The 59184-nt window shown below is 35.3% G+C and overlaps 2 protein-coding genes across 6 annotated transcripts; one reads left to right on the top strand and one right to left on the bottom strand.

The window, feature by feature from the left end:
* Positions 1-10482: 10482 nt before the first annotated feature.
* Positions 10483-14189, bottom strand: LOC127500569 (immunoglobulin kappa light chain-like). Of its 4 annotated transcripts, none has more exons than XM_051871795.1 (8): positions 13851-14189; positions 13489-13636; positions 13020-13337; positions 12626-12931; positions 12237-12335; positions 11630-11657; positions 11495-11532; positions 10483-11348 (listed from the first exon to the last, which is right to left on the bottom strand). In XM_051871795.1, exons 2-8 carry the CDS (start codon positions 13544-13546, stop codon positions 11281-11283), a joined length of 915 nt encoding a protein of 304 aa, XP_051727755.1. In that variant the 5' UTR covers positions 13547-13636; positions 13851-14189; the 3' UTR covers positions 10483-11280. The 4 variants fall into 4 exon arrangements, with proteins under 4 accessions (XP_051727755.1, XP_051727757.1, XP_051727759.1 ...); XM_051871797.1 differs by having other exon boundaries at positions 13489-13564; XM_051871799.1 differs by lacking the exon at positions 13851-14189 and adding an exon at positions 13678-13788 and having other exon boundaries at positions 13489-13564.
* Positions 14190-17704: 3515 nt separating this feature from the next.
* sema4ab (sema domain, immunoglobulin domain (Ig), transmembrane domain (TM) and short cytoplasmic domain, (semaphorin) 4Ab) lies at positions 17705-58893 on the top strand. Of its 2 annotated transcripts, none has more exons than XM_051871766.1 (15): positions 17705-17998; positions 33523-33773; positions 44512-44669; positions 45349-45408; positions 45534-45632; positions 47018-47123; positions 49575-49697; positions 49836-49963; positions 50117-50298; positions 50430-50574; positions 51181-51370; positions 53909-54024; positions 54892-55052; positions 55214-55302; positions 56428-58893. In XM_051871766.1, the coding sequence occupies exons 2-15, from the start codon at positions 33680-33682 to the stop codon at positions 57279-57281; spliced, it is 2505 nt and encodes an 834-aa protein (XP_051727726.1). In that variant the 5' UTR covers positions 17705-17998; positions 33523-33679; the 3' UTR covers positions 57282-58893. The 2 variants fall into 2 exon arrangements, with proteins under 2 accessions (XP_051727726.1, XP_051727728.1); XM_051871768.1 differs by having other exon boundaries at positions 17706-17998; positions 56443-58893.
* The last annotated feature ends 291 nt before the right edge of the window (positions 58894-59184 follow it).

Raw genomic sequence — 59184 nt, 5'->3', positions numbered from 1 at the left:
TGTTAGTTAAATCTGTTGATGTTATCAATCTGTGTTGCAATATATGCCAACAGTTCAAAAATGGCAAAAAGCACTTCTTGTCTTTTTCGCCCAAAGTTTGCATTTCTGTAACTCATATTGTAGTAATATAATATCCTTTTAGATTTTAATTCTTAACAAACTTTTCTTTTATTAATTTTTAAGGCCCAAAATGGTTAATTTCCAGAGATAGGGATCTCAATATGCCTCCATGAGTAAATTGGTACACATTTTCAATGGTCGCACATTTTTCTGAAGAACAAATAATGTTAAAACTAGAAATGTGTCTTGTTTTTTTCTATCAACACAATTGAACATTCCTGTCTGAGTGCCATAAATAGTGTTTTTCCAAAGTTTGTGTGCCTGTAATTCTAAAAGTATTAAAGATATCTCAATATTCATCTTAATAAACTTTTCTTTTGTAATCTTCATTTTAAAGGCCCTATATAATATGGTTCAGTCCCATATAATGTGACTCCATGTTCAAATTGTTGAATTTTACCCATTTTCTATATATATAGCTATACCAACAGATATTAAACATCAACCTCTTTTCAAACCCATAAACTTTATAAAAAATAAAATGAAATTTAAAAAATTAGTCAGGAAGATAGGCCTACATAGATGGCATAAAATTTGAAAGCATAATAACTGAACATCTTTGAAATTTCAGCCAATAAAGCATTTTTCCCCTAAACAATGGCACTTAAAAGTTTGAACTAAATGTTGTTGCAACCATGTATGAATAAATGAAAATGCATATTTTTCGATTAAAGAGAAGTAGGCTAGAGAATTAGCCTAGTATGGGCTGCTTTTGATGTTTGAGACTTTATTATTTTGTGTTTCAATAATGAGGTCCAAGAATAGCTACAAGGCTACTTAAATGAGCGTAACAAGTTTTTCTCTCTCTCTCTCTCTCTCTCTCTCTCTCTCTCTCTCTCTCTATTTCACAACATTAGCAATAGTGAAAGACGGCTTCCCTTTCTGATCACGTCTTCCCTCGTGGAGATAGCATTTTTCCTTGCGTGGCTGAATGTTGCTGAAATCAAAACGCGAACAGTGAAAGGGATTTGCCGTTAGCGCGAGACCCGCTCGTGTTGGATACTCGTCTTCCTCGTCTGCCTTCCTTGCAACAGTACGTGACACACTCTAGCAGAAACAGGATTGCAGATTGATTTAAATCTTTACCTTGACATAAACAAATAGAGAAGGCCACAGACATAGTCAGGAATGCTGCCACAAAGCCACAGTACAGAAGCCAGAGAGTTTTTTTTATTAAATCCTGAAAGATTAACCATCACAGTAATATTAATAATTCATATTTAGCATGTACAGTGTTTTATAGTGAAGACTGGGGTTCAGTCCTTTGGTGTTCTTTATATAGACCTATGTATCCTGCTTGAATGTACAACAATGTATTATTTTGTTTTCACAGAAAAAAACTTTTCATCCCTGGAAAATAAATGAATACGTTTGATTAATTAATAATTATTTACATGAATAGTATCTTTTGACAAATGCAAATGCAAAAAAAAAAAAAAAAAACTTTAATGATAAAATGTGAAAGACGTGAACAGATTCAATATTTTGACATGTCACATGACAGAAATATCACACACAACTCAACGTATTCTCCGTTATGCTTCTGTTGTCAAATGTCTCACTGGCTTAAATGCATGTTCACTTAATTTGCAGTGATTAAATACATGTAGGCCTATATTTGACATTAAATGCACATACCTCAGTGTCTTTAAGTAGGCTACTTCACAAGTTCACAACATGAATATACAAGGAAATAATATTAGGCTATCACATAATACAGTAAAGGGAGACATTTTACTATATGGTTACAGATGTATTAATCATTTATTTACACATTTATTAAATTTTCAAAATTATTTGGTTGAAAGTATTTGTTCTCAAATTATTTCATGCCGTATGAACTAACAAAAATAGTTTGTAGGCTATTATCTGTTAACATAGGCTAATAAAAAAAATCCTCATTGTACATCATGATATCTTATGCATATGAACAGAAAAGGCACTTTATTTAAAAGTATTGTTGTTAAATATTGTAGACATAGATCCGATCAAAATCCATAAAAGAAAATTACATGTATGGGTAGCGCAACTATGACTGTTTAAGCTCCGCCCCTCACTTCCGGTTCCGCAGCTGGATACTATTGAATGAAACAGACGTTTTAGAGAGAGAGAGTTTAGTGCTCACATCGCCTCATTTTGGGTAAAAATAGAAAAATACTAAAGTGCTTGAGTAACTTGAGTAGCCTAGTTTTTCTACAAACTACTTATTTAGGCTACTCTTATTTGAGTAATATTATTTTTCAGTAGGCTAGGCCTACTTGTACTCAAGTAAATTATTTCTTAAGTAGCAATACTTTTAGTACTTTTTAAAATACTTTTTAGTACTCTTTCCACCACTGCTTAATCAGGGTTTTGATAGGTGTTTGTAACAAACACAAAACCACTGCCAAAAATTTTAAAAATGGAAAAGAAAACATTTGTGTAACTGGCTTTTTGAATCCAACCTTTGTAGTTTCTGTGATAAGTTTATACTGCGATATAATCTAATCACCAAATTCTGAAAATACAAAGTAAATAAAATGAGGAGATATATCGCGTAACATTTGCCCTGATGTTTCTCTGAGACTTTAATCATTTACACGCACCATATCGCTTCAGAGTTTTGGAGATGTTCTTGCCATTATATTCAGCAAAGCATTGGATTTTATCATCTTCAGTCCACTCCACTGCAGGAATAGAGAGATGAGCACGTGTGAATTCTGTGGCTGAATCAGTGGCGTCTGTCCAGGCAGATTCGGTCCATCCAACACGGACTTTCTTCTTAATCATCCAGAACACCCGCACTTGAGACGGGATGACTCCGGTCACAAGACACTGCAGTGCTACTAATGATGAGCCAGGTTCATGTGATGAGTATAAGATGGATAGTTTTGGTTCCACAACAGAGTGATCTACAGCAGAGATCATCATGTCAAAATGTTTCTGTTATAGTGACCATGACCCAGAAGTTTTGATGAGATTTATCTCCAGATTTACCTGTTACGATCACCCTGCTTCCACTGCTGACAATAGCCGTTGACATATAAAAGGTAATGCAATAATACAAACCTGAATCGTTTGGTGTTACATTTGTAAAATTAAGAACACAAGTTTTACCATAATTTTGAGGAAAATCAGGCTGAGAGCCAGACCTCGCCTCTGTCAGTTTACCAGTCCGTAGGTTCAACTTTTGCCATGTAACAGCAGCAAAGCAGAAAACGTTCTGTTCAAATGTACATGTTAATTTTACAGTGCCTCCGACTGAGACGTGTGTGAGGATCGGTGACTGAGCCACGAAAAACGAGTAAGTAGCTGCAAACGAGAGAATAAAAGCAAGTTTACAACGAATATTCTACATAATGAAATATTAATGAGTTGAGACAAATGTGATGACATTATTAACTTTCATAGAAGACTTACTTTTTAAAGCTGAAATGCAAAAACATAAAATCCAACAGTACATCCAGGTACTCATGTTAATGTTTTCAAGGCGCTGATGCACCTTTTAACGTCACCTTTAACGGTCACAATCTTAGTGCCAAATGATGCCAGTACACGAGTTTCATTTACTTTTTAGTAAAAAAAAAAAAAAAAAACTTACCAGTGGGTGGCACTTCCCAGCACTTAGAAATCACTGTTGCAAAGCATACACTGAAATAATAGATATCTTTATGTTGCACAACACAGTTTTATAACTTATCATAAGCTCTAAGAAGTTAAGGTAACTTTTACTATGCAGGTAATAATGATTTAAGCAAACAAGCTGCAAAGTAGCACAGACTGCTTATGTTTCAGCAGGTACACGCAGCATATTTCAACGTATCATCTACAGTTATTGAATTAGTTTGTTTCATGTGTAGCAGTCAATGCTGAGAAATTGTTCTTGTCAACTCTACTCTTTCTGACAATCTGCTGTTATTTTCAATGCTGTCACTTGTTTTTTATCTAACTACATGTTGTGAGATGAAAAGAGCAGCATGGTGTATGCCAATGCTTAACGCCCACACCTTCACTCACAAACTGACAATAGCCTACTGTTTCTCCACACTGCAGATAGCTACAAATGTGGAATGTCAAGCTAGTAAATATACTGTATGAATTATGTAACTGCATGTTAAAATAGATAACACAAATATGAACATTAAAAACACTCCAATCTTGCATGACTTTCTTCAGTGATTTTTTTTTTTTTTTTTTTGGTCAATGCAATGCTGTTTTTGATCTCATATGGACAAAACAGTTGAAATATGTGAAATATCTTCTTTTGTGTTCTACAGAAGAAAGCCATAGAATGGTATGAGAGAAAGAGTAAACAATGTTTGGGTGCCCTTACAAAAAGTTTTTTCAAGTGTGCTATTAGTATACTTCTTTTAAACTAAAAATAAGAAAGTATACTTTCATTCCACTTTTTATGTACTTCTTATAAATATACTTTATGTACTTATCAGAAATAGACTTTTCTGTCAGTATAACTCAAGTATACAATTGTGTAATTGTAAGTATATGAAGTTTTGACCTATTCTTGTACTCAATCTTTTGATCGAGATACTTAAATGTATAATTAAGTTGTCTAAGAATACTTGACTTGTAGTTGTGTTTACTCTTTTGTTTGAGTTGCTTATTCTTTTTCACATACCCTGCAGTTTTACATAATGTCATATAAAGTTATATTGTTTGAAAATATTGATTTATCACATGTCACGAAGACCATGGAACAGCTGTTGCTACACCACCTCAGACCACAGGTCCATCATGCACTCGACCCTTTGCAGTTTGCGTACCAGGAGAGGGTGAGGGAGGATGGCACCATCCTGCTCCACCAGTCACTCTCGTACCTGGATAGGGGCAGTAGCGCTGTGAGAATCATGTTCTTTGATTTCTCCAGCGCATTTAATACCATCCAGCCCCTTCTGAAAGACACACTGATGGAGATGGGTGTGGACTTATACCTCATAAAGTGGGTTACAGACTATCTTACAAAGATATCTCAGTAAGTCCAACTGAGGTACTGTATCTCTGAAAGTAGTCAGCAGCACAGGAGCACCACAGGGGACAATGAAGGCGTCTTTGTGGAGGTGGTCCAGACCTACAAATGCCTAAGTCTGCAGCTGGACAACAGACTGGACTGGTCCAAGAATACGGATGCCCTCTACAGGAAAGAGTTGACTTTACTTCCTGAGAAGGCTGGGGTCCTTTAATATCTGTCAGAAGCTACTGCAGATGTTTTACCAGACTCTTTTGTTTGTTTTGGAAACTTGAATTTCCCAAGCGGATGAATAAAGCATCTATCTATCTATATAATAAAGAAAACTAAAAAATGTGCTACAAGTATTGTGCTGCAAGGCCCTATCAATATACCTACAAGTTCACTTGTAGTATTAGCTTGTAGTACAAATAAAAAACGTAGCTGTTAACTAGTTGTGTACTAAAAGTTTAATACTGTTACACTTAAGGTATATTTTAGAGTAAAGTTTTATACAATAAAAAGTGGGCCAGCTTAGTCCAAAGTAGTACTGCAATAGTACACTTACATGTATATTACTAGTACATTGATATTAGTATATTTACTAGATAAAGTATACTTTAAAAAATACTTGAACTTTACCGAAGTATACTTAAAGGTTTTGTTCACTCAGAAATGAAATTTCTGTCATTAAGTACTCACCCTATGTCAGAACGCTGGCTCATTATTGGCCAGCAGCACACGCATGTGTCGTACAGCTTCGGCCAATACAGAGTCAGCGTTCTGACATATAACCCGGAAGTGCTGCACTGTTTACTTCATCAACAGCGTAGGAGACTGACAGGGAAGAGAAGAAATTGTTGAATAAAGTCATTATTTTTGTTTTGTTTTCGCGCATAAAAAGTATTCTCATTACATTAACATTAAGGTTGAACCACTGTAGTCACGTGGACTATTTTAACAATGTCTTTACTACCTTTCTGGGCCTTGAGAGGTGCTACTGCCTATGTGTCGTTCAGATTTCATCAAAAATATCATAATTTGTGTTCCGAAGATGAACAAAGGTCTTACGGGTTTGGAACGACATGAGGGTGAGTAATAACAGAAATTTCATTTTGGGTGAACTAACCCTTTAATAAAACTTGAAGTAGCCTAAACTTTTTTGTTATGGTGGTCTATCCCCTTAAGCTTGATATTTTACCAAATAAGCTAAAAATATACTCCCCTAATGCAACGTACAATTAGAAATATAAAAAGGATATTTTTTTCTTAATTCAGAGTTCACATTGTAAGATCTGTAAATAATGCAAAACAGGAAAATAAAGGTAGCTGATGTAATATTTACAATTTTGCTTTCTAATCTGTTATCATTAACTAATTGTTCATTACAAAATATATTTTAGTGCTTTAATATAGATTTGCAGTCTAATTTTATTTATCCTCGGACCAAGTATTTAATATCACCATGGATATTCAGGTCATGTAGGGATGACAAATGATAATATTATATTTAAATAGAAAGGCGTAAGGTCCACCATAAACAGTTTCAAATCTAGGCTTAAGTGATGCCAGTGGAGTTGCTGCAAAAATGGACAGTGAAAGCAGGTGTGCAGTTCTGTTTGATGAGACTCTCATGTCATCTAACATCCTGTTATGCAGCTTCTGTCTAACCACAAGCACTCAAGTGAGAGTATGAAGGCTACAGCAAGAGGCCATACATTGTCTTGTTACATGCACTGTGGTTTTTCAATCTATCGCAAAAAAAAAAAAAACTGCATACATTATGAACACAATCTCAAACATAGACTTATATAACCAGTTTTATTATTAATAATAAAAAGTATAGTCTGAGAAACTATAATATAATAATATTAGATAATATAATATGACATATTGTCAACCTATGAACATTTTTTAAAAGTAGTTTCTGTCAAAAAGAAGAGGTGAGGAAACTGTTTTGCTCTTTTGTGTTGCACAAATCCAACAGGAATCTGATAGATTAGTCCTCAACTATACTGATTTTTTTTTTCTTAGAGGTTTATGTTAATAATAAGGCTCATGTTTTACTATATGTAATTTTTATGTATGTATCTATTGGTGAAGATGTGCTGGTTCAGGTGTGACCATTGCCACAGAGTCAGTCAGGAGTTTAATATTCTTCTTTCTCATATTTTTTGTATGGTTCATATAAGATACATGCAAGCATTATACTGACAGGAAAAATGAAACTGGAGTGCATTTTACCATTTATTATTATTTTAGGAGACAAAAGGCAATATAATTGGTTCCACTCTCCTTATGACCTCATTTTTAATAGAACTAAAAGTTATATTTTTAATGAACCTTTCTTCATGATGGACAAATTTAACTTATCAAACATTTCACACAATCATATGAACTACTCAGGGGTGCGTTTCCCGTACAACGACGTAACTCGCTCCTTCACTACCATAGTACGATGCATTGTTGAACAAATCAACTAGCTCAAGACTGTTTCCCGAAACCGTATTGTCGCAAACCTGTGGTTCAGCCATGTTGGTGAATGATGTGATGCAGGTGGTGGAGTAATAACTTCTTTAAATGAATCTGTTTGCGATCGATTAATGATAGATTTTTTTGCTATAAATTACGGACAATTGTCAGGACTAATTCTCATTTTGCTTTATTTCGTTCTAGGCTACAGAACACGTACGCACATGCTTCAAAAATGGTGCTTAAAATCTCTGGACAAACTAAAATATGTAGGCCTAAATGACATTTATATATAGGCTATTTGAAATAAAAGATATATAGGCTACATTGTACTTAGCCTACTTAATGTCAGCTTGCTTATTTTGCCCAAGATAAGGATTTATTATGTCCACATCATAAAAACATAAAACTATGCTTCTAACCACAGCTCGAGAGCTGTCTTTCCAACCACATAAGTTTGCGATGCAGTTTGCGAATGCTCATTTGAACTATTGTTTCGGGAAACACCAAATCGTTGAACTATGTTAGTAACGACGGAAATTGCAATGTCAGTTGGCTAACGATGCTTTTGGGAAACGCACCCCTGGAAAGTTTGTGATATCCTTCAGAGGAATTAATATTAAATCCAATTTCAAGAGGGCAGAATACAGAAAAATTAGGGAAACACTGTAAAAAAATGACTGTGATTTTAACGGTAAAAGACTGTAAGACTGTAAAAACAGTTAATTGGTTTACAGAAAGTTTCCGTAGCCTACTATCTACGGTGAATAACTGAACAACTATAATACACTAAAAAAAAAAAAAAAAAAAAAAAAAATGATTTTTTGATGCTGTTCACTTTATTTAAACAACTTATTTTGATTCAACACCATTGTATTAGGTTTCTGGTTCAAATTTAATTGCTTTATGTTAAATTTACTTGAAACAATTACTTTTTGACTTAACTTGATGTTTTCATATTAAAATAACATGTTTCAATCAAGTAAACTCAACCAGGACTCAATCAAACAGGACTTTCACTTCCCATCATGCTTTGCAAAAGGGCTGATCTGTGTTGAAATAAAGTGTTATTTTAAGCAGTTTTTAGCAACATGAGAAAATGGAGAGACTTTTTAATGTTTACTGTTCTATTATGTTGGTATTTAAAAGTTTCTGTTATGTTAATAGTTTTGGGGTTACCATTGTGGTGAAGTGTAGAACATGTGCTTGGGTTGAGGACCTGCTAACAACAATTAAAGTTGATTTAATAATAAAAACAACTATTTTGGGCATGCCATAGATGGAATAAAACCATGTTCTGGCTAACACCTAACAATAAGAATCTTTATAGAGTAAAGATTTTGTAAAAGTTGTGAGAATTGCTCTTGAATGCATCCACTAAATAAACTAATCAATTAAACTGGATTACTTGTTTTAATTTCTGTTTGATATTAATTTTAGAATAATTAAACTTAATAGTTTTGGACAAAATTAAGAATGTTCAACCTGATTCAACTAAATGGCATTGAGTTAACCTTATGTAATAAATTTAAGTTAACTGAAATAAATAATGTTAATTAAATGCAACAACCAAATTACGTGGAACCTGTTGACATAAAAAAATTAAGTAAATCCAACGTATCATTTTTTTGAGTGTAGATCTAATGGTACATTTAATGTAATTTTACAGTAAAATACCATTAAATTTACAGTTTTTGGAAGTGAAAAATAACAAGTCACTGTATAATTTACAGTGAAAAAAAAAAAAAACGTAAATTGACATTCCCACAATTGCGTGACACTTCACATTTGATGTATTTTCGTTGAAATAACTTAGAACTTTCTTCTTAGTTTTTCTAATCAGTTATGTACATTAGGGTTTTATATTACATCTAATGTTGTTAAATTAATGTTTATTGCATTTTTAAAATTTGCATTTGTTACCATGATGGTGTTTAGTGTTTGTGAGAATGACACTGTGTGCACCTTCTATATATTAGTATTGTTTTTCTTAGCTTGTGGAAAAGCTGCTTATGATGAGCTTTGATTCATCATGTGTCTCTCATCACCTCTGTGTTTGGTGGTTGTCAATGTATTACAAAGGTAAAAAAACAGGTATTAGTACTTTATTAGGTTGGTAAATTAACATTATATTAGTTAATGAAATATGTTTTTTTACTGTAAATTTAACAGAATTTTTTTTACGCTGCTACCGTATTTTTTACGGTACAGTTCTGGCAACCACAGCTGCCGTTTTTTTTACCATAAATTTTACAGGATTTTTATTTTATTTTTTTTACAGGGTACAATTTCTAACTAATAACTATTTATGATCATGGACATAAAAACAAGAACAGGTAATCATATTGCATGTAATATGTATGTATTACATTTAATACGATTAAATATAAATATGTTTAATTTCTTAACTTTTACATTTAAATTAGCACATTCCAACATCTCCTTCTCCACTAGCACCCTTAAAAAAGAAAAATTCAAATCCATGTGAGAATGAACCTTACAAGGGTTATTTTTTGCTGTTTCACATAATTCTGCTTTTGCTTTACCTTTATTCTTTTGACACACATCCTGTCCATGACTGATGGGATCCGAGAAACACTGGATAAAATTTTAAAATGATAAAATGCAGGCTGAATTTTATAAAGTAAGTACAATTTTTGTTTGGTAAAAAGTTTTCAAAAGCATAGTTTTGTTGCAACAAATATGTTATATGTAAAAGTCCAAGAACATTTTTACATTTATGCTGTACAGTGTTATTGGTTAAAAACCACCACAAAATATATCTAACATACAAAAAGGAGTAAATTGCAGTGAGGACACTAAAAAGACTTCATAAAGTTCCATCACAACCTTTCTCTCTTATTGATCTACTATTTAGCCTATTGTATTGCCACACAGCAACCACGGCAATTGGCTGCATTTCCAAAAAAAAAAAAAAAAAAGAGAGATTTTCTCACTCTCTCAAAATTATTTTATTTTATGTTGCGTGTTATTGTTTGATGGAATATTTTGCTCCCTTATGTCATTCCAAATCCTACAGCAGTTATGTTATTATATAGCATTGCAAAAATATTATAAAGTCTTCCAACCATTTTTACCCCAGTTAGCTTCTTGTTTTGAGATGCAAGATGAGTTATTCCAACTTATTTTAGTATGAATAGAGAGAGACAGACTTATACAAGAAACTTGCAAGCAGCACAACCATCAAATATACAGTTTACTGGTCATTATTTAACAGCTCAATGCCACAATTGACCAGTCAGAATCAAATGATCTAGAGAGCCATGTAATACAAAGGAACATTTTTAAAGAATATGCACACAACTCTTTTCCATTCCACGACATTCGAAGTGACCACTGCCAAGCTCCAATAAAACTTTCACCAATATAACAAGTAAGAGCTCACACCCCACAATGCAAAATGAGTTTTATAACAAACTTACAGGCAAAAACTATTTTCATCAAACTTCAATAACCACCACAATAATCTTTTTTTCCCCCATTTAATATTATCACAAGCCTTGTTCATATAATATATATTTAGAGCTTGCTTATTATTTAATCATTCGTCTCACTAGAATTTTGTCTGCTGATTAAAAAGTAAAGAAAGGCGTAAAGTCCAATTTACATCTTTTTGGCAACAAACAAAACCAAAAACAAAAATCTCTCTGTAAATGTTCTAAATAGCGCACAATAAATAGTTGTTTTGAAACAGCAAAAGACACAGATACAGTAAAAATTTTAGTTCAGTCTTCACAATTTTCTGTGCCTTTTATAATAGATGAACTCTCTCCTCTCAGTGTGTTCTGTTTACCTGTTAACGGGTAAATAGACACATTCAGTTTGTGTTTGCAGTTTTTTCCCTGACTCTTATTAGTTTTCAGCTATTATTGCATATATTTTATGCATTGAATACAGCATACATACAAACATAGTTTTAAGTTGGAAAGGTAATATTACCATATGAAATTTTGCGGTGAGCATCTTTTCTTGTGAGCCTAAAAGGAAAAACATTTTACAGTTAGGTTCAGTTGCTTCGATTACATTTGTATAGTTCACTTTTGAAGTTTATAATGTATAAGTTGAAATACTGACCCTCTGGATTTTTTGTTCATCGACATATCTGAGAATTGTAATGGAGAAAATTAAACGTATACGATTGAAATTATTATAAAAATATGCCACAATGTTTCATATCATCAGCGGGACAATTTCACCAAAGCATGCACCTTTGTCTTTTAATTCATGCAAAATTGTTGATGGGTACTAGTTTAAAAATTCATATCCAAATAATTTTGGTTCTGCATTTGTTTATGAATTTTGCACATTTATACATATTTCCTCCAGAATAAACCATGATTTTAAGTAAAAGGTTACTGATGTGGAATTTCAAAAGACTTGCTTGTTTCAATAAGATTTTCATACATGTATGTATTAACATTTTTTAAATTTTTTACTGTCATGTTAATCAACATTGTGAACGTACAAGATTAGCCTATAAATGTTAGATTGTTTGTCAGATAACCTCACTCATTATTAATGTCCAATCAAACAAACCTGACTAAAGCACAGCCAGCAAAACATTACTCATTTTATAGGCAGTTGTGAACTTTGGAAATTCAAACCTTAATCGCTGTTTAGGAAATATACTGTACTTCTTAGTATTTATAGACATACAAAATCAGAAGTGCTAAATTCTTACCATGGTATAATCCCACAGACATAATGATGGTTACAAGTATGGTAAGGAGCGCTGCCACGCAGCCGGTGTACAGAAGCCAGGAGTAGATTGGTTTGGTTTCTGAAATATAGCAATGACAATAGAAATAGGTATAGATTAATTAATAACTAAAAGTGTAATGCTTTAACATTGGGCAATGTTCCAAGTGTTTCTACTTTAATTTTTTTCATTATTATGTTATGTTATAACATTTTAACTTGTCACAATAGAATTTATTTCTACTTGATTCCTTGAGTTTCCAGTGCAAAGTTCTTAATTAAATTTTAAAAATGAACTTTTAGTGTTGACAACAGGTGTAGACCTGTTATTTTTCCTGATACGTTTCTCTAAAACTTTTTGGCTGTACGCACCATATCGCTTCAGAGTTTTGGAGATGTTCTTGCCATTATATTCAGCAAAGCATTGGATTTCATCATCTTCAGTCCACTCCTCTGCAGGAACAGAGAGATGAGCACGCGTGAATTCTGTGGCTGAATCAGTGGCGTCTGTCCAGGCTGATTCGGTCCATCCAACATGCTCTTTCTCTCCAATTATCCAGAACACCCGCACTTGAGACGGGATGACTCCGGTCACAAGACACTGCAGTGCTACTGATGATGAGTCAGGTTCTTGTGGTGGGTATAAGATGGATAGTTTTGGTTCCTCAACAGAGTGATCTATTACAGAGATCATCACGTCAAAATGTTATCTGTTATAATGACTGTGACCCATAGAAGTGTTGATGAGATTTAACGTCAGATTTACCTGTTACGATCACCTTGCTTCCACTGCCGATAACAGCCATTGAGTTATGATGGCTAATGCAATAGTACAAACCTGAATCTTTCGGTGTTACATTTGTAAAACTAACAACGCAAGTTTTATCATCATGTTGAAGAAAATCAGACTGAGAGATAGACCTAGCTGCTGTGAGTTTACCAGTCCGTAGGTTCAACTTTTGCCATGTTGCAGCAGTATAGCAGTAAGAAACTTTCTGTTCAAATGTACATGTTAATTTTACAGTGCCACCGACTGAGACGTGTGTGAGGCTCGGTGACTGAGTCAGGATGAACGAGTAAGTAGCTGCAAATGAGAGAACAGAAAAAATGTTTTAAATTTTTCTGATATTATGACTAGAATATCAGATTAAATAGCTACTCTTTAAAATTATTTGAGGTGAGATACATGAGACAGAATGTTCTCAACTGAAAATGCAGGCAAAAATATAACTTACTGTGTGAAGCAAACATGCAAAAATATAACAGCATCCAACAATGCGTCAAGGTGCTCATGTCTGCAGTTCCAAAGGTCTGAAAGAATGTTAGATGTATCACTTTTAACACTCTTAAAATCAAACGCCACCCAGTGTGACTGAAAATGGCCTGCAAGGAGAAACAAAATAAGGAAAGAAAGAATCCCTTACAAGTCTTCAGTGGGTGGACCTTTATTATAAATCACTTGTGCAAAACCTGCACCTAGATTGTTGATGGAAAGACCTATGTACAGTGTGCATTACAGTTTTCCCCGGTCTGCAGCCCTCAAAGGTGCTAGTTAGAGAAGCACGTTGCCAAGATAAAATAGCATTTTACTACTTACATTTACTTTGGTGTTTCAGGAAATGGGGCAATGGAACCACATCACCTTCCTCAGGCCTCCTAGAACAGTGCTTCTCAAACCTGTTCTGGGGACCCCCACCATTGCACATTTTGGATGTCTCCCTCATCAGACACACACCCAATTAAAGTCTTGCAGTTTGTACTAATGAGCTGATGAATTGAATCGGGTATGTTAGATGAGGGAGACACAAAATCTGCAGTGGTGGGGGGTCCTCAGGACAGGTTTGAGAAGCACTGTCCTAAATTGACAGTTCTCTGCTACTTCATTAACTTAGAAATAAACTTCCAGTCAGTGTGTCAGTCTGCAGAGGCCTGTTACTTTTCATTACTGATGTTTTGAGTGCCAAGACGTGAGCTTTATAAACTCAGGGGCCAAAAAGGAAATTGTGCTGGTGTGGTATTAGTAAGACAAGAGCTCAAAAGGTTGGATGTCTCAGGTTCATATATTTTAGATATCATCCGTAAAGTCACTATTGCATATTGGTGTGGCTTTCTCTGTGTTGCACAAATCTACAGATTTGTATCCCATAAAGGTCAATGCCGACTGAGCAGGTGTTCTTTTTGTCGGTTGACTCTACTGTGCCTGACAGTCTGCTGCCATTCTGGATGCTGTTACTTGTTTTGATCTAACCACACGGGTTTGAGATGAAAAGAGCAGCATGGTGAGAGAAGAACGGCCAATGCTGAACGCCCACACCTTCGCTTGCAACCGAGTCTGAAACCACCCTGCACCTCAAATACTTTACCCTGCACTTTCCCCACCCTGCACTTCAAATAACTGTCATATGTGCAATGTCATGTTAAAATTCCATTCTAAAAATATAAATGTCTTTAAATAGAAAAAGAAAAATCATTAAATTATATTAAAACAAATCATTTTATTATGCATGTATCCTGAGTATTTAACTATTATATGAAAACTATTATTCACCAAAATATACTGATTTTTACAAACCAGATTGTAAAGTTAAGTCTGTAAATAAGTAAATGAACAAATAAAAACATTGATCCATACATCACACAATATCATTAATTCTGTGACTATATTTATGGTCAAAAATGCATGTTCTAATCATAACACCAGCAATTTGGATATTTAGAATCTAAGGATGGGAGTACATAAAGGATTATGTTTGCTGCATTTTATTTCTGTAAATATTTTGCATCTGTGAGATGTTTTATATCAATGTTGTGCATCACTGTAAATGGACAGCTGTATGTGAAAGTAAGCCTTTTTCATGAGACCCTCATCTCTAACATCCTGCTGTGTATTGCACCTCTTTACTTTGGTCTAACCACACGAGCTCAGATGACAGCAGAAAGGCTACAGCAAGAGGCCCACGCATTGTCTTGTTGGCATGCATTGTGGTTTTTCAACTCGTCAGTCTACACCTTCACAAAATCTCAACTATAAAATCTCAAATATCATTTGATTAAAAAAAGTGTTTACCAGGTTTTTAAATCAACTTTTTGCTACATAAGAAAGAAAAAGTGGAATTATTAGGCATAGATGGTAGATTTTGCTACAGCCTGTTTCTTATTTTTCAAAGTTCACTTGTTGACTGCTTCACACACATCAGTGCAGGCATTATTTTGATCCAGGTCAAAGTAGGGCAGGTCACAGTCTATACCACTTGTTTTACTCTCTGTTTCTTTAGTGTGAAATGCATGCTACAAACCTGAGCCTACTTAAAGTTTACATGTAGTCTTGGTTGCCTTCTGCCGCATTCTCATGCTTTGACATAAGTCAAAATGGCATTTACAGCTTAAATAAGTGAAATGTAATTTAACAAAACTATCACAAACTGTAATTCGCAGTCGTTCAATGATAGATAAAATATTTTATGAATTAATTCACCGACAGTTAGGTTACATTCTGTAAGAAATTAAAATAGCATATATTTGAATTTATTAAATAAATAGGCTAAATAAATTTCAATTGAAAGGCCTATACCTTTTCCAAACTAAATTTCTGTTCACTCACCGGAAGTCTACTTTCAGACTCATTTAGCATTTCTGACCAGTTCTGGAATATTCTGGTGTCCAAGCACAACATTCCTCAAACATAACAGCTTTAGTGTCAGTTTTTTCTCTGAAAGAAAAAAGAAGAATTCCATTCTCGTTATTGTGGAAAAAATATCATCGAAAGTAAGCAAACGCGATCGCCTCCACAGCAAGAAAGGGAGTTCTGACTAGTGAAATGTGCCCCGCACGATGAGTTTGTGCCTGAACGATAAAGTGGGTAAAGACACGAATAAAAAGACGTTATCATTAGTCCTACCTCTGATAATGAATGTCACAATTACAACTCCAAAGAATTATCCAACAACTTGAGAGTGAACATCACCTGAAGAGGACTTAAGTTTAAAATCATGTAGCCGAAATAAACAGGTTTATTCACACACACACATATATTTGAGGCATTAATAAACTACTACACATAGAAACACTACACATCTAGCAAAAATCTTCACGTTTACATGTTCGCGTTGGAGATAGCGCTTAGAGAAGCGCGCGAGCAACCATTTGCGCGCAAAAGCCAGTTTTGAGGTCGGCTCTAAGCCTCAAATCTTCTTTACTCGTATTATAATCTTACTACCCGCTCCCCTGTCATGCTCGTTCCTGACCTACCTATTAAATCAGTGAAAGCCTGAGACGACAGTCTTGGTGATTATTTAACATATTGCTTGAATAAATTGCTCAGCAAATGCTGTTTGAATAGCAGACAGAATTTCAGATAGCTGTAAAAGTAATCACTTGGTTCTCAAGTGAATAATGAGATCTACATTTAGGCTGCTTAAATCCACACGGAATGCACAGACGGGCAGATGCGATGACAGGACAACTCTAGCCTTTCAGTTCCTTTGAAGGACGAAGAGCCTGTTGCTGCATTGTGGGCAAATTTAATAATAAGCATTCGCTATCACGGGTTTGGTGAGTTTTAGTGTTGCTTCGAGATAACACATGTGCCTTTATAGGCCTGTATGTTTTAGTTTAGACCGCGAACGCTAAACTGAGGTTTCAAACCTTTGAATGACCCTTTGATAAGCAAAAGTGAAACTGAGGTCAAGGAATTTGGAACAGCGAATTTGTTGTCTTGGAAAGTCAGGTAAGTAGGCTACATGATTTTATATTTGTATGCATTTATATATGTATAATAAGTAAAATTTCAATTTTATTCATTGGGCTACATGTTGACTCGGATTTTACATGAATCACTTTGCACATTTTTTATAGCCTACAATCGACAGTCTTATTCTTTTCTGAGTAGCAGTAGTTCATAGATGAATGTTTTGTTTGACAGCATATTGCACAATGCCCTAGGCAATTATCCACAGCATTTATAACAAAGCCTTTGCTTGTCACGTAGGCCTTACTGGTTTGGCTAATACGTGACATATTCCTGTTCAGAATGTTCTGATATGGTGAAACTGTGACAGTATGCCATGTTTGAGTCTTGAAAAAGAAAAACTCCCCACAACTGACTGAAAACCCCTCCCTCATGTTTGCACCTCGAACCCTCACCTTTGATAAAATATTGGTTTTTACTAAGGAACTGTAGGTTTATAGTTCTTAGTGTGTGGAGTACAAAAGAAAACTATAGGATTAAGATTAATTTGACTGCAAATTGTTAGCCAAAATGAGATGTGAGGTTCTAAAATACGCCTAACTAAAGGGGATATTTCTTTCTTTCTTTCTTTCTTTCTTTTTCTTTCTTTCTAACAATGAACACTCCTTAAGGTTAGGCCTTCACTCTTAAAAATAAAAGTTTTTTAGTGTTTATTATGTTGTTCCGTGTCTTACGGCCAGATGGCGCCATTGTAGCGTTGTTGTGGAGTAGTGTCGCTGACCTGATCTTACCCTTGGGCAAAACGGCGTTTACTTATCAACAGCGTGGACACAATAGATAGAGAGAGACGAGCGTTGACATGAAAACGAGCTACTTTAAAAAAGGGGGGAGAATTTTGTCATTAAACACACACCCTATGCTTCAGATTTTCGATTACTTCGAGTAGTAACGTCAGTTTGGGGGTTGTTCGTAATTCAGAAACGGTAATATACACGGACTGGGGACTCATATCAACACTGGAACGGATCATAACAGATCACAGAGAAGCACATTTTCATGTGAGTACAACCGTTGAATCGTTGCAGAGCTTTATGAAGTGGAATAAATGCGTCGTGTATTTGACGATAGAATGAAAAGGACATGGGCAAATCTCTAAACTGCTGTAGGTGGGCGATAATTTATAGTATGCTTGTACTGTACGTAAACGGTTATCCAAATCAATCCAGATACAGATTTGAGTTGTACAGTGTAAACTTTTGCCTGAAACAAACATTGACTTATATGTTGCGATGGGTTAATGAAATATGTTTAGTAACAGTGTAGAAACTTTGGAAAAAAAAAAAAAAAAAAAAAAAAAGAGAGAGAGAGAGAGATAGATAGAGAGACCGAGAAAGACACACGTGCTTTTCATCCTGTATGTGTTAAGCAGGATGTGTTTTTTTTTTTTCCTAGTTAATTTGGTTGTTTTGTTGTAACGTTAAACATTTCTGTGATTGCAAAGTCTAGTTTGCAGTTTTTGTGCTTTCTTAAACTAAGAATGGTCAGGTCTTGAGTAGGTACATCAAATGCACATCAGTAGCACATCATGTTTGTTTTGAAAGGCATCGCTTCTGAATTCACGTTTCTTTTTTGAAACCCTGTATCAGCTGCTTGTGATCTAATCTACTTCTGATCTAATCTACTTCTGAATATCAGGCTGGTGTTTTCGTGCACATTGTTATCTGGATCTGCAGTGAAATGTAGTAATGCACACTTGTATACTAACCGAGATCAATATGCAGTTTCTACTGATACAGCATCTAACCTGTCAGTCCAGTCATTGAAAGACAGTTCTGAACTGTCAGAGTAAACAGAGGTTTACAAAATATAAAATATTACATGTTAATATTATTGTTGTTATTGTGATTAACTACACCTGTGGTTAAGGCACCTGTGAACTTGAGGAGAACATGCATCCACTATCTTGGGATCAGTTGGTTTAAAGACATTGCAAAAATGGTTCAGAAAAGTGAAGATATTTCTAAGGAAGCTCCAGCTGTGTATTTTGCCATCTAGTGCAATGAAATTAATTTGAGAGTGGTCAAATCTGTCTGTCCTCAGAACATTATCCAGAGTCTGCAGATTGTGATGGGATTAGGTTTTTTTTTGTGTTTCCTTTCCTCTCCCAGAACGCAACAAACCTTACATCACAGCCTGCATGGCATAGTATCACTGGCTGTTTTTTATTTGCTGGATTCTATTCATTAAACAGACACACTTAAAATATTATGTGGCATTCTCAAACTGTTCCTTTATGTGACAACTAGCATTATACTATAGTGCATCAGCACACTGGCTCACGCATCTCATCATAACTCCGCTGCTGCCTGGTAATCACATCAGCTGTAGTCATGGCAACTGCACATGGGAATGAAAGCTTTCACTGGGAGAGCAATTTTCTTCTCCTTCACTGACTCATCGCTTTTCCTCCATGGACCAAGACGTGTTACCTGCTTGCACGCAAATGCCACCACCGTTTTTCCTCAGGGTATAGCTGAATGCTCTTCTTGAGGCAGATATTTATGCTGCTTTTTCATGTAAGGCTTATGATGTGCCAGTGGATGTTTTTCCCTTCATACTGTTTTGCTTTTTTTTTTTGTGTGTGTATGTGATTAATAGTTTTTGCAATATAATAGTTAAGCACATATATATAACTTAAATGATCATTATTGTAATGATAAACGCTGTTTACACTTTACGTTCAGCGCTTCCAGGTTCTACGTCAGAACGCCGGCTCAGTGTTGGCCGATGCTGTTCATGTGAGCAGCACGACGCATGCATGTGATGCTGACGCAGGAGCCGGCCAATAATGAGTCAGCGTTCTGACGTAGAACCTGGTAGCACTGAATGTAAACAGCGTAGGAGAATGACACAGAAGAGAAGATATTGTTGAATAAAGTCGTTATTTTTTTTGTTTTCACGCACAAAAAGTATTCTCGCCGCTTTATAAAATTAAGGTTGAACCACTGTAGTCACATGGACTATTCTAACGATGAAAGCGGTGGTTAAATTGCTGTCTATGGAGGTGTCAGATACCTCATACCTTTCATCAAAAATATCTTAATTTGTGTTCTGAAGATGAACGAAGGTCTTACGGGTTTGGAACGACATGAGGGTGAGTAATTTATGACAGAATTTTCATTTTTGGGTAAACTAACCCTTTAAGCTTCATACAGTTGTGTGAAATGGAGAGATACAGTATTTGCCAGAGAGGGATCACTTTGTCTCCTCTCCGTTAGTTATGACCCACCCTCTCTTCAGTCTCCACTCTTTGCTCTTCTTCAAAAGGTCATTCTCCCTAAACAGTCAGACCTGCTTTGATTTATCATTAGTTTGGTTTTTGTCCTCAGGTATTTCCTTGAATAAATTTCCAATGGAAAATGTCCCTGTTTGGATAGTCTATATGGATGTTTTTAGCATTAGGGGCTTTTGCACCGAATAGTTCTAGGAGTTACAGTAACTAGCCACTAGGATAGTTCCCCGAAAACTAATTTCTCCCCCGGGCCATGTTCCCGGTTGCATTCGCACCGGTAATAGGAACTCTGAAGCGGCCGACAGCGGCGCCTTTAAGCGCGGCATTTACAAACACTAAAAACCGGTAAATGGAGGATGCCGTGATCAGTGTGTCGTAGGTTTTGTGATAATGGAGAAGGAATGTAAATGCATAATTTACGTGACTGAAAGAGCAAAAAGTCAGCCTAAGAGACGAAACACGGCAAAATCCAGGTACTTCAGCCAATAGTTCTAGGAACTATGAAAAGGTTCCTCCGGTGCGAAAGCCCCTATTGTCAGCTAGACATTTTTTGGTAACACTTTACAATACGGTGTCATTAGTTAACTACTTTAGTTAACGTGAACTAAGAATAAACTACCGTATTTTTATTAACTAACATTAACAAAGAATAGTAAATACTGTAACAAATGTATTGCTCATTGGTAGTTAATGTTAGTTAATGCATGAACTAATGTTAACAGATGAGACCTTAATGTGAAGTGTTACCACTTTTTTTTGCATTGGATGTCAAAGAATGCACATGATTTGTCCATTCACAATTTGCTTATGTGTGTATATATATATATATATATATATATGAAAAGGGCTGGCTGTTTATTGGGGCAGAATTAAATATAACAGAAAAATATCACATTAGATTGGCAATTATGTTGATTCATGAATGTAAGTAGATTTCAAATCCATGTTTTTAAAAGGAACTATATGAGAAGTTTACAAAATGTGAAACAAAATCTTCAAGTAATGGGTGAGAGGCTGTACAGTCTACATCTCCTTTTTTTTGAAAACACATACGGATATGAAAAGTGACAAATGATCTTACAGTAAACAAGAAGTGGAACACTCTCAGTTAAATGAAGTCTTGTTTTATCTTAAAACTCTTTTTTTCAATCTGACTCAAGTAGTGCACAGGGCCACTGCAGTTTCACTGGTGCATATGTGTGCATTTCTGCAACTGAAGCTTGTAATTTATAATCTGTATAGTATGAAAGACATGTCTCTGAATGTTTATGGCTAGGTATGGAAAGACCTGGCAGGTTGTGATGTAAGGTTTGTTAGTTTACATCAGGGTTGCGTGACTTCCTACACTAGAGGTGTTATCTTTCAGACAGTCCTGACACGAACATTTTGACGTGGAGGTTGAGTATTATCTATCAAGTAGCTGAAGGCATTTCCTGCACGTGTCATTGGCTGTTGAGCTGACTTCAATTCTCTAATGAATATGCATTTTATGCAAGTTTATGGTGTGCGGTCCGAGTTTATGCAAGTTTCTTATAAATAGTGCCTAGAATATATGAGGCCCAGACAGTGTGCTTATAGCAGTAACAGTGTCAGATTTATAGATGCCCTGAGTATAAATTATTGGTAAATTTTGGGGTTAAAGTTAGGGAGTTAAGCAAATTTGTGTGATTATAATAGATGAAATTGAAAACTACTGCTTGTAAGGACAGTCCTACAATTTTGTTGCCAGAAAAAACATGTCAAAACTGTCCCTAATTTGAATGTGGTGTAGATATTTTTGTACCAGTTTGATCCTGCCCTTGGCTCAACAAACAATCTCTGTGTTAAAATGTCATGAAACCCCCTGTTTTGGCACTGATCGTTCATACCTCGAATTGAAAAAGAAAAAAAAAAAAAAGAAAAAATCAAGAAATGGGTGTGTAAACCTATGAAAAAGTGGGAGTGAAGTTTTTCATATCAGTCAATAATTATCTTGATAAATGTCAAATTTTAAAGGCAGTTTTTGCTCTGGATTGAAAAAAAATTGGGACAGCCTAATTTTTAAAGCATCATTTTACAGGGTAAAACTTGGTCTTTCATAGTATTTAGATCATGTTAACCACAACATTCTGTTTTTGTGGTATTTGTTATGAAAAACAGTAGCCTAAACACATTTAGTATAATACAAATGCCTCAAAAACTGCTATAGCTTAATAAAAATAAATAAATAAATAAAAGACTGTAATTATATTCATGTTACTGGCGATAGGTCTGCATCATGCATTTGCAGCATTATTTGCATAGTGCATAAATGCTTATCGAACTTTTGTTATAATTTTATAGAGGAAAATGATAGTGTTAATTATTGTTTTATCGCCCAGCCCTAAGTGGGAGTAAAGTGAGAAGAGGGGAGACAATTTTTAGAAAATAAGCATTATAGCTTTCCAGAGCTATTGGTCTATGTGAAAAATGAGGAAGAACATTTAAAAGACTAATAATATTTTCATTTCGTTTACTAGCTCATCAGTCTCCGAACAAATATCACAAACCAGTTTAACACAGAAAGAATGAAGGTGGTTACTTTTTTTAGCCGTTCCGCTTTGAATTTTCGGTTTACATCATTGTGTTCATGATCAGATGTATTGCCGTAACAGTGCCGTTTTTTGCAATTGCATCTATATATGTGTATGTAGAAAAAAGAAATCAGATATATCCATCATATTACTCTTCATATTTAAGTATCAGTTGATCATTTACCTTATAATAATTTATCTTATTTAATTTCTTTTATTTATAATAATTTATCCTATTTGTTTTTCAGCATATACAGTATCTCACAGAAGTAAGTACACCCCTCACATTTTTGTAAATATTTTATTATATCTTTTCATGTGACAACACTGAAGAAATGACACTTTGCTACAATGTAAAGTAGTGAGTGTACAGCTTGTATAACAGTGTAAATTTGCTGTCCCCTCAAAATAACTCAACACACAGCCATTAATGTCTAAACCGCTGGCCACATAAGTGAGTACAGCCCTAAATGAAAATGTCCAAATTGGGCCCAAAGTGTCACTATTTTCTGTGGCCACCATTATTTTCCAGCACTGCCTTAACCCTCTTGGGCATGCACCAGAGCTTCATAGGTTGCCACTGGAGTCCTCTTCCACTCCTCTGTGACGACATCACGCTGAGCATGTGCACTCAACTTCTTTGGTCAACCATGGCGCGAGGCCTGTTCTGATAGGAACCTGTCCTGTTAAACCGCTGTATGGTCTTGGCCACCTGTGCTGCAGCTCAGTTTCAGGGTCTTGGCAGTCTTCTTATAGCCTACGCCATCTTTATGTAGAGCAACAATTCTTTTTTCAGATCCTCAGAGAGTTCTTTGCCATGAGTTGCCATGTTGAACTTCCAGTGACCAGTATGAGAGAGTGAGAGCGATAACACCAAATTTAACACACCTGCTCCCCATTCACACCTGATACCATGTAACACTAACGAGTCACATGACACCAGGGAGAGAAAATGGCTAATTGGGCCCAATTTGGACATTTTCACTTAGGGGTGTACTCACTTTTGTGGCCAGTGGTTTAGACATTAATGGCTGTGTGTTGAGTTATTTTGAGGGGACAGCAAATTTACACTGTTATACAAGCTGTACACTCACTATACTTTACATTGTAGCAAAGCGTCATTTCTTCAGTGTTGTCACATGAAAAGATATAATAAAATATTTACAAAAATGTGAGGGGTGTACTCACTTCTGTGAGATACTGTATATGTATTCTTGAGTTTGCATGCTTATTCCACATTTAACCTTATTGTCTATTGTCTATGTCTGAGCCTGTTCCGGTGTAAGTGTGGCTGTGACTTATGCATAAGGTTCCCTCTTTCTGTGTTTTGCGGTTATATTTCTGCTAAGATCAGTTCATGGACAGATGCTTAAGGGCTGCCTCGGTAGTGATCACTTGTTAAGATATCAAAACTACAATAGTTCATCAAGTTTATCCCGCATCTTGACGTCACCGTCTCCTGACATTCACATGAACTTTAAAAAGTTCCAATAATGGTTAAAATAAATTGTACTTTTCAGCAGGTTCTTTTCTGTTACACAATCTAGCCTGTAAAGTGTAACATTTCAGACTTCTTGATCAAGGTTGGGGCTAAACTCTGCAGGAAAATGGAGCTCGAAGGCCAGAGTTGAGAATCTCTGAAATAGAGTATATGAAATATGTCCAAAAAAATATTAAAACACCCTTGCTTTGGTCTGTATATAAACTGCAATCAGCATTGTGAGTGTTGCAACACTCATTGCGGTATTCTGCGTCAAAACCACTCTCATGCTCACACTCATGTTGTGTATTAAATATTGTTACATTTTTGGACAGAATCAACACTTGTGATGTAAAGGGGTCAGAATAAACAAAAGATGGAGCTGAAAGAGTAATGTTTTCAAAAAACATTGAGAATCTTTATACATTGAGAATCTTTTTAGAAAAACAGCTCCATCTTTTGTTTACTCTGACCCCTTGACATCACATGTTGCTGGCATTGTCCACAAATAGCTTTGTATTTATTCCATGCACCTTGCTGATCATGTGAAGTTGCACCAGAATAACCATACAATACTACTAAACTGTCAAACTCCAGTTCTGGCTGCATTGTAAGGAAAATACATACAACACTTTTGTGTTACTGTACTGAGGAAACAAAAACTAATGACGCATGTGCATAGGTTGAGGGTGAACCAACTCCAGGGTAACTAAGAAGATGCACTGCTTCTTTAAAAACACATTTAAATAAAATATCATGAAATAGTTAAAAAAATAAATAAATAAATAAATTGCCTTACATAATGCAGCAAAACAACAAAAGTTTGATTCAAAATTTGAATGAATTACATATCACCTAGAAAGCTCCCTTTATAAACACTAAAAAGCTGGCACTCATGTGTTATTAAGTTAACTTAAAACAAGAAGACAAAAACTATGGTGTTTTGAGAGATGAGTGGATTCTTTCTAACTTAAACACACCTGATTGGCCATTGCATTCAAGAAATCAACAGATATGTTTGTGATGGACTTTATTGCTCAACGCTACAAAAACATGTTGTAAATAGAAATCTTTGATGATCTCAAGAGGGCAAACGCCAAATCTGGTTTGCCATTTTGCTATTATTACAGAGAAAACTGATCCTAGACCAGTAGGTATGGGCAGCTTTTCCCTCTAAAAGCAATCCAAAGCAGCAGCCATCATTTGTTTAAGTGAGAATATTCCAGGCTAGTCTCAATTCCGTACACACACTCTGTCTATGCGCATGTGTCTGAAGGACAAAAATGCAGAGCTGAGTTCATTCTCATGAGTAATTAAGAGAAGTTTAAAACTGCATGTTATTATTTATATATAAATAAGCCACATTTTTAAATTTAGATTTGGTTTTATTTTTCAAAATTAGATTCTTATATTTTGTTTGGACTCCAACCAGACTAACTCTTCAACATATATATTTTCCTTTCTACTGCCTATCACATCAAAACTGAGGATACTTTCTAACTGGTAGTGATGGACTTTGTGTTTTCTCTAAAATAATAGTGGCTTTAAAATAAATACATAGTTGCTCTAAAATAAGTAATCACATGTGTTTAACAGCTCAGGTGATTGGCCCCAAAATCCTTTGAGCACCAATGAGTAAAGATGGTAGAATTTAAAATCCTGAGTCAGCGAAACTGCCATTGAGATGAATGGGATAGCACAAAACAGGAACCCCTGTAGAGCTTCTGTGCAATGCTGTCACACTAGAGGCCTTGCTGTAATTTCACACTCCTCAGTAGATTGTGAAGCACTCATCTGACCTGTTCTCACACAATGACTTACTATCTGTCACGATACCATTATGCTTAATCAGATGTGAATGTCACTGTTGTTCATCGTTTGCTGTCACATGATAGAAGTCAAGATATGACTGAATTCCATTACCATATGTTGAAATCCCATTGCTGTGTTAGACAGCTGAGTGTCATATGTGGTGCATCAACACTGGAGTATCCAACACTGCTTTTAGTTTCAAATCTCCATCCAAATGGAAAAGTAAAAATAGTAAATAAACAATGTTTTTATAATATCATGCTTAGTTATTTTCTCAAAGAGTATACATTTATAAATCAAAATATGTACATGTAGTTCATTTTCACATTTTAGGAAGGGGGTCTCCTGCAAGGCTATCTTTATGTTTAGGGACCTTTGCAACCAAAATGTTTTAAAAGTCCTGTCTTACAGTGACTAACTGAAACTACTGTCGTTGGTACTGCATCATTGACTTTTTAAGGAACTAATAATGCTTGGGTAATTCTTAAACGGTCATTCCGATTAATGCCATTGGCCGGATATAAAAGGATGAAAAGACTTACAAATCTCTTCTAATCACACTACCTAAAGGAGCCCTCCCCTCGGACCGCACACCAAATAAGCATGCTCTATATAGTGTTGTCACGGTACCAAAATTCCAGTTGTCGGTACCAATACCAGGAAAATTTTACGGTTCTCGGTACCAATTTCGGTACCACAGGAAAATCTATTGGAACTATTTTACTATTTTATTTAGCTAGCTTATTTTTAAAAACATATTAAATATGATGGTAATCATACATATAAATATTTGGAGTGTGTGTGTGTATGTTTGTGTGTATACCTCAATTAGATAAATTTTGAAATATAAAAAAATAAATAAACAAATGCTCATGTAAGGAACCCCCCATCGGCCCCCCATTAACGCGTGTATGTCTTTTCAGCGCCCCTGTGAAGTTCACTTAATTTCACTCGTTTAATCTGACTCCAATTTCAAATGATTATTAGTCTTAGGTTGTGTTTCCAATTAGAAATTAATCATTGGTTATGTATTAATTTAGATATTTGATTATTCTAGGTATACTTTCAATTATTCGTTCATTACGGACCCATATCACTTAGAAAAGTCACTTCGGCCGATTGAGTGCCCTTCACGATCACAAACTCGCCAGTTCTGATTCTTAGTCAGAAGGTGCAGAGTTTACTAATGCATTTGAGTCGAACCGCCACATGCTTGTTCATACAAAAACACAGTTTTTGTATGAACAAGCAATTTTGTACAATACTGCAATTTGCTAAGCCAGTTGATAGATAAAAATCAAAACGTCCCATGATGTGCTTACATGCTCCTTTCATGGGCCTTTAGTTTGAATCTATCCTGATGCAGATTTGTGGAAATATGGACTAATCTACTGGTCATAATGATTTCAGAAGAATTCAGAGTAAACCAAATATAACATTTTATTTGTCAAGTAAAAATTTATCATGCCAATTACATAGTTGGACAATTAGAAGCCAATTCAGAAATAATAAATGCATAACATCAATTGAAATGCACATACACACAGTGATGTGTGAGTGTCTTCAGACATTCAACCATCTTCTGCATGGGGGTTTCTGGCTACAGAAGATCCCCCATGACTGCTTTGCACTTTACCTTATATACCAAGATCAGAACAAAAGGATTGTACATTTTTATTACACCAACACCTGTTTTAGGGGGAGAGGAGTGGGTTTTCACAACACCACCCAAAAGGAGGACAGAATTCTCCTTAGTTTTCAATCTTCTTCATAGTACCAGTGACTGCTGTGAAATTGAGACCATTTTCGCATTGATACCAAAATGATACCAAACATAAAAGGAAAAAACAATAGATACACCAGATACATTATTCTTCTTGGAGAACTTTCAGTGACTTGTGTCAGGGGGAAAGGAAGGAGTGTGTGTGTGTGTGTGTGTCTGTGTGTGTGTGTGTGTGTGTGTGTGTGTGTGTGTGTGTGTGTTGGGGGGGGATGTTGCATCCTGTAGATGTGTGAGGGCAAGGTGTTGTCCTACGCTATTTCTTTGAGATCTTCTCTCCAGATGAGCCTTATTGCTTTATTGCAGGGTGCTTGATCTCAGTTTTTGTCTTGGCAGGAAAATCAAGTCTACTTGACACTACAGCCTGTAAAACTATGAAATAAATATCAGTAAATAATGGTAACCTGAATAATAAGAAAGCTAAGTATTAATCTAAAAAATATTCGTTTTTTATTTTCACACAAAGATGCGTCATATAGGCTAGACTCTCTGCGCTTTGAGAGGGATGTGGGACACGAGCAGGAAAGAGATCATTTCTCTTTAATAATATCTTCATGTTATCTCCTGATGTTACAAGCAACTGATTGTTGTAAAAGGTCTGAAGAGCTAGTTTTCTCTTCAGACATTCAGGCTATGTTTGATTTTGCGCTGCCAGAGAAAGTGAAACTAAAAATCACCAGCGTGTGTGAAACGCACCATATACAGGTGCTAGTCATATAATTAGAATATCATCAAAAAGTTCATTTTTTTATTATAAATTATTTTTAAAAATGAAACTTTCATATATTCTAGATTCCCCACATGTAAAGTAAAACATTTCAAAAGTTTTTTTTTTAAATTTTGATGATTAGAGCGTACAGCTCATGAAAGTCCAAAATCCAGTATTTCAAAATATTAGAATATTTCCTAAGATCAATCAAAAAATGGATTTGCAAAACAGAAAAGTTCAAGTTCTTTAAAGTATGTTCTTTTGTGCACTCAATACTTGATCGGCAGGACATATTACAGCAAATGACTTGCTCCTAGCACAAATTACTGCATCAGTGAAGTGTGGCATGGAAGTGATCTGCCTGTGGCACTGCTGAGGCACTATTGAGCCTTCAGATCATCTGTATATTGTTGGATCGACTGTTTCTCATCTTTCTCTTGAAAATATCCCATAGATTCAGGTCAGGCATATTGGCTGGCCAATAAAGCACAGTAATATCATGGTCAGCAAACCACTTGGAAGTGGTTTTTGCACTGTGGGCAGATGCTAAAGTCCTGCTGGAAAAGGAAATCAGCATCTCCATAAAGCTTGTCAGCAGATGGAAGCATAAAGTGCTCCAAAATCTCCTGGAAGATGGCTGCATTGACTTTGCACTTGATAAAACACAATGGACCAACACCAGCAGACGTCACGGCCCCCCCAAATCATTACTGACTTCAGAAACTTCACACTAGACTTCAAGCAGCTTGGATTCTGTGCCTCTCCAGTCTTCCTTCAGACTCTGGGACCATGATTTCAACATGAAATGCAAAATTTACTTTTATCTGAAAAGAGGATTTTCGACCACTGTTCACTGTGCAGTTCTTTTTCTCCTTAGCCCAGGTAAGATGCTTCTGACGTTGTCTCTGGTTCAGAAGTGGCTTGGTAGTCCTTTTCCTGAAGATGTCTGAGTGTGGTGACTCTTGATGCGCTGACTCTGGCTTCATTCTACTCATTGTGAAGCTCTCCCAAGTGTTTGAATCGGCTTTACTTGACAGTATTCTCAAGCTTGCGGTCATCCCTGTTGCTTGTGCACCTTTGCCTACCCAATTTCTTCCTTCCAGTCAACTTTGCATTTAATATGCTTTGATACATCACTCTGTAAACAGCCACCCCATTCAGTAATGACCTTCTGTGACTTACTCTCTTTGTGGAGGGTGTCAATGATTGTCTCCTGGACCATTGCCAAGTCAGCAGTCTTCCCCATTAGTGTGGTTTCAAAGAACAAGAGATACCCGGAATTTATACTGTAGGGATGGTCATTTAATGAAACTCAAGTGTAAATATTCTAATATTTTGAGATACTGGATTTTGGACTTTCATTAGCTGTACGCTCTAATCAACAAATTAAAAAAAAAAAACTTTTGAAATGTTTTACTTTACATGTAGGGAATCTAGAATATATGGAAGTTTCATTTTTTAAAATAATTTACAATAAAAAAATGAACTTTTTCACGATATTCTAATTATATGACCAGCACCTGTACAAATAAACTTGACGCGCCTTATAAAGTCTAATAGCAAGCACAAACTGTGTTAAATAGAAATTGACGTGCAAGCAAAAAGGTTTCTGTCCTACAGTGTTTTTTCTACTTTACCACAGTAAAGAATGCGAATATAACAGGCCTAATTAAAAGCGAACCAAAGGAAGAAACGTTTATAATCCCCTGTGTGAGTGAAGATTTGGGAAAAGAAACAGAGATTCCATGTCTAGTGGAATAACTAATGGAATATTGTTAAATTCTCTGATAATCGGGTGACCAGATCGCAATTTGCAAAACAGAATACGAAGCCGACAAAGCTTAAATGTATGGACTTACGTAGCCTACCTCTCTCATTCGGCATGAACCAAAATGTTTTCATGGCTGCGATGTCACATTTAATTGCTAACCTATTAGCCTATTTCTTCTGTAAACAAAGCTTTGTGCTTCACTCGTATCATATTCACATAAAATACTGGCACATGCCTATCAGTGGGTACTGAATATACCCGGATACTCGGTACTCCTGGTACTACAGAAATGCTGGTATCGTCACATTTTCAAAATTTCAGTACCGACTTGGTACCGAAGTACTGGTACTTTTGACAACACTAGTTCTATATTATATCTGGTTATATGTAGGCCTAAGTCTGAACTTGTGAAATTATGAATGAGTAATTTGGGTTTGTATATTGATGACTTGCGGAGTAATGTGCAGGAAATAAGGTTGACCTGTGTATTGTGTTGTTCAGGAGAAACATGTATCTCTCAAGTCTTGTTGCTTGTGCAGGGTTAGTTCTGTATATATTGTAAAGTAATTTACTGTTTAGTTACACCCTCAGACTGAACTAGTGAAGGACCCCTGCTAAGACAAGCATCACTACTACAATGGCTCAAACTTAATGTTGCTTGTGTTAAACTTTTTCATGTAACTCACCGTTTGTGCTGTGTAGTGCGTACGTGAATAATACCTCAGATCGTGCAGCTGGTTTTGGAGAGGTCTGTTATTTATGTAAGTGACGTGTGTTACATGTACAGACTTGTAATTTTCAACAGGCAGATGCTAAAAAACGTGAGAGAAAAATAGGATGTACCCAAGCTTAATCTAAAAAACAGAATATTATTGAGACCATAACACCCCAACAACATAACATAACATGCCCATTGCTTAAAAAAAATAAATAAATAAAAATTAAGATTACCTTAGCAAGTTCATAGCAACATCCCTGCATCATTTTGGTGAGTTTTGCTTGGGTAAAACACCACTTGTTTGCTTCAGAATTTAAAAAATAAAGTTTACTTTATACAATCCTGTTACCTGTGAGCTTAAAGGATTAGTTCACTTTCAAATAAAAATTTCCTGATAATTTACTCACCCCCATGTCATCCAAGATGTCCATGTCCTTCTTTCTTCAGTCGAAAAGAAATTAAGGTTTTTGATGAAAACATTCCAGGATTATTCTCCTTATAGTGGACTTCAATTGGCCCCAAAATTGCAGCTTCAAAGGGCTTTAAACGATACCAGACAAGGAATAAGGGTCTTATCTAGTGAAACGATCGTCATTTTCTAAAAAAAATAAATAAAAATGTATATGCTTTATAAACACAAATGATCGCATCGGAAGTGCTTCCGCCTTACGTATTCTTCAAAAAGCTTACGCTGTATGTCCTACACCTTCCCTATTCAACTTACGGAAAAACGGACCTTTGGGGCCAAATGAAGTCCACTATAAGGAGAATAATCCTGGAATGTTTTCATCAAAAACCTTAATTTCTTTTCGACTGAAGAAAGAAGGACAAGGACATCTTGGATGACATGGGTGAGTAAATTATCAGAAAATTTTTATTTGAAAGTGAACTAATCCTCTAATGTAAGGCATTGTTTTATGTAAATCGAATTGAAAACGGCTTTTGTTGGCTTTTTTCTTTCTCTATTGATGGCCAAGAGAGCAGTCCACATCAACAAGTGTTTAGTAAATCATGGTTGCCCAAGCACAAGACACTAGTCACCATGTTTCTGTTTTTGAGTCACAGGGATTTCCATCATATAGTCATTAGACATGACTCAATGTTATTTATCCTAAAAAAAAAAAAAAAATCCACTCCATTTCATTGAGTTTTCCATTTCCTGCTCTACACTCACTGATGAGAGAAACCCCACTCCATGTTTGCAACATTTGTGCCCAGTTAAATCACTGTAAAGTTCTTATAATATTTATATTTTTAAATATTTTAATATCTAGGCCATAAGATACAGTATCTCACAAAAGTGAGTACACCCCTCACATTTCAGCAACCATTTTAGTATATCTTCTCAAGAGACAATACTATAGAAATGAAACTTGTATATATTTTAGAGTAGTCAATGTGCTGCTTGTATAGCAGTATAGATTTACTGACCTCTGAAAATAACTCAACATACAGCCATTATTGTCTAAATAGCTGGCAACAAAAGTAAGTACACCCTAAGTGATAACAGCTCTACGTCTTTTAACCATGCAAAGCCACATGTCCTATTCATCATGTTCATGTTTTTGTCTGCTTGATAGGACCATACAAATGTGCGTATCTTGTATTAGAGCAGTTAAAATTTGGTGCTTTAAGTACAATTCTCTCATACTGATCACTGAATGTTCAACATGGCACCTCATGGCAAAGAACTCTCTGAGGATTTGAGAATTAGAATTGTTGCTCTCCACAAAGTTGGCCTAGGCTATAAGAAGATCAGTAACACCCTGAAACTGAGTTACAGTATAGTGGCCAGGGTCATACAGAGGTTTTCCAAGACGGGTTCCACTCGGAACAGGCCAAAGAAGTTGAATCAAAGAAGTTGAGACCTTGTGCTGTGCATCAGGTGCAAAAGCTGGCTTCAAAAAACAGACGCATGAGTGCTGCCAGCATTGCTTTAGAGGTTGCAGAAGCGGAAGGTCAGCTTGTCAGTGCTCAGAGGACAGTAAATCTATACTGCTATAAAAGCTGCACATTGACTACTCTAAAGTATATCCAATTTTCATTTCTATAGTATTGTCCCTTGAGAATATATAATAAAATGGTTGCTGAAATGTGAGGGGTGTACTCACTTTTGTGAGATCCTGTATATGGCTATATTAAATGGAAAAAATTAACAGTACTTAGCGAAAAGCATATTGCCCAGTTTCCACTCCACACCACTGATAGTCTGGTCAGGTTACATTTTTGTCTTTGCACACAGACTTTCTCTGCATGGTGGTCAGTCTCTTTCTCCAAAATATGAATGTAAAAATGTAACTTAAATCCCCCTCCCCCAATCACAAATGAAGACATCATGTGCTGATGCATGTCATCCTTTGACTGTTCTTATGCAGAAATCTGAAAGAGGAAGAGGTGACTTTAGAGGAAGTGTTGACTTAAAGGATGTGCCTTCCGATTTCTAACACCTTCTTAATTTTTCTGAGCAGATGAGATGACGGCAGACTCTTTTGGCTGTTTGAAGTGGTGTCCTTGTGGGCTACTCAGTGCTGAAAGGACAAGCGCAGAACCCGACAGCGACAGATAGACCAGTCTTTGGAATTAGCTCATCTGTTGTGCTCAGTGGCATCCTGGTTTTCCAACAGGATGGTGCATTCAGCGTCACTTTGTGCCTGTCTGTCTCTTCTGACTGTCCTCAGCTGTCATTCTCATGTCCTCCCCCGCCTCTCTTTTCCCATGGGTAAGTCTTATTTTTAAACTTTTGAAGATTTGTGAACTGAATTTAGAGCAAGAAGTTGTTTTTCAAATGCCATTAGTTATTTGAATAGCTTATGAAACTTGTGAGCTTCTGTTGTCCTCTTTACCTTCGGTCTATAGTTGTTTTTAGGGTAAATAAAAAAAGCCAGAAGGTCAATTAAGTTGAATTACATAATCAAGTATAGCGTGGTTAACCTCTGTGCCTCTTGAGTTAAACGTAAGTAAACATATACTTGGAATACTGTACTGTACTCCACTGTTGATATCATATCAACATTGTAAATTATAAATAATTGTTGTTAATCAGTTATTTTAATATTTTATACTATTATAGTATTTATTAGTATGTTGACTTATTAATTTAAATTCTAGTTTAAGCTTTATGGGCTTTTTTCATGGGCTTTTGTAATTTTTTATTAATATATATATATATATATATATATATATATATAATATACTGTGTGTATATGTGTGTGTGTATATATATATTTTTGGAGAAGTCACGCAGTCGGTGTGGGACAGATCGTTAACGGCAGATCCACGGTGTGTGTGTGTGTGTGTATATATATATATATATGTATACACTGTGTGTATATGTGTGTGTGTGTGTGTGTATATATATAATATATATATATACCGTGGATCTGCCGTTAACGATCTGTCCCACACCGACTGCGTGACTTCTCCAAGAGGTTTTTTTTTTTTCTCTGATTTTTGGTCGAGAATAAGATTTTTTTTGTCAATGCTTTAGACACTAATTTAATATGAATGTTTTCAAAACATGAATCACTAAATAATAGGGTCAACATGCTGCAATTTCATTGAATATCACTCAAAGTCTTTTTTTTTAAATCAAAATATAATAGCTTTTAATTAATATCATAAATACTTTAGAGCTATCTAAATGCTAGCATTTTTTAATACTCTCCAGTTGAATCATGAAATTGGTGTGACATTGTCAGTGTTACTGATTATTACCTTTTTAATAATGTGTGACAAAGTACTTGGAATTAAGCATGATGTTGTTTAAAATGAAAACCAAGACCAATTAAAAATACCCTACACAGTTGTCGAATGACCCTAGTGGACTTGGTTTAGCTGTGCAGTGCAGTGACTGGTACAGGTACTTACTAAAAGACTTTGATTAGATGAGATGCTTAGCTGTGATTATGCCAAAGACCTAGTATGCCAAAGACCTACCGGTTAGTATTTTTACTTTTCATGTATATGCAGTATGCAAGTTATTTGTTTTAAGAAATGCTATTATGAAAAAAATCATATTTTTAATACACTGAAGTAAGCATTATGTGACTGCCATAACGTCATAATAATCATCGTCTAATTAGTTCCATTAGAGTGACTAGTTTATCATTTGAGTAGAAATATAAAAAAGTAAATTATATTAAAAAATGATCAAGAATACATTATTTCAGAGACTTATTTATTCACTTTATTAAGAGGCTATTGTCCACAGCAAAGTCCACAACTTTTGGAGTCTGCACAGATTCAGTTTGTACAGAATGTTTGTCTGCTTTAATCATTTGTGTATGTTTAAATACCAACAGGGCTAGAACTTTCAGGGCATAAGAGAGTCATTTTTACTAACAAGAAAAGATAACAAGCAGAGAGATCATTACAACAAATATCTTTCCATGTAGATCATGTTTATTGCCCTGATTAGAGAAAATGTAAGAGGAATGAAAGATCCTGCCTGGATTCTCTTATGAGGAAGCATATGTCCTTCACCTCAATGGGAGCTTTGATGCAAACCTAATGGCTTCTTGAAATGTTTCTGAAACTTCTAGATTAGGTTTCATTTCTCCTGTGACCTCTCATTTACGTAAACTAGGTTCTTCTCTCAAGTTCTCAAAATCTAGGAACTTTTAGCAAACTAGCTATTGCCATATAAAGTTGTCATTGATGTGACTCTTTTGAATAATATTGTTCTTATTTGTTTGCATTGCCACTAGGGCTGTGCAATTAATTGTAATTGATTTTCAATTTTAGCTTCCAGCGATTTTGAAAACAAGATAATCGAGGTAAAATGATTATTATGCCGCTGCACAATTAATGTGTACAGTAAGACTATGTAGTGTTATTTTACATTTGATTATTAATATTATTTATTTATTTATTTGGTTGTAGGCTATTACTTATCTGAATACCACTGTTATTACATCTTCCTGAAAAACTGAAAACACTGTTGATTTAATTTGTATTTTCGTTCTGTTCATTTATTTGTCTGTTTTGTTTGTAATTACTAAATAATTGTTCTTACTGTATTGCTGACTGTTTACTTGTATTATATAATTTATTTTGAGGACCTTTTTCTTACAATATAGTTAACATAGTAAAGTATTAGATTTGCTGTATTGATAATTGTGAAATTTCACTGATATTTAAAGTTACACATACCGTAATATAGGACTTAGAAAATAAGATCATATCGCCAACCAATAATCGTGTTAAATAATTGTGATTTCAGTATTGACCAAAAATAATTGTGATTATGATTTTTGCCGCACATTACTGTTTTGAATATTGAAATTTCAAATTCTTTATTGGCATTTGTATAACATACAACATTGCCACAGTATCAGCTAAAAGATTAAGGCAATCAAAAACAAACAAACAAACAAAAAAACATGACTGATAAAAGAATATACCATTCAAATGTTTGGAGTCTGTAAAAGGCTACGTTTATTTGAAAAAATATATATATTTATAGTAAAACAGTAATACTGTGAAATATTATTACAATTTAAAATAACTGTTTTCTAAACATTTATTATTATCAATGTTGTTTTTTGGAAACCGTGATACACTTGTTATTATTATTTGATAAATAGATAGTTCATAGCATTTGAAATAGAAATATTTTGTAACATATATATATATATATATATATATATATATATATATATATACAGTCAAACCAAAAATTACATTTTTGATATTTTTGATATATTTTTACTAGTGGGTACAGGACACTATAGTTCATTTATGTAAGTGAGTATAGCAAAATAAAGTAACTGTGACATATTATACCCAAAAATTCTTCATACAGTGGACTACCAGTAAAATTGATAAATATTTGGAACCAAAAATTATTCAGACACTTTGACCTGAGCATGTTTTGCTTAAATGTTATCTGACATAATTAAGATTATTTTTTTCTGACACAGTTTAGCTCTGAGATCTTGTCATATTTTATTACCATTTTTTTAAACTACAGTGAATAAACTGTATTAATGAATGAAATGTTCAAGGTGTCTGAATAAATTTTGGTTTGACTATATATATATATATATTATAACAAATTAAATATCTTTAAAAAAATATATATTTGAACGTAAACTAAAATGTAAAAAATGCAATAAAATAAAAAATATACTATATTGATTTAGTATTGTGTTTTTTTTTTTTTTTTACTTTTTGTACAAATTAATGTCTTGGTCAAATAATTTTTGGTCAAAAAGGGTAATAAATTTGGGTCACAGACAAGGAAGTTAAATTTGTCTACTTTTGAGAAACAAGAAAGTAAGCAGATTAATCTGCTGATGTAGTTGAAAGTGGTTATTTTGTTTCTTTTTTTTTTTAATGAATGGAGGCCCTTGTTCTCTGAGCCACAGTTATTTGATAAGAGGAGGCCAGTCCATGAGTTGGCAAAGCAGGGCAGAATGAGGCTGACCTGGAAAATGGCTGTTCAGTGAGAGTCCCATAAATACGTTACAATAAGCTTCTACTTGCTTATCTGATCAATTGAGAGACGGTGCTACGGATGCTTAGACATGCAGATACATCACTTTTGCTGATTCAGTATCAGTCATTTGACCTGTGAATGTTCACTCACTCACCTTGTAAATGACTAGATGTGAGTTTGTGAAGATTACAGGGCTTAATACAGACTCTGAGTCCCTGTTTCCCAGCAGCACCAATTACAGCGGATGCCAGAATGAGTCAGATCACACTTATGCAGGTGTTTGAGCCTGATTTGATGATGATGACATATGCAAACTTATAATTGCTGCTGTAATTGTTGTAGTTTGGGCAGTTGATAAATTAGTAATATGGTGTGTCAATATGCTTTCTGTATTCTTATATTTTTTTTTTAAGCAAAATTAAAGGTACACTATGTAACTTTTTTTGTTGTTGTTGTAGTTCAGAATTAACAAATTTAAGTAATGAGTCAATACATCATCAATCCTTCTTCCAAAACGTGTTTTTGTCTTACCCTGATTCACCATGGTAAGCCTATTATAAGTGTTCATATTTTAGACCTATCAGGATGGTTTTTGCTGGAAATTGTGTACATACGTCACCCGCCTACGCGTGTCTCGTCATATCCGTAGATAGAGAAAAGTTGCTCAGGCCACTTTGACATGTTTATGGTCAAAGTCCCTTTAAGGCAAGCCATCTTTGAAACGCCTCTCGGAGACTTAGAGATCCTATCTCTTTGAATGGGGAAACATCAAAATATCCAAAGCTGTTCACCAAACTTACGATTAAATTTCATACTTGAAATCACCAATGATGCACGTGCAGTCATAAGCGTGCGTCTCACAAAAAAACACTTTTATTTTCTCATAATTTACATTGCACATTACAACATTATTCACTGATGCTCAAACAACTCACCTGATGCTTCAGTCTCTCTAAATCCCTCCTTTCCGCGAGCTTGCTCTGCTCTGATTGGCCAGATGGCACATTCTGTTGTGATTGGTCTACCACTTATAGTGCCTGACAACAGCAAAACATTACAATAGCAGAACTTCAGTACCGGTCCGGAGGCTTCCGAAGATCAGCGATTGTACACACTGTAAAGACAGTAGCGATGACATCGATTTTACCATATCAATCCGACCACCAGTCCGTTGATGAAACATTTGAAGAACTAGTTATTCAACCCAAACCTCCATTGCAAGGAAGACTTCTCAGGACATTACTCAGTGATATGCTACTCAGTTTGATGTTCATCATGAGATGTTGCAACTGTACTTTCTCTACATCAGCATTAACAAGTGTATGCCCATCAACAAACCGATGTATATATTTCTAATTTATTGCGGTGCACATGTGAGAACTGTATTATCAATGGTATCATTAACAGCGCATACGTTAGCCAAGCACTAACATGAATAACTGATGTAACATTAAAGTTTGTAAAACAAATATTGCTCCATCCTTTATCATTACTCAGAGTAGTAAGAACGACAGACAATCTGCATCAATGGACCGAGTTTTAGGTAATAGTGAGCCACAGCTGATTTGCAGAAGTGTTTCAGTAAGGCAATAATAATGTGAGTTAGCAGACACAGGCTACATAATATAAAATGCATTTTGATCGCTCGGTAGAAAATATATACATCAATAATTAATCTTACTTATAGGAGTTACAGGAGTCCAAATACAGTTTGTTCTGTCCCATCTTTAATGAATAGCATTTTGTAAATCCCATTTAGGACTCACGGAGATTTGAGAAGCCATCATCAACAGGTTATACTGCTGTTGTATTGCTGTGGTAATTTTAACCACTGACTCTTCACATCCTCACCCTTTGGAAGTGTTTGCAAAAAGAATTTGCTTTTGAAGAGCAAAAAACAATGTCTTCTCGACATGTACACGAACAGTTTCAGTTTTTGAGGGCGGGTCAAGTTGTTCGCGCTCGGACAACGTAGAACATAGGCGGACATTAGACAAATTAGTTACTTTGTGACGTGTGGCCGTCACGGAAGTGGTATTCGAATTTCTGACGACTCGTTTAGGCTGTTCAGAGTCGACTCTTTCTTTTGAGAGACAAAAAATTTATTTATCTTGTACTTTCAGCTTCACAACTTTGCACATCCTTTACATTCACAGACAGCTACATTACACATTGCATGAAAGGTAATATTCGAAAAAGCATAATAGGGGCACTTTAAGGACAATTCACACTGCACTGACAGACGACCAATGCGCACAATCACTAGATTACAGTACGTCGCTTCTCGGATATTCCAAAACCCGACAAACGCAGATTCAATATGTTCAGTCAGTGACAACAAGCACAGACCAACAGCAACAGGATTTACACACTGATTTGACAACCCGAATAAGTGTCTGTTGCCATTGTTAGACGTCTGTCTGCAGTGTGAATTGGCCGTAAATAAAATCTTACTTCACATAATCAAGAATAAGGAAGCATGGGTAGGTAGTCAAGCAAACTTCCCCTGCAGTCTGCACCTCTGTTTTTTCACATTTGTTTTTTTTTTTTTTTTTTTTTTTTTTTTTTATGTCTGGGGATAATTTACTCTTACAAGACTTTTATTTTTCCACATCAAGGAGGTTTTATGCTTTTGGGTCTTTACAAATGAACTGAAGCACTGCTTTAGTTTCTCTGGTCTGTACTGAGAGTATGTACCCTGGGGTTGCATAATTTCACAGCCGCGTGCTGACTGTCAGATCCACATTCTTTACAGGCCTCACAGACAAGAGAGCAGCTCATATGAGGAATTATAGAACTTTAGTGAAATGATTATGAGGCCAAAACTGCCATTAAGGGGAGACACTACAGGCAAAAACACTGTTTTTTCAGGCACCTGTCAATTTTGAGATTTTGCACTTTTTGACTTTTCATAAAGTGTTTTTTCAGACTGATGGAAAGAAAACATCCAAAATACATTTTTAAGTGTATATCTTATAGCACTTTATCTATTTGCGTCTATAGATTTCAATTACAGTAAATATCTTTAAAGGCAGTTTTCTCAAAATGAGTTTTTTTCTCCTGCTCTGAGTCAGAAATCTCCACTTCAGCAGAACTTATATACACCAAACTTTACAGTTTTATTCCTATCTATATTCTGAAGGCTTTTATAGAGGGATTTGTTGATATATCATTCCTATCCTGAGTTATAGGTCCTTTTACTCAAAAAAACATGGCGAAAATAGATTTTTTTAAGGCTATTGTCAGTATTATCTAATTTACTAAAGCACAAAATAAGATATCCAGAATCCCCTCTGTAAAAGTCCTTTCATCTAATATGTCAACAAATAGAACCAAGAATTTTAAACCTGGACCTTTCCAATTTCCAGATTTTGTTTTTGGAAATGTATGCAAATGAGCGTATATTTAAGTATATAAGGCCTCATTTGCATATTAAAACATAAATTTACACAAAACTTGTAATACATTTTTTTCTTATGTTTATGCCAGTAATAAACTGGAGAAGTTTCACAGTAATATCTTCTAATTAAAAAAAATCCCTATTCACATGTTGCTAATAAGCCAAGATTTTCTTGGAAATTTCTCTTCCTTCCTCTTCCCCCTTTTTGCTAGAACAACATTTTTAATGACCTTATTTTGTTTATCGGCTTATTTGTTTCTTGTTTTTTTTTTTTTTTTTTTTTTTTTCCCGCAGATTTGCAGACGTTTTCTGCATTTTCTGGACTAACTCTATCTGAAATCTGTGGTCTGAAATCTTTAAAAATGGTACGAAAACAACTAATTATATAATTTTTGTTATCGAATGAACAAACATATTTGACACCCAGACACGCAGGAGGTGTGAATTCTGTGGAAGTCTGCAGAGATTTCTTTGAAGATATACGGGTGCATGTTGGGCTGTTTATTCCTAAGACAAGCTATGCTTACACAGAAGTTGTCATGTGTCATGTGAATGATACATAATGGAAAAGGGTGGAGAAGGAGGAGGAGGAAAAGTAGTGCTGACGTTCTTCTCGCTCGGAGGGCTGCTGGGAGAAGACAGCTGGTATGCTGCGGCTCAGCTTTAGGATTAGCCTCCCCACGGAGCCGAGTGTTTTCTTCCCAGGGTCATGACAGCTAACAGAGAAGTTGTTCACGTGTTCTCAGCAGAATAAGAACTGCGGTTAGGGCAAAAATGTGTTGATTTTAATGTTTTAATGTGACTTAGAAGTTGATAGGCTTTCTTTGTCTTAGAGCTTAATTTATGACCTTACTATCCTTGTTGTCTGCACTTTTCCAAACACTCGGTGAAGGCCCAGATAGCGGTGTGTTTCTGCAAGCATTGGCAGATCTGAAATAGTTGCATAACACCGCCTCACCCCTCTTTCCCTTGATTCTGTAAGGAAGAATGTGAATGAAAGGAGTTTGTTGGATCCACACAGTTCTGACATCTATTTTTCCTATAATAATTTCTGCTCTTAAAGAGTTCCCAACTTTCTTCAACTAAGAATTAAGTAGTATAAGAATTATTGAAATAGCCAATCCGGTGCATACTTTGATAACTTTAATAACTTTCTGGTGAAAGTTAATACATTTAAGATTTGTCATACTTGTTTAACTCTAGCTATAAAATCTAAGTTCTCAAGTTACCTTTAGGAATAAAATATTAAAAAATAATTATGGAAAGTGGGTAAATATTTCAAGATTAGTGTAGTTATTAATATTATTACATTATTATTATCCTTTTATCTTATATCTAATGCATGGATATTAATGGATTAGAATAAAAACACTTTCCAAAGTAATTTCTGTTTTTTCAAGTCTGTGGTTTGATTTTCTCAGTTCAGTTCACATTCAAATTTGACCCACTCAAGTTTCCTGTAAGAACGGACATGGTGTCGGATGCAAACAGAGAAACAGTCACTATCATTTCATGTCTGTTTTTGTAGATGTAGACAAGACTTTACCCATAGACATGCTCTCAGAATAAGACAGGCTTTTGAGAAATCATTTTTAGATATGGTATTCATTGTTTACCAAACCACTTACAGTTTCTGTTCTTGAGAGTTACATAACACATAGCTGTTTATTCTGAGACCTGTATATTCTTCACAAGCCATTGTGTGCTTGTTTTGGCTCTCATCAACATAACAGTTTCTCTTGATTTAAATATTAACAAAGTTTCATGCGATCAGTTAAAATAAAACCAAATTAAGAGCCACTGTTGCTGTTTTGCATTAAAAAAACTAGTTACACAAGAAATATTTCAATAATTAAGCTGTGCTTTTAAATTTTGCATGACACGTTATTTGGATACAGTACGTCAGGTTCTCTGTTTATTTATTTATTTATTTATTTATGCAGGGGTCAAAAATAAATAGATCAAAACTGACATTTATAAGTTCAAATTTCAAAAATGCTGTTCTTTAGAATTTTTCAATTCATCAAAGAATCCTGATTCTTAAAAATATCAGGCAGCACATCTGTTTTCAATGATGATAATAATAAAAAATGTTTTGAAACACCAAATAAGCATATTAGAATGATTTCTGAAGGATCATGTGACACTGAGGACTGGCGTAATGCCATCACAGGAATACATTTACATTTCACAATATTACTGTTTTTACTTTATTTTTAATTAAATAAACGCAACCTTGGTGAGCATAAGAAACATGAATAATTCTTACCAACTCCAAATTTTTGAACGGTAGTGTACATGCTGTATTCCCATACAAACTGTACATGCACAACATACAGAACTGTACAACATGTACAATATACAGAAGTTAACATGCTCAACTCATGCACAAAATTAATGCTTGATTGCATGCATGCATGCTTGTTTCTGCATGTAGATCATGGCACGTAGATCACCCTGACACACCTTGTGTTTGATTGTTCTGGCATCCAAACTAAAACACAATCAATATTTCACACAGTCTTCATTTTTGGTCTTCATTCTCATTGTTCTGTTTACAAAGGTGTGCATTGTGGTTTACCTATCATCTTTATAATACAGTGTTTGTATGAGTGTTTAAGAGATCACAAAAGGCTGAATGGCTGACCATCTCACCAGTTTAAACTGAACCTGATTGAGCAGAGATACAGTGTGGTTTTTGAGGGAAGATCATGGTACAGAAACCAGCTATCAGCTTCTATAGCAGCTTTTTGCTCTGGGAAAATGTCGCCAACCACATTTAAATTTACTCACAGAAATTCACACATACATCAGACTTGAGGTGAACCATCCATCTGGTGAAAAAAAACCACTGCAACAGTGTAAGTCTAATAAAAGTCAAGCAAACGTGTAGCAGGCAGTCTATTTGCATAAAAAAAAGCACAGGAAGTTGCTGTTGTCTTCACACGCTTCAAAAATTGGCTTCTTGGAAATGACAGTGTTTTTGCTCTGGGTAGTTTAATTTCGTGCTTCTGTGCTTCCTCAGCATGTTAAATTTTAACATTTAAAGCAAGATACACTTTTTAGTGTCAGACATGGCTATTCATTGCTCAGGTGTTTCAGAAACAGATGTGCTGAAACAAAACCATAATCAAGATTTCTTTAATTTTGTCATTCACATCTTGTGAGTAGGCAATCACTATTACTGTTGCTGCTCAAACCTCAGATTCTAAAATTTAAACCTTGGCATATATCTCATCCCCACTTGATACATCAAGCCATGTCATGTGTACTTAATAAACTAATAATCTCTCCATCAAAAACACCTGCAGGGTCAAATTCTCACCAAAACACTGTAATTTGTGTCATTGTTGTTGTTGTTTTTGTTTTAGTTTTTTGTTTTTTCTTCAGCCACAATTAATAAGCACTTTTAGATTTTCTTAATATTTTTGTGGAAGTTTGGCTGCCCCCTGGTGTCAGTGATTTTATTCCAGAACATTTAGGAATAAATTATTACAATTAGGATAAATTATTGTTTTTATTTTTACTTCTACAGTAAGACTGTAATTTGTGATTAATTATTTTTCCATTTTTGTTTCTGCTTTTTCATTACTGTTTTTCTTTTCTGCTGCGTCACAGGTAGTCCAGGTCGTTCTCTCACTGTCTTAACAAACCCTGATGTTTATAACACCACCACACTGTTGCTTAGCGATGATGAGGGCACTTTATTCGTCGGAGCACGTGATGCCATTCTCTCAATTGATGTCAGTCAGACTGACACAATGGCCATGAAGAAGGTCAGTGTGATTTTGATTTAGTACATGACTAGCTGAAGGATACAACCTAGAAATTCACTATGTCAGCACAACAAATTAAAATAATGGAAACATTGGAAAAAAATATATATGTATATATTATATTATATTTCAAGATTAAGGAACAGCTTAAATAGCAGATGATTATTTATGTTGCATAGCAACCTTTTGCTATGTTAGGGGCTTCAGTGATTTAAGGAAAATGTGTGTCCTTAATATTTTTATTTTATATAATATTTTATACATTTTATAAAAACAATAAGGCACTTCAACCGTGACTATATTCAAAATATAGCAGGACCTCTCGTAGCTTATTGCTTGAATACAGTGAGCTGATCACAAAATAATTTAGTCAATACATATTAGCTTTTTCCTCACAGAAATAAATGGTTTATTAAATAAATGATCTAACATTTATGTGTAAGCATAAATGCATAATGTTTAGGTAATCATTATGCTTCTAAGCCAATTTGATCAATTTAAATTTATTAAACTATATTAGGAAGTAAAACGTTTTGCATGTGTTGGGTTGTTGTTGTTTACTTCCTTGTTTAATAAGTTTAACAGTTTAATAAAATGTAAAATAAACAAATTTCAGCTTTCTTTGAGCTGTGGTATATGCATGTGATGAATCTGACCCTGTTTTACATTCAAATTTCAGCTGGACTGGTCTCCCTCAGAAAAAGAACTTGCTGACTGTTCCATGAAAGGAAAAATGAAGGTATGGAAAAAAAAACAGCCACTTTAAGCGCTATACAATCCGACCTTTTTGACCCTTATGTTAAACTGGGCAAATATCTGTCTTCATAAGCTGACCTTTAACCTAACTCCCTCATTCACCTTCAGATGGATTGTCATAACTTTGTGAGGGTTTTGCAAGAATTGAACTCCACCCATATGTACGCCTGTGGAACGTTTGCCTTCAGTCCCCGCTGCACGTACATCGTAAGTCAGACCACATCCATCTTTTCACAGTTCTTTTTGTCCTCTGTTTACTTCTTGTAAGCATAATGGGTGGCTATGAATAATGATGTATGAAACAATTATTTTATAATTATTACATTATTATTAGCCCTAGAAAACCTTTATTTTCTCTGAGACATATTGGCAGTGATCTGTTTTGTGTGAATATAATCATACATTCATTTTTACCATGGTAACTTAACCATTTTGAAAGGTCTGTGTGACTGCCACAAGTGCCAAAATGCAACAATTTTATGTAAATGTGGAAAGGTGGCTTTACTGTCCGAAGGCCAATGATTATGTAGTATCCTTTCATATGAGTCATATCAGAGTCTCTTCTGCACTGACCTCTATTGTGTTAAGCATCAGTCTATAGCCTTAGCCTCAGCATCAGTCACATGAAATATTAGAATATTGCATAACCCTGTTGTGTATGTTAAATTACTCCTTGCTTTATAGTTACAGATTTTATTAGTTTACAACATGTTCGGGGCTTTTATGGTATTATACACCTTTAAGGCGGAAACTTGCGTGACTGTCCTTCACATACCATTGAGCATTCTTCGATCCTGTCATGCGAACACAGCAGTCTCAGTGCTGCTTCCTCACTCTGCTTTCACACATACAAGTATGAGAGGAAGAAGATCTGTGTGTGTGTGCGTGTATCAGGGGAGATGTGCATGCCAAATAGCAAACCTCCTGAATGAAAGCACCGCACATCCTGTGAAGGATTTTATTACTGTTGTCAACGTCTTTTCATAGCAAATTTAAATAAAATTTGTAGGGCTGGGACAATACATCGATTCTCAATTCACGATACAAAGAATCTGGATTAATTCTGATATTTTCCGATGTATCTCGATTCTCTCTCGATTCATTTCTGAGCTTAGTTTTTAACAGCAGATGGCACTACGTGCTTTAGAAACACCCGTACTCTGCCTGCTTCCGGTTCCTTTATACACACCACTTAAACTTAAAATAATCATTCATAAAGTTCGAAAAGGTTGAAGCGAATTACAAGGGTGTTCGCAGTGGGCTGTGTTTACATTAATCTCATGTCATAAAAGCATTCTGAGCAGAGGTGGAAGTATTTAACCACTTACATGATTCAGCCGAATGCACGATCGCAGTCCAGCACTCTTCTTTGTGAGCATTTAAATGTGAGGTTAAAAACTAGCCTAGAGCGCCATCTGCTGGTAAAACTAAGCTCAGAATCAATTGGAGAGAGAAAATATCAGAATCGATGTATTGTCCCAGCCCTAAAAATCAGCAAGGCAAAAGTGTGGTGTACAAATTATCCTAATTGAAATTTCCTCAAGTTTATCAGTGTATTAATATTCATATGATTTATTTGCTCACCTTCACAGAATTCAAAGTCATTGGCCATGGCTACAGGCCCCAGCGGTAAGCCTGAAGAAGGCAAAGGTCGCTGCCCTTACGACCCCTACCAGAAGAACACTGCCATAACTGTGGGTAAGTAATCCCTCCACTGCCATGAGCATAATGAGCTGGCATAGGTTATCTGGCTTGTTTCACACAGTATACCTTAGTAGTGTGCATTTATTTCAGCGTCCATAACAGCATTCACACTGCGCATTTAGCTGGAAGTTGAATTTTGTGGTTGAGTCTGTGAAAACACATCACTGTAAACACATTACAATCATGATAGTATGAATAGTTTTATCATGTTAATGGAAATGACTGTTAATGCATTTGGTTTTTGACGGACCAGATCTGCTATGCTGCTGCTCCTGCAGAGCAAGAATGAACTTGCTTCTGCAAATAGATACTACTGCTGCTGCATGAATAGGCATACATAAATCCTGTATCAGATCTAGGCAGGTGGAGCTGGGGGAGGTAAAGAGTTTGAACTCTGATAGCAGGACCAGCTTGAAGTGAACACTGAACTAGACTACTTTAATGTTGAGCAAACAAGTTTATTGGATGCATTCAGCAATCAGCAGAAGCCAATCAGCTTGTGCCGTGTAGTAAATTATGTTTGCCTGTGCCATCTAGAGTTTCATGACTGAACAGACTTTTGCAATAGACTTGTATGATAGGCTTGTATGAAACTTCATTATATTCTACCGTCTTATGCGCAGAGGTTTTTGGTCAAGTAACTTATACCTTTGATTTGTCAGAATTGAGAAAAATGAAATCATCCAGTCTTTGATATCACAAATACGTTCTGCTAACTTGGCTCAGGTTTGAAGGAAATATAAAGTTGAGTTTCATCTGCATAACAGTGGTAACTAATGCCTTGTTTCCTGATAATGTTCCCCAAGGGGATCATATACAACAAGAAAAGTAAAGGGCCAAATGCTGAGTTTGTTGCTACACTTTTGGGTTTGGGTTCCATTATGTTTAAATTATTTAATTTTGATGCAAATCAATGTGGTCATCCTCCTAAATTAGATTACTTGGTGACCAAAGTCAAAATAATTGTAATAATCACAACTCCTGATAATCATTTAATAAGGGTTCTCCGATTAGGATTTTTGGGGCCGATCACTGGAAGTAGTATTGGCCGATGCCGATCACCGATACCAATCACTCAAATAAATAATAGACCAACTATTCTTAACAATAATGTACTTTAATTATAAAAGAATTAAGAGATGAGAAAGTATCATGAATTGACAACTTATTTATTGTCAAGCAGCATGTGCAACGTATTACATTCCTTTTCTTAGAGGTGATTAGGAACAGCTTAGAGCTTAACAAATATAGCATTCCTGTGAAATAAATTAGTAAATAAATAAAACAGGACAGTCTTTATCAACAGAAAGTAATCAAATGTAAAACAACACTGCATTATTTGCACTGTATAAATATTGATTAATCCTACTAAATCTACTAAAGAGCAGTGAGTGATTTTTCTCTTTGCCTTTTGTTGTTTGATTAGCATTAATCAAACAACAAAATGGGTGGAACGAAAATGCTCCACTGTGAAGGAAAGAAATGCACTAAAATCGCACAGCTCTAGGTTCTTGCTGTCATTGCTGTAGAGTTGCTGTCATTGAAATGTCTCCGCTCTTTACAAAGATGTTGCAAAAGTTTTCAGGCACCTGGTTGAACTGGCAGGCCGGTGAGTGTAGTGAAGCAATTTTAGCATAGAAAAATTGTCTCGCAAGTTTTGCGTTATCTGATCGGCCTTTATAGAGACCACCGATCAAACTATATAAAGCTATTATCGACCGATAACGATTGGTGGCCGATCAATCGGAGCACCCTTGTCATTTAATAATTTATGCATGTTATTAAAGGAAATACTTAAAGTAGCAACCCAGAAATTACTTTATTTTCCATATAGAGCATCAGCTCCATTTTGTTGCAAAAACAGCCAGTGTGAAAGTAACCCCTGGTTCTGTAGTTATTGCTGATGCTTCTCCTACAAGCTACTTATGTGTGTAGTGTGAAATTGGCCTAGCTATAATGAAGAATAGATTGAACCAGAGAGAGACAAGCAGATTTTTCTCAGTGAACAGACACTGTTAATCTTCTTGCTGTTAAATCCTAGTCCTGATCTACTTATCTTTGGGTGGCTGACATGTGACTTCAGACATGAGGCCTGAGAATGTTCACTTCACATTTACCTCATGATCAATCGGACAGGCCTTCAGCCTGTTTAAATCATGCATGAACCCCAGTTAGCACACACTGTTGTTTGTTGTGTGCTTATATACTGTTAAAAATAAAGGTTTTCCACACAAGCAAAATGGAAGAACACCCATATCCAAAAAGCATCATAAAAGGAGTCCATATGACTTTCTAAAACCACAAATGAGATCTTGTATTTTAAGCTAATTAGCTTGATGGTAACGACTGAAATTATGAATGCTTAAGTGAGATAAAGATGTTTGTGTTTATTTGTATGTGGTTTAGCACAATATAATGTTAATTTATAGTGTGTCTTTGTTTCAGATGGAGAACTGTACACAGGAACAGTGGCAGACTACAGGGGAACTCGACCTGTCATTTCACGCCACTTGAGCGAGGGCAGCCATGTTGATCTGAAACTGGATGATACGCTTGGCTGGTTAGAAGGTAAGAAAACTTTGTTTTTAATGCTGCCACAAAAGCAAAGAGAGAGGCAGAGATTTTAATGATTCTGATTTTGCTGAAACAGAGAGTTTTGCTTTGCTTTATAACTACATTGCTTTCTTTTTCACTACACAATTCCAGATCCTACTTTCATCAGCTCCATGTATGCTCCCAGTGAGGAAAAGGTTTATTTCTTCTTTAGTGAGATTGGAAAAGAGTACGACTTCATTGACAAGTTTACAGTGTCTCGTGTTGCCCAAGTTTGTACAGTAAGTGTTGCTTGTTGATGTATTTCTTGCTTTAACATAGCATTTTAGTTAGCACGTTTACAGATTCATCAATTTCATATGAAAGATTAATTGTTTAATTTGAAATGGTTTTATTAAAAATGTCATTCTCAGTTGGTGTTAATCTCTCTTCAGAGTGATGTAGGTGGGCAGCGTACTCTTCAGAAACGCTGGACTACCTTTGCCAAGGCTCAGCTACTATGTCAAGCTGACCGAGAGCTGCCATACAACGTCCTACAGGACATTGTCAGCCTTCAACCACTGGAGGGCGCATCTGAGGACGAAACTCTGTTCTATGGGATTTTCAGTTCTCAGTGGTGAGGAAACATGATTTATTATTCTATTTTATTTTATTTTTTTCCATATTTGAAAGTAGTTAGGTTATATTTTATAATTTGCTGTTTTGCTTTAAAAAACTTATCTCAATGTTTGTTTTGTTGTTTGCTAGGCAAGTAAACTTGGGACGTTCAGCTGTGTGTGCTTTCAGCCTCAAAGATATTAAAAAGGTGTTTACAGGACGTTACAAGGTTCTGAATCGGGACACTTTGAAATGGAGCACACGGGTACAGGAGCAAATGGCAAACCCTGGAGAGGTTAGTGTCTTTATTTTATTTTATTTTTTGTTATTTTATGCTATTTTATTTTATTATACACCGTTCAGAAGTTTAGGGTCAGTAAAGAAATTAATGCACAGATGCATTAATTTATTCAAAAATGACAGTTTATAACATTTATAATGTTACAAAAGATTTCTATTTCAAATAAATGCTGTTCTTTTGAACGTTCTGTTCATCAAAGAATCTTGAAAAAAAATGTATCACAGTTTTCACAAAAATATTTTCAACATTGATAATATTGATTAAAAAGTTTCTTGAGCACCAAATCAGAATATTAGAAGGATTTCTGAAGGGTCATGTGACACTGAAGACTAGAGTAATGGCTGATAAAAATTCTGATTTGTTATCATAAATTAAAATTTATAATATATTCAATCAGAAAACAAGTCTTTTAAATTGTAATATTTCACAATTATACTGTATTTACTGTAAATAAATGCAGCCAAAACATTTGAACACAAAATATTTTATTTTAGTTTATTTAGTTTATTTTAGTTTATTTTATTAACCAAATAATCTCTTCTTCTGTTTTCTTATGCCCTTAAATCAAACCATTCAAATTTCTGCTGTTAATCTCTACAGTGTGGCCTTCATAATGCATCGGACAACGCTCTGCGCTTTGTTAAGGACAACTTCCTGGCTGATAAAAGTGTTCCACCAGTCAATCAGGGCCTGACCATGGTGTCGTCTGATAAGAGCTACAGCAACATCGCAGCTCAGAGAGTGCGCGGATCACGCGGCAGAAATTACACTGTGCTTTACCTGCTCACGGGTAAATATTGGTCAATATCACAGTCACCATCAAAAATCACAATTGGACTGATAGTGGAGACATTTTTCTTTGTCACTAGGTTTATTGCTTGCTTAAATGATTCTAAGTATCATGATGCATTGTATTTCAAACAGGATTAAGGTAAAAGCTGAAGCAACCTTTAATTTTTGTTCTGCACTAAATTGCCTGCACAACATTTTAAATCAGTGTTGTTATTGTTAAATAAAACTATTAAATAATTTTTTGGGGTAAAAAGTTTTTGGTAATTGAAATTAAAGTTAAAATTATGTAAAATATTACAATTTGAAACTGAAATAAGCTGAATTACTAAAATTACTAAAACTGAAATAAAAATAAATTAAATATTGAAAAGAACTTAGTTGTAAAAATGACAGAAGCACTTAAAATTACTAAAACTTAAAGTAAAATTAAAATGGAAACTGAAAATATAAAAGTAAACGCTAATTCAAAATATTAATAAATGCTATAACAATATATACATAATACAAAAATAATGCTGTATTGGAGATGTTATACCATACAGAAAAAAAAATTATATATATACAGTTGCAAGAAAAAGTATGTGAACCACTTTGTGAAAAATTTTAACAAAATAAGAGAGATCATACAAAATACATGTTATTTTTCATTTAGTACTGTCCTGAGTAAGATATTTTACATAAAAGATGTTTACATATAATCCATAAGACAAAAAAATAGCTGAATTTATTAAAATTACCCCATTCAAAAGTTTGTGAACCATTGATTTCTAATACTGTGTGTGGTTACCTGGATGATCTACAACTGTTTTTTTGTTTTGTGATGGTTGTTCATGAGTCCCTTGTTTGTTCTGAGTAGTTAAACACGATGCATTAAGAGTCAGGGGGTGAAAACTTTTGAACAGGATGAAGATGTACAGATTTTTCTTATTTCGTTTAAATATCAGTTTTTTTCATTTAGTACTGCCCTTCGGAAGCAACAGAACATACTTACATGTTTCCCAGAAGACAAATTAAGTACAATTTACCTTGATCTTCAAATTCAAAAAGTTTTCACCCCCCGACTCTTAATGCATCGTGTTTCCTTCTGGAGCATCAGTGAATGTTTGAACCTTTTTTATTAGCTGTGTTTGAGTCCCTCAATTGTCCTCAGTGTGAAAAGATGGATCTCAAAATCATTCAGTTACTGCTGGAAAGGGTTCAAATATGCAAAAAATCCTCGAAAACTGAAGAATCTGCAGGACCAGGAGGATTTTTGTGAAGAACAGAGCTCAGTTTAACTGCTCAGAACAAACAAGGGACTCATGAACAACCATCACACAACAAAAAAACAGTCGTGGATCATCCAGGTAACCACACACAGTATTAGAAATCAATGGTTCACATACTTTTGAACTGGGTCATTTTAAAAAATTCAGCTACTTTTTTGTCTTGTTCATTATATGTAAACATCTTTTATGTAAAATATCTTACTCATGACAGTATTAAATAAAAAATAACATGCATTTTGTATGATCTCTCTTATTTTGTTAAAATTATTCACATTTTCACAGATTCTGCAAGTGGTTCACATACTTTTTCTTGCAACTGTGTGTATATATATATATATATATATATATATATATATATATATGCTGTACCTAAACACCATAGCAATTATTGACCAGTAAAATGTGCTGGATTTAATGAGAGTACAAAGAACTAATAACAGTTGTAACAGGAGTAATTCCTATACTCCTAAAATGCAATGCATTGTTTGGATTTTCATATTAAGGGGCTTTCACAATGGATGAACCTTTTCATAGTTCCTAGAACTATTTGCAGAAGTATCCGATTTTTGGTATGATGGCACCACAGGAACTAGGAACGATTTTAGTTCTAGGAACTCTTTTTGGGGGAACTAAATTAGCTCCTACTTCAGTGTAGGGTCTAAACTAGCACTATAGGAACTACCAGTGACATAAGTGTACATTGATTGGCCAAATGCATACAAAACACCGGCACTTTTAAACACCGGCATTTTTATAAAGCCATGTAAACATGTTTATTCCACAAACATAGAAAACAGTGTTTACCTGTTGTCTGCGGGGTTGTGTTTTTTTTCTCAGCGTCGATGATGTTTCACACTGCAAATTGTGATGGAGATTTCATCTCTTTAGCCCCACTTTTTGCTCTTTCAATCATGAAAATTATGTCCTCCATCCAGTTGTTGACGTTGGTAAATGGCATGCTTAAATGACACCACTGTCAGCCGCTTCAGAGTTCCTACTGCCGATGTGATACAACCAGGAAAATGGCCCGGGGGGAATATTAGTTCTCGGGGAACCACACTGGTGGCTAATTCCTATAACTGCGAAAGCCCCTTTAGACTGTAGAACAACGGATATTTTCCCAGACATCAAAGAAATGCGCATATTGTTTTCTTTTTTCTTTTTTGTGTATGACTTCATTATTGTTTCTTCTAATTGTTTTCCCCTTTCGAGTTTTTTTTTTTTTTTTTTTAATTATCTTAATAGCAGTTTAACTCTGTTTCCTGTAGAGTCGGGCTACCTGCACAAAGCTGTGATCTTAGAGAACGGAGCTCACATCATTGAGGAGATCCAAGTGTTTCATCAACCTCAGCTGATCAAAAACATCCTGCTTTCAGTCTCTAAGGTACCCGTTACTTCAAGTGTCATTTACTAGCTTTACTCAGAGAACAACCGTCTATGTGTGTCTGTATTTAATACACAATAAAACTCACTACACACACAATTTCATACTCTTTACATCAAATCTATCAAGTGACTTGTGTGCCAGCTGTACATGGTGGGTCAGATCACTCCTTTCACGCTGCTCAGCCAATTAGAACACAGTTGCTCACAACAGACTTCATTTTCTGTCATTATTCGATATATTTGATTCTGAGAATTGTTTGTTAAATAGAAGTAAACTGTATAAAAGTGTTCAAATGGATTGTTTCACTGACGCACAAGTCTGTGAATCTGTATGTACTGTCCTCAGCAGTCACATTTCTTCAGTAATTGGGTTAGATGGACGTGTGTGAGAAGTTTTCTAGTGTAGTGTGCATTTGCGTAGACGTTTCTTCAAAAGGAATTACCCCTGAGTAGCCTCATGCTAAAAAACTTAGATTGGAATGAATTTAGAAGGCAGACAACAGTTCTGTTTAGATATGTGGCTTTTCTGAGAGCTGAATGTTATATAGCCTACCTTTTCACTGACTTTATTTTAAAATGAACATTTATGGCATAATATAATTTATTAAGTTTATTTAATATTTTATCTTATTCAAATGAATATACATGGGTTCCTTAACACCAACTAGTCTATTTTAAAAAAAGGTGTAGTTTAAATTTAAAATGGATTTAAAATGGATTTTATGAAGAAAAGAAAAATTGTGCACAGTTACAGCTTTATTCTTTTTATAGTAAATTTAATCATGGAACTTCACATTTACTGAACAGAAATGTACTTTACTACGCAAGAAAGAGGATCAGTTGTAATTGTTTGTCTCTCCCCCAGGGTGCAGTGCTGATAGGCTCTTCAGAAGGAGTGGTGTCAGTACCAGTGTCCAACTGTTCTTACTACTGGAGCTGTGCTGAGTGTATTCTAGCAAGAGACCCCTTCTGCGGCTGGAACCCTGTGACGAAAGTCTGCACAGACATAACTAGTCAGGACCAACTGTAAGTATAATTACAGCCAAGTGTATTCAAACCTAACAAATACTCCCTAATCAAATATGGGGTTGGTTTATTGAGCTTGTATTCCAGCATTTCAGCAATTAGGTTACATCAGCATACCCCTGTCCTTTGTTTTTAATCTCTCCTTTCACTGCTTTTCACAGTGTCCAGGATGTAGATGAGGGGAATGTATCAGAGCAGTGTAAAAATGTGGCCCCCAGGTCACGCTCTGGCCAGTCCCGAACCCATTCAAGTGAGTACAGTTAATGTGTACATCTTTATAATGTTTAGATATCAGTGTATAAATGGGTGTTTCTATCCCAAGAGTCTCCATTTTGATCCTTTTTAATTGAGTATCATTAATTTAATCTTAGGGTATGTTTACACGACAACAATGTACTGGTGACAACGGTATTGTTTTCAAAAACCTGCACTTTGAAACCCATTTTCAAAAGCTTGCATTTTCAGGCCACCAAAACACCATTGTTGTGTAAATTAACAGCTAAAACGCATAAAAAGTTTTCCGTTTTTAGTTGAAAATGGTGTTGTGTAAACAGCCCCTAAATTTAATTTATTGCAGTTTCAAATGTTGTACTTGGGTAACTCAATAGAAGTCCCTGAAATATTCTTATTTGTCTCATTTTTACTTGGATCTTTGAGTGTGCTCAGTACTATTTATGGCAATTTCCACACAAGTTCATTCAACAATTAACAATAAAATCATACAACAGTCTCAAAATGTCAGCACATCAATATTTATTTACTTACTTATATTATATTCTTAAAATTATTTGGCTGTCACACATTTTACACACAACAATCTTGATTTTTCCTCTAATTAAAAAAAAATTAACGTTTCGTAAAGCTTTAACACCCAGGAAGTAACATCATTTGCAGGACAGCATCATCAGCAGGACAAAATAATAATTTCATTCCATTTCACACAAAAAAAAATGTGTGTGTGTTGTTTATATATATATATATATATATATATATATATATATATATATATATATATATATATTTGTGTTTTTGAAAATAATCATACAAATTATGGTTTTAAACTATTTAGTCATGTCCCACGTATAGCTATCAGGGTTGCAAAAATTGAAAGTTAAATGTAAAACGATATCAGAATATATTATACAAATATTTAATTAATATATTTAATTATATTATAGATATTTATATATTTAATTTGACCTCTTGGGGTTGACATGAAACATTTTCACAATTTCAAAAGAAGGTTAAACACCTCCTTTTCAAGCCATGTTTAGTATTTACTCATGGAAAGTGCCGTAAAGAGTACTGGTTTAACTGCATGTGTTGCTGTCGTGGTGTCGTGTGTATGCTGACCCTTGACCCCTGACCTCCTCAGCTGTGTGTCCTCCAGGTGAAGTGGTGTCTGTGTCTCTAAACGAGGTAGTGCACCTGCAGTGCCCAAAAGCATCACACCTCGCCAAACGCCACTGGGAACGTCTTAACAGCCAGCTCTCGCCCAAAATCTACATTCAGCCAGACAACGGCAGCCTCAGCTTTGTGGCGACCCCGTCCACCCTGGGACACTACCTGTGTCAGGCTGTGGAGAATGGCTATACCCAAACACTGGTCGTCTACCACGTTAAACAAAAGAGCAACCCCACCATCCTACCAGCTTCCCCAAGCCGCCCACAGAGCACCACACCAGCCGAAACGGAAAATAAAACCTCTATTTCCACTCCTAGGTGGATGATAACCAAGCAGGAGGAGCCGAGACCTAAGCCAGAAGATGTGGATCCTACTACTGTCACACACAAAGATTTGCTGGCGGTCACGATTCGCAAAAGTAACTTCACTCACTGGTCTGGCACGAACAAGGAAAACTCACCAATGATTGAGCCTGGCGAAAACCTCCAGCAAGTGTACAAACCCACCTACTTCCAGGAGCTAGTGGTGGTGTCCGTTCTGTTAGCCCTGTGCATCAGTGCCTTGCTAACCATCGCGGTTAACAGGTTCAGGCATCTTTGTCACAGCAAGACAGTCCCACAAACAACTACTCCTCGCAGGGACGCCGAAAAGGGAGGAAGTGCGACGCCCCAGGAGAGAGAGTCTCTCAGAGGGCATTCACCATGTTTGGAAAAGCGGAACGGACAAGCTCCTAATGTACAGTCTGTGGGTCAGGCACATAACGGCAAATCTCCCAACAGTATGCTGAACGGCTCTAATGGTCACCTACCCAACACACCCATCTGAGGGCGGACACTGTGATGGTACCCTCTCACTGTAAACCTCTTTTCTGAGCCAAACTGGGCTTCTGCTGTATCGAGCCCTTTCACTGAACCACTTGTGCAGGATCACTTTGCAGGCCGAGAAGAAAAAAAAAAAAAAAAAAACTGGTAAAAATGGCACATTGGACCTTTTACAAATCTTTTGAAGCTGTAAGACTCGAAGATCTTTGACTCTAGGTACTATTGTACATTTTCAGTTTGTTAATATTTAAGCTGTAATTTATGTGACGATTGTTTGTTTCAGTTTAAAGTGTATCAGATTTTATGCCTCTCTTAAATCACTTTCAGGCAAACATAAGTGAAATATATAGATGGACGTTTTAAGATTTTCATTGATCTCTTCAGCCTTTTTAATTGATATTAGAAACATTTAATTCAGCTCAGTTTAAAATCTTAAATTACAATTTTTAATGGACCTTAAAATTTAAAATTACTAAAATTTCCTAAGAGAGGCAGCTTAACTAAATTGATCATCAATTTCAGATTTTCCCTTAACATAAATAATTCCAGTACTCTGTCTACCTTGTTCGGAGTCGCTATATCGCACATCTTATTTAGTCTTTGCCTTTATTCCTTATTCTTGTCTAATTACAAATTTTAAATGTCAAGACGAGGTATGTTTTCTTTTTTCTTTCATACCCAAAAATGAAAATTCTATCATTTATGCTCCACAGAACAAAGAAAGTCAAAAAGGTTTGAAACAACATGAGGGTCCGTAAATGCTGACAGAATTTTCATTTTTGGGTGGACTTATACCTTTAACTTTGCACCGATGCAAAAATGAAGCTTTCAAAGATGCTTTTCAAGTGGTTTGTTTTTAAGTATTTCGTGTAATGTGTTAAAAATTTGTGCTGATCAGTCATGTGTAATTACGGGTTGATGTATCTCTATCATTATATTTCAATATAAAAATAATACTCAAAAGTGTTTTTCGGTACATTGGACCTGTTATAGAACTGTGTAGCCTGGTTACCTCGTTCATTACTGACCACTTCACTATACCCTGATGGCAAAGCACAGTAACTGCGTCAAATCTGGAATCTACGTACATTTTGAGCAAAGTTGAGCCAAACCAAATCCTTCACAGAACAAATGCAGTCGAAGAGACCTGATTTTGGTCTTGTCTTAATTGTTTATTTATTTATTTTTTAAATTGGTAGTTGCTGTGTTTTGCCTTTGCACATCGGTATATTGGGCCTGATTGCAGCTACTTCTAGATGGGAGTGACCTAAACCAATCTTTTGTTTGTTGTTTTCTTTCCCAGCCTGTGATTTTGTCACTGAACGGTACGGATTTGAAGTCTTTATTCTGGGGAAATCACTTATAAAATGTGATATTGCCAAATCTGTATTTTATAATCAGAGAAAGGAAAACATGTTCTTTCTAGTGGTTCAAGGAACAATTTAATTTTCTGTTGTTCTTTAGCTGGATAACTGTGTCCAATCGAAGCCCAATATGTGAAGTCTGTCACAGGACTAGATGCATTTCCCTGCATGCCACTGTTTTTGAAAGATTCTGTATATTTTTTTATAGCCTATAAAGCAGGCTGTTTTGAAAATAAAAGATATTGAGTTAAAGTGTTTACATCTCATGTCCTTAAAAAAAACTTACTTTTATTGCCACTAGGTGGCATCAGAATACAAAAAGTAAAAATCTATAGACCATATATGAACTTTCATACAGTCAATAGTAACAACTACAAAGGCCATTTAAATTGCTCTTCAACTGGTGATGTTTTTGAGGGCACCTTTCATATTTCCAGTGTAAATGCACTGTAACCGATTTTTTTTTTTTAAAGAAATATATATTTTTATGATGATCAACATTATGCCACAAATGCTGTCAATTGGGATTAAAGGATTAGTTCA

This window comes from Ctenopharyngodon idella, chromosome 19, assembly GCF_019924925.1.
Source record: "Ctenopharyngodon idella isolate HZGC_01 chromosome 19, HZGC01, whole genome shotgun sequence".
NCBI classification, from domain to species: domain Eukaryota; kingdom Metazoa; phylum Chordata; class Actinopteri; order Cypriniformes; family Xenocyprididae; genus Ctenopharyngodon; species Ctenopharyngodon idella.
This window is presented reverse-complemented; position numbering and strand designations above follow the sequence as displayed.

Bases quoted from the DNA above. Each gene is read 5' to 3' on its own strand.
- LOC127500569 (XM_051871795.1), bottom strand. From the start codon at position 13,546: ATGAGCACCTTGACGCATTGTTGGATGCTGTTATATTTTTGCATGTTT. The intron at 11,533-11,629 runs GTCAGTATTTCA...TTTTCCTTTTAG, and splicing joins ATGAACAAAAAATCCAGAGG to GCTCACAAGAAAAGATGCTC. The intron at 11,349-11,494 runs GTAATATTACCT...ACCCGTTAACAG, and splicing joins TCACCGCAAAATTTCATATG to GTAAACAGAACACACTGAGA.
- sema4ab (XM_051871766.1), top strand. From the start codon at position 33,680: ATGGTGCATTCAGCGTCACTTTGTGCCTGTCTGTCTCTTCTGACTGTC. The intron at 49,698-49,835 runs GTAAGAAAACTT...ACACAATTCCAG, and splicing joins TACGCTTGGCTGGTTAGAAG to ATCCTACTTTCATCAGCTCC. The intron at 55,303-56,427 runs GTGAGTACAGTT...TGACCTCCTCAG, and splicing joins CCAGTCCCGAACCCATTCAA to CTGTGTGTCCTCCAGGTGAA.